This window comes from Myripristis murdjan, chromosome 6 (genome assembly GCF_902150065.1).
Source record: "Myripristis murdjan chromosome 6, fMyrMur1.1, whole genome shotgun sequence".
NCBI classification, from domain to species: Eukaryota; Metazoa; Chordata; class Actinopteri; order Holocentriformes; family Holocentridae; genus Myripristis; species Myripristis murdjan.
This window is the reverse complement of record NC_043985.1, coordinates 28,800,593-28,872,681: the sequence shown is the minus strand read 5'-3', so window position 1 is coordinate 28,872,681 and position 72,089 is coordinate 28,800,593. Positions and strand designations below refer to the sequence as shown.

The 72,089-nt window shown below is 42.9% G+C and overlaps 2 protein-coding genes across 2 annotated transcripts; both read left to right on the top strand.

Moving 5' to 3' along the window:
- Positions 1 to 12,892: 12,892 nt before the first annotated feature.
- Positions 12,893 to 20,062, top strand: LOC115361013 (monocarboxylate transporter 2). Its single transcript, XM_030054249.1, has 6 exons — positions 12,893 to 13,127; positions 14,063 to 14,206; positions 14,610 to 14,939; positions 15,042 to 15,349; positions 16,339 to 16,579; positions 19,860 to 20,062. The coding sequence occupies exons 1-6, from the start codon at positions 12,893 to 12,895 to the stop codon at positions 20,060 to 20,062; spliced, it is 1,461 nt and encodes a 486-aa protein (XP_029910109.1).
- Positions 20,063 to 33,504: 13,442 nt separating this feature from the next.
- Positions 33,505 to 51,904, top strand: wfdc1 (WAP four-disulfide core domain 1). Its single transcript, XM_030053947.1, has 7 exons — positions 33,505 to 34,028; positions 46,401 to 46,596; positions 47,628 to 47,711; positions 48,875 to 49,015; positions 49,631 to 49,681; positions 49,807 to 49,866; positions 50,340 to 51,904. Exons 1-6 carry the CDS (start codon positions 33,936 to 33,938, stop codon positions 49,863 to 49,865), a joined length of 624 nt encoding a protein of 207 aa, XP_029909807.1. The 5' UTR covers positions 33,505 to 33,935; the 3' UTR covers position 49,866; positions 50,340 to 51,904.
- Positions 51,905 to 72,089: the final 20,185 nt, after the last annotated feature.

Genomic DNA, 72,089 nt, shown 5'->3' with positions numbered 1-72,089 from the left:
CCGAGGGGAAATTGAATAAGTGGGCTGTAGCGACATAACATACAGTACATATGAGTTCATATTTCATATTTCTGAGTGAACCCCATCCACAGAAACCTCTTGCAGACTCACTCTTATTCTCCCCTCGCCGCGCCCAGACACACATTAAGAGTCTCACAGTGATTTAATGATTTATTTTTCACTTTGCTTTCTCTGCTCTCGCTCCCGCACTCTCTCCATCCTCTTCATGCATCATTCTTCTTTCACCTATTCCTCACCCTTAATCCCCGCACATTCACAAACTTTGAAGTGCCACAAAGTTTAATGCGCTGCAGCCCAAAGCATCTTCTCCACAAAGGCCTAAAAACACACCGTGTAACTTTAAAAAAAAAAAAAAAAAAAGGAGACATTGTGCGTTTTGAAATTGTTCTGTGAAGACTGAGGCGAAACCTGCTGCGTATCACATTCTTCTTAATCTGATTATACATTCAGCTCATACCAGATTGAGGGAAATAAAATCACTTTCTTCATTTTGCTCTGGACTATAACAGCATAAGCCTTCACGACGAATGCATAAGTTATCTCTTGATAACATTATTTTCCATTTTGATCTATTTTATCCTCTGTTGAACCGTTCAGGAAATGTGGATGCTAATGAAGTGAGAGCATCTATTCCCAGCTGTAACCTCTTTTTCCAGAAACAGCCCTTATAGCAGTTGTGTCTCCCTCATTAAGCCGCTTCCTCTCCCCCGTTCTCCTCCTCCTTCCTACCTGTAAACACCCTGACATCACCTAGGAACCACCTCTGGACTCGACACATCATTTACCTGGAGACCGGGGCTCAGCATCAACAGGTAAGGTGACACACTCACACAGTATCGATTGGCTTTCCGTCTCATGCATACACTTTATTTGGCACTGGTTTTCTCTGTGTGGGAGATGAAAAAGTGCTTTAAAAATCTCTCACATTGTTTGTTATGCTGATGTGGTTCCACTAGTGCTTCTCTAGTTTGCTGTGGTGTTAAAGCGAGTCACGGTGAATGGGGGCAGGTGGACGCAGAAAACGCAGAAAACAACAGGAGGAGGAGCAACTGGGGGAAATAATTATTCATTCCCAGACTCGGGTCAAGCAGGTTAAGGCGAACTGAACGAGCAGGATTTCGTAAACCAGTGCAACACAAACTGGAAAACACACACGTATAAATCCACAGAGGACTAATCACCAGAACGAGACACAGCTGGGGTGAGAAGGTGAGGGGAGATCAGGAGGGAAACACAAGGAGGGGCTAACGAGGAGACTGTGAAGGTGTGGCAGGGAGCGAGACAAGGGCAGCGCTAACAAGGCTAATACAGAACAGGTGCACAGGGGAAAACACAGGACGCCGGCAATACAAAAGGAGATAATCAAGTGAGAAACCAAACGAGAGAGAAGCAGAGTTAAAACACAGGGAACCACGGTACTCGCCATGGTAACCACATTACCTGCTCTGGACCAGGTAATGTTCAGAGATTCCGCTTAAAATGGGCTTTTTTCCTGTTTGCCTCAGGTAATACGCCTATTAACCCTTTACATTTTCCACTGAATATCATCCACAAAACACAAGAATAATAAGCCACAGCAGCTACATCGCACTTTGAATGATATTTTAGTAACACTTTACAATAAGAGTACAACAATTAACGTTAGTTAATGTTAGTTAATGCCATAATGGTTAATTAACTGTTAGTTAATGATTATTATGGCATTTACTAATGTTAATAATATCTACATAACCTTTAAATAACATATAAATTAATACTTTAGCATGAACAGCATTAGTACATGATTCTTAGACACATTAGTAAACGGTTAGTTACCTGTTACTTAATGTTTATCACCTGTTACTTTATTACGGCATTAAGTAACGTTAATTGTTGTAATCTTATTGTAAAGTGTTACCGATATTTTTATGCTTGGTCCTTATTTGCTGCCAAGTTCGTTTGACTCATCTAATAAAACACCAGTTAAAAATCAAAGTTTGTTGCACATACACCTAACATCATTGCAACTAAATTTATTTCACTTGATACTGACAAAAACTACAGTGATTTACATGTGTCCTTCATTGTAGGGTAGCGTGAGTCCTAAATTAAATTCTTGAGTTTAGTGTTTAATAGAAATAAACTGGAAGATAATTTACGAATTTACGCAATCCGCAATTTTCTGCCAATATTATTCTCTGGCCTCATTTGCAGCCACAGTAATAATATTTTTGTCCTCCTCATAGCTCTACGTAATGACAGTTTGTTCCTCCTGTGTGCAATCGGTCCATTTTGTGCACAAGAGTCACGTGAAAACACCGAACGTGCACAGTGCTCAGAGAGGAAAGCCGCGCCTCACGAAGCCGGTTGTTATTCACCGTCGTGATACCGGCCTCCTCGACTTCAGGTTTTGTCGAGCCAGCTCACACAAAGAAAACCTGGCTCTGTTGAACAGGAAACACAGCGAGAGTCCACAAGATTGAACAAGTCCGTAAATGCAGAATCATGACACAGTGACTGAAAGGCCGGACGAGAATATCTCTCACTTTGGCAACCTTGGCTCTGGAAAGTGCACCAGCATAGTCCTTGTCGGTGTGTGAAAGAAGGACACTAGAGAGCTAATATTATCCCCGTGTGAAACGTCGGTGTAGCTGATGGAGCGAAATCGAAGTCTAGCAGATAGTTACTCTGGCAGACACACTGAACACACTTATGCAGCACATACAAAAGGAGTTATATATCTATTTCGGACATAATTATCGTCTCTCAAATCTTTACATTTTGGAAACTCGGGATTATTATCCTGACCTGGGGACTCGGCTCCGTGCACAGCTAACGTGTTCCTCGCAGCGTTAAGAACGCAAGCTCTTGTTTTAGTCGGTGCTATAGAAAAGGTTTGCATGGCTGGTGGCTGACCTGTGTGTCATCAGTTAGCTGGCTGCCTCCGCTCAGCAGCAACAACACCGCCATCTGGGCAAGCCCACACACACCTGTGCTTTCTGGGAGTGTGCCACCGAAAAGGCAACCAAAGAAAGAAGCAGCGAGGCAGAGGTGGCAGAGGGCAGGACACGGGATGCAAAGGGTGGGAAATAAAGGAAGAGCAAGGAAATGGTTCTGTCCTGAGGTCCAAAATAGAAAAAAGATGCTTAAATCAGCAGTTTCAAATCGCTAAGCAGAGGAAAGAACTATTCAAAGGGGGATGAGTGGCTAAAATAGGGATTTACGATGGAGATAAACACGCAGAGGTGAAACATCAAGGGAAAAGGGGATAGATGTGAGTGAAAGATTGATGAAAAACCCTTTTCGACTGTGAAGAAGAATAATAAAACAGCAGAAGCAATGAAAATAACCACAAAAACAAGTAAACATAACTTCTTTATTTCCACTACAGTGATGACCAAAAACATCCAAACCTCTAACAAGATGTTTGGTTTGACCTCAGAGTGATGTATTAGATGCTGAGGCAACAACAAAACATTTTCAACCAATATTTTTTCATGTTCTTGGAAACTAATGTAAATACACATTTTTAAAAAATTGCATTTAATCTCGTATTCAGTCTTAAAAATCTGTTTTTCCTGAAACAAGTGAAATAATCTGCCCGTGGGATGAGATAATCCCACCTGTTTCCAGTGCAAATTAACTTGTTTCCAGAATTTTCTTGAATCAGATGTCATTTTCTTGATCCTAGCGGGCTGATTTGTCTTATTCTGCCTTCAATTCATGAAACTAGTGAAACTGCACTGGAAACAAGTGGGATTATCTCATCCCATGGGCAAACTTCAGCTGTTTTGAGAAGATTTAAGTCTGAATATGAGGCAAAATGACTTGTTAAGATGTAGATTTTTTGCAGTGGAGTAAAACATTTCCAGCGATCACATTTTGAAGCTCTTGGTTGAGCTCAGTGATGCTTCATCACGGTAGTATGAACGCATCAGCCATATCCATAGTCCATCCATAGTTTGCAGATATCCTTATTGAGTTATTGCTATCGATATGAATAGACCTTGTTAGCATTTTGGGTTGGAGTTTACCATCAAATATCAATACATAAGCACATCAAGTCAAAATATAAACAATAAATAAGAAAAATGAGAGCATACCTTGACAATAAAATGAATGCGCTCATGTTACACTTATGACACAGCAGAAACAGACAAGGAAACAAACAGACAAATAAATACGTAAATAAACAAAGTAATTAATGAATTAATTAGAGTAATTAATTAATTCTTCATCAATTATTTGAATAAAAAAGGTACAAATTCCTTCCCTTCTGAAAAAGAGACACAAAATAACCACAACAGACATGACAATTCTCCATGACTTAAAATCTCTAACATCATTTCATTTCATAAATTACAAACTAGTGGTTAGTCCTAATCATCGGTAAAAACAGTTTGTCTTTACAGTAGTCTTTGCAGTAATTATTGTCTCTATATTTCCCCTGCGTGAGCCGCCATTTCAGACGCTGATTCATTTTCCATATTCCACATTTACAATAGCAGCTCGGGGAAGGAGTGAGGAGGGGTTAGTGCATCAGTGCCCTGCGTCTGCTCCTGCACCCGTGCGCGGCACCATACGGCCTGATCCATGGATTAATGGTTATCCACGTCAAAAAAGGTCAAACCCATTTCCCCCAGGCTTGCTCCAAGTGTTGGCTGAGTCTGCGTGTATCTGCAGAATTTCTGACAGGGCTGTCAGCACAGCAGCCCTCTGGAGGAGCCCAGCCCACCGCGCTGCCCTCCGCTCCACTCTGTTCTCCATTCACCGGAATAATTCACACTCAGCTAAAAACAAAATTGATCACTGAACGCTTCTCTGGGGCCAAGACAAGTGAGGACATGGATGAAAAGATATTTGCAAGCTATTGGGGCATGCAGATGTTGCCTGTGGGCAGCGACTGGGGGGGGTGTGTGTGTATATGTGTGTGGGTGCGGTTGTGTGCGTACACAGTACATGATCTGATTTTTAAGCAGGCATGCGGCAGGGCTGAAACCTAAATGATCATTTGACTGGAGCAGGAAGAGTGGAGTCGGTGCCGAGGGACAGTTTTTAGCTGCAGCAGACCTGACTGGCCTGAAAATTTGTTCTCAGAAACAGCTAAAAACTTTCCCATCTGGCAGAAATGGTTTTGCCTTCGACCAGGAACCAGCTGTTCAAAGTTTACAACATCACAGTTATTCTAATTAAATCAGCAGAGGGCAATCAAGCTCAGTCCCGCTGCATGTATGAATATATATTACGGCTTCAGAAACACATTTCACTGTGGTGCCGAGCAACACAAGGACAAGTCATTGTAAACAGAGCAGCCACCACTAAACCTGGTGAGAAAAACAGAGGCGCCATACTGCCCTGAACCACGAGCACGGTGAGGCGTGAGCATGTGTGTTGCGACCGTCCGGCAGAAATGAAGGAATTTTCAAACAAAGACGACGAAGACAATTCTGCTGAGATAAGACTTGTCTTTTATCACAGGTAAATGCACAGAGATGGGTGATGACAAACAGTGTGTCTGCCAGAAATTTGGCCGTAATCAGAGAGCAGGGACGAGGTCCAGACTGAGCCGGCCAATCGATGCCAGCAGAACCCCCCCCACCGCACACACACACAAACACACACACACACACACACACACACACACACACATCCTTTAATGATTACAAACTCATTGTTCTTCTGCAATGACCTTGGCTCATCACACAATCAGGGTCTGATTGCATCACACACGCTCCCTGATTGGCCTGTTAGCTTGATGACAATTACATCGGTGTATGTGTGACTGCTGTCTTGATGTTGTTGGACAAGTTTGGGGATGCGTGAGAATCCACAGAGGTTCCCACTGTGCTCTGTGTTAGCTATCGTCAGATATAGTGTGTTTCTTGCAGCAAAGATGAAACCGAGCCTGGTGGCTGGTGTCGGCACAGCTAAAAGCCACTCCAGCCCCAGTTTTATCTAACCCTAACTTTGAAATATAATCACCGCATGAACACCAGAAAAACAACGAAGGCAAAATACCAGTAGGCGTGAAAGACCCGGTCCCTCCATGTAAAAGCAGAGAGAGGAAACTTCTGCGGCTAACAAGCATCCCATAAATAATCCTTCAAAGGGTCTGGAGCACAAATGTGTTTCACACTTATTGCATCACTGAATTCTTGGAGTGAACTGTAAGTTTTGGGGGGTTTTTTATTAAAAAATATGTTAAAGTAACAAGGATCTCTTGGAGTAAACAGCAAACAGTTTAGTTGTCACATTTTTCTCCAACATCAGTATTCTGGCATCATTTTCCAGGTTAAACTGAGTGCACATTTGAAAAATACTCATTGGAAAACGTAGCCCATTATGCTGTGTAGTTAGCCATGATGAAACCAGTGTGTTTATATTTTCCACATTCAGCAAAAGAATGCATATATGGAAATTTCTGTGCATGATCTGTTCAAAATGTGTATGAAATGGAGAATAACAGGTGAAATATAACTTGTTTAGGGTGTGCTTGGTGATGAAAGTGACCACGCAGCACAAGAAAACCCTACTGTTGCAGCGATTAGATGAAAAGGTGGATATTTGTGCCTGCTTCATCTGCTCTGTGAGACTTTGAGACACAAAATGAGACAGGAGGCCAGACTGAAACCTGAAAGCCTCTAGCCTCCAGCTCCTCCACTGGAAACACACCTCATAACCTTCCCCTCTCCACCCACCATATCATGCTTCACCAGCAACATATTCATTATTCACAAGTTGGTCCTCTCTGTCTATACCGATGCTCTCTTCTGCCTAGGGATCCCCGCCATGGATATATAATTCAACACACACACACACACACACACACACACACACCTATAAATCTTTAATTGTTTTCAGACCACCCATTGGGGATGTATTATTGAATGTCCGCCGCCAAAAGCTAAAACTACCAAAGATAGCCTACAAAGCCACTTCACACTAAAAGCCTACACTTTGCAGGGAGATTTCTCCACATGATATTATGTAATTGGTGCCGAATCTGGTGCCCTAATACAAACTATGCTGGAGATCTATGGCTTTCTAAATCAGTGTCTGGGTGCTGGCAGCTGCAGAGAGAGAAGATTGATTCTTTTTTTTTTTTTTTCTTTTTTTTCCTCCCCTTCTGTCTATTTGTCTCTTTCTCCCTAAGCTCTAATACCCCAGCAGAGCTCTGGCAAAATGACCTTCACTGCAACACAGTCAGTCTAAAATTTGAAATCCCCCAGTTTAAACGTGCCACTGGTACAACAACACAACATTTAGAAGTAAGAAATACATTTGCAGCAAACAGTGCACAGTGTCTTGATGTTATTGCATATAGAATAGAGTGCAATAAAACAATAGAATAGTTCATGGAAACTATAATTTCACAAGATCTGAAGGGGGAGAGCAACATCGTCTCCATTGCAAAAACAGCCCGGCAGAGGTTGTAAGCCCTGCACCAGCTGTGCTGATCGTGCATACATGATTCATGTTGACTGTGAAAGCACTGTTCAAATGTACCTCATATTTATTCCATATTCATACCTTGGTCTCAGTGAATGGTTTGAGTGAATGGGCTGGTTTCTAACAGGCTGGAGAGTGTGTGTTAAAAACCCTGCAATACACACACAGTGGCTCAAACTGAATCACTGTGCTAAATTCACCCACTGGCCATTAATTTGCATAGCAACAAACTGAGAGAGTGTTCAGCCAGCCATGTTAGCCAATATTAGCCGTTAGCTGCAACACTCTGCCTCGTCGTTGAAATGCTGATTGTTTCAAAACTATTGTGATTATTTTCCAGCAGTTAACGTTGGTGCAACCTGAACATCAGCATGGAGCTAGCCAAGCCATTTTTTTTGTAGATATGCACTGTATTTAATCCACTTTGGTAAATCCACAGTGTCTACAATGCCATGGCTCAAGTCGAACATTATGGTGGGTCAATTTATAACCAAATCAGCTGTTTGTGTCTCTGTTGCTAGGCTGCCCGACAAGGCATGTTGCTCTCTAAATTAACAATATCTCCCTGGTACAAGCATGATAATCCACTCTGAGGTGAGTGTTAATGGGTTTCTAATGTACTCTGCAGATGCAAACACTTTTTTCCCCTTTATATCATGCATTAAAATGCTTTAATGCACACCATCACTGTGGATTATCCCTGAGTTATTTCATGTATGTGTGCAGCACTACAGTTGTTTGTCACTTTGGTTGCTGTAAGTACAGTGAGAGTCATTCAAAACTAGAGCAAAATTTGTATGTGTAGACGCATGCATGGCCAATAAATCCTAATTCAGACTGTGAATAGACCATATATTAATAGAACGAAGTAGAATGGCACGGCACAGAAAATAACATAACATAACATTACGTAACATAACAACTGAACTCTGTGGCCTGTAAAACTCATTGGATATTAAGGAAGACAACAACATGTGCATCTCCATGCAACAAAGCCATAAATGCAGAAGCAAGGGGGAAAGCCATCACCAACTATAATTAAAGTCCTTTAAGTGATTTTTTTTTGTGGTGCTGACACAACTTGGGAACCTGGCGTTAATCAGTAGACTTAAGAAGTCATTAGTCGCCCTATTACAGCAGAAGTATGATCCTTCCTTGTTGTCCTCTACTTACTCAGGGACTCACAGCAACTCGGCCAAAACAATGCAACCAGAATTGTAAAGATGCGCGTCACCAATAATGACCTGGCACGCTCCAGCCCTTGGTACCGTGCCTCTTTGGCGCACGATGAAGTACCGTTAATTAATAGTTTGCAAATGATTATTGGCAGGCTGCACTATAGAGCTACAGTTAAAGGTCATTTATGAAATCTTTGTCCCAAGTGCCTGTGGGATAATGACACCACTCTCAGACTGTAAAAAAGCCTTGTCACGCTCTGCTGAATGTTCATCCCTCCCTCTTTGTCAGTGTGAAAGTCAAGGTAGCACAGTAACAAAGCAGCTGCACGCAGGCATGCCATCCTGCAATCATTAACCAGTGCTCAAAACTGACTCCCAGACCTTTACCCCCCACCTGTTATAAAAAAAAAAAAAAAATTGCTTATGTCTTTCAGATCTTGTAGAATTATGATTTCATGAGCCATGCGCTTGGAATTAGGAGTTTGTGTCTGTGTGGTCTTAGAGGAAGCACATGCTCGCAGTGTGCAGTTTGTTTTCCTTCGGTTTTTGACCGACTGATCATCAGAGGATTCGTGTTGGCAGTCTCTGGCAGCAGGAGAGACTGGAGGAGGTGGAGAGCTTATCAATTATGAAGAGATGCGGGGACCCCTACCAGGTTGACTCGCTTCATGCCGAGTGTGGTCTTGGCTGTCATGCTGTTGCTTGATCTCTGTGGGTTTTTTATCATCACATCAATCAATATCATATGATTTTATTAAAATTTGTAGCTTTTTATGCAACTATTCCAGCAGCTGTTTCACACTTTTGTCATTTTTTGAAATGTATTCCTTAATTTATTTAGGAACAGTGCACATAGATCAATATTTAAAATTTAAATGTGCCAGAGTTGCCAAGTTTGACTAATTTTCATCTGGAGTCATGGGGTATGACGTTCCAAAGTCATCGCATTCAAATTATTCGTGGCATTTCCAAAAGTATGAGTATGTTAAGATGCAATCATGAGTCAGCCGTGTTACAAAAGGCAAGATCCTCTGTTCTTCTTTCAACACCCACCACATAAAGCACATAGCATAAATTAAAATAATAAATCAGCAGAGAGCTTTTCATAGTACTCTTCTCGGCGCAGAACAAATGTTTCCCTTCTTAGCCACCATGTCAAACCAGGACATTTTGCCTTTATATCATTTCGGTGTCTTTCCCACTCTTAGGACAGTGGAGGACCAAGAACTTGCACCTAAGTGATGCACCTTACTGTGTATATTTGGTGTATTTCATTTATGTTCTGTTTTGATATCAGCATTTATGGTATGGCCTTGACGATTCCTCACTTTCTTCCATATCTTTTCCTCTCCAAGATATTGCGGGAAGCCCTTTTGAAAGAGAAGTTACAGTCATTAAGGGCCATGTAAACTATACTGACATAACCTCTAGTTTATGGAGGAAGCGAGCTGTAATAGAGACATAAGAGTAGATGTAAAGATAAGATTACATGTTTTGTCCTGACGTGCGGTCAACCTTGCTCGTCACTTGCTGCTGAGATTCACACAAAGTTAATGAGATTGTCCTTCAACTAGTGGAAACTAAGTGAATCTGCATGATTTTCCATGTTGGGTAGTTATTCATTAGAGGCCTTTGTCAGGTTTAAAAAACACGAGTACACACGTGTTAAAAAATAAAGGAGCGTGAAGTTGGTGTGTTGAAATATTAACACCTCACTGTCTGTTAACTAGTCATAGGTCCACAGAGGAAACGGGTTACAAAGGTCTCTGCAGCCTCAGGCCTCACATGTGTGAATGTAATACTCACACGCAGAAGATAACCTGGACATGGCTGGGATTTGACCATGTGTGCTTATGAAAGAAGTCATGCGACAAGGCACATGGAGCCGTCAGGCATGTGCACAAGCTCCTCTCCTGGACCTCTTTTTCACTCGCCTCATTCATGCTCTCTTACTTCCACTTACTGAGTTTGACCCTTGTCCCGTGTCTCCCAATTTGACCCATGCTTTCTCTAAACAGGGGCCCCTCTGACATGTTGCAGCCCTCACTTTGTCAGTGCCACCATCACCGCCGCTCCTAGAGCACATGTGAGAAAAGAAGAGGCCGAGCCGACCAGACAGCGCTGCCAGGGGGAAGAAGCCACACACACGGAGAGATGGGACGCAGCGCGGCTCTAATGTGACCACAGCAGGTAGCGTGTGTTTAGTGTGGATTATGGACATTGTAAGTCATTTAGCTTGTTCGGTCAGATTGTGGGGTCAGACAGCAAATTTGGGGTCTTTAAATTCAATCAGACAGGAGGTGGATACTCTTTACATTTCAGATGCTTGAGATCCTTTGTAAATTGGCTCTCGTTACAGCAAATTATATGTGAATTTCACATGTTAGTCAAGTGAACTGAAATTTAATTGAGCTCATTTCGGTCATACGCTTTAAATCTGATCTGCTTGCAATCCCTGCTGTTCAAAAAGACGACAAATAGCTCATGAAAGAACACATTTTTATTTAAAAAAATTTCACCAGACTACATTTGGCCCTAATGGCACAACACGCAAATTAAAGTTCACTGAACCTGATTGAAGCAAGACAGTTGTTTTGTACGAATTTCTGACTGAATAATGGAGCTCTGCCGTATGAATGAGCTCGTTCCATTGAAAGAGAGCAAAAGCCTCCGGAGAAGTTCATTGTTGAATCTAATACCTGAATATTAAACAAGCTTATAGTGGCCATACGCTTGATGCTCTGTAGCGCAGTGCGCCTTACTGTCAGCTCATATCAGCATCATACATATTGTATTCATGAAAAATACTGCCGCTGCTATGGCTGATCCTATTTCTGAGATAAACTGGCATGTGCAGAAAGTGCATTTGTTTTGTATCATACATGAGCTGACCTGAATCATGAAAGAGTGAGATTTTCATGTGTGATGCTTAACAAAGTTTATGTGTCAGGTACTTTATGTTTCTTTGTTGACGACCTAAATAGCCCTTTAAATAATACATAACACCCCCACCCCCACCCCTACTTATACATCCAGTATTCCTATTACGCGGCTATGGAAAAATCACCATAAAATCTCACTGATTGACCTAAAATTGGAAAGAAATATAAATTTTTGGTGTTTTAATGGCTTTATATTATTTCTAAGTACAGATTTTTGTTATTTATAACCGATGCATTACAAAGAGTGTACAGGACATTGTAAATATATCATCATATGAATTTCATGTTTACCCGGTGGAACCCATTACATTAGGAAAACTCATTAAATATGAAGCAAAAAAAAAAAAAAAGATGTTAATCATTTATTTAGAGACGTTAAACACTGGCTGGGGTCAAATTGACCCCAAACATAATAGGAGGGTTAAATTATATTCACGGTGTTGCCACGTCATAAATGTGCACCATGTAAATGAGGTTACATCAACGGGGGCACTTTATTGCGCATGTAACACTGTCTCATATCACAGAGGCAGTGACACTCCCATCAACAGAGATTACGTAATCTGATGTGCAACTGCTCTACAACTCATATAATAATTTGCAGAGTTTGTGTCATCAGTGGATTGTGAGCCAGGATATCCAAGCAATTTTAGGACTGAAAGTTTAAGCTTTCGTCATGTGAGGGGATACAATGAGATGACAAACATAACAGGATGGGCTTTTACAGAGGCTTACAAACGCAGGCCCTGAAGAGATTTATTTTTGTCCACATACTGGATCTTCTATTATGATTTCATTATACTGTAGATTTAAAATGCATACCCCGGGGATTTCCAAACAGTGTAAATCAAATCTAAGCATTGTGATTGCTTGCAGTTTGTTGTTATCAGTGAGAGCAACTTGAACAGAGCTCACCGGAGAGAGCTTAAAATGTCCCTCCATTTCTCATCACGGTTATGCACATACACAACCCCTCAGAGGAGACTACAGCGATGAGCAATGCATGTCTCTGTTTGCATTATCTGGTGATTGTACAGTACCTAGAATAGGCTCTACAGCTCAGACACACACATGCAAACCCTGAGTTACTTCTATTTTTCTGCTGATATTTCAATCATAGATCATAGAGCCGAAATGTTGGCAAAATAAAAGCTGACATTTGCAAGCGATGGTGTAACCTAGTGATCTTCACATTGATTTTTTTCCTAATTTGCAATTTCAGAATATTTGTTGTTTCATTGTTGTGAAAATGCAAACCCCCCCCCAAAATAACGTTGTCCCTCCTCAGACATCTGAGTCAAGCAGAAACCACCGCAGATCACCATGGACCCTCCAGCGAAGGCGCAGAAGGTTCGGACGGCCGTGCCGCCGGCCGCAGCCCCTGATGGTGGCTACGCCTGGTTCATCCTGCTCTCCTGCTTCCTGGTGTTTGGCCTGACCTTCGGGGTCATCAAGGCCTTCGGGGTGTTTTACGTCGAGATACAGCGCTACTTTGCCACCACAGCGACAGGCACCTCCTGGATCACCTCTATCGCTGTGGCCACCATTCATGTTGGCGGTGATTATCATGGTTTTTTAAGAATAAATATTACATAACTCTGTCTTTAACACCATTCTGCATATAAAACAAAGCAACAGTGGACACTGAGACACGGCTACTTTTTCATCAAGCCTCTATTCTTAGAGTGCTTCTTCAAACTCTTAGTCATATCTGAGAAAATATCCCCGCTCTTTTCCACTGTGATGCCTCATCCCTCAGATGACTAAGCGAATATAACAGACTTCGTGGGGTTTCAGCCACCAGGTGGCTCTCCCCTACATCTTAAAAGTCTGCCAAAGGTCCCTGTGGTGTTGCATGAATCACACCACCTTAATCATCTGCAGAACTTACTGCTATTAATAAAACAACAAATGGCATTTAGCAGAAAGAATATTATCTTATATAATGAGACAGCAGTTGTATATCAGCTTAATATCAATTGTGTAACATACTGGCCGGTCAGAAAATAAAACAATATGTAAAGTATGTAAAGATGTATATACAACAGGAAGCAGTGTAAAAATCTTGTAACTTGTTGATACCATGCAATTGTAAGAATATTTTTTATTTTTCATCTCATGTAAATTTTATGACTGGTGAGTCAACTGACCTATTCGATCTGATTCAAATGTAGAAGTAACAAGGCAGTAGGTGGCAGTGGGATTCATTAAAAACTATTTTAATATTTTATGTCTTCAGTGGGATCTATTCCACCTGCCAGCTGAATAAAATCGATACTATATTCATTGCAAAAGAATGTCTTCATTTAGACACTGGGACAGGATAATTCCTGTAGCTGTAGGACTCAGAGGGAAGCACATCCATGCATACTGATTTATTTTTATTTTTTATTATTATTGTTATTTTTTGGCCTTTAATTTTTTGCAGGTTGTTAAGATGCCTTAGTTAAATATATAGGATTATATATGCATGCCCTGTGTGTCCCTCTGCAGCCCCTGTAGCGTCTGCTCTGAGCGCCCGCTACAGCCATCGCTCAGTGGTGTTCATGGGAGGACTTCTGTGCAGCTTTGGAGTGATCACTGGGGCTTTTGCAAGAAACCTGATAGAGCTCTACATAACAGTGGGCTTCCTCAATGGTGGGTTGTTCTATGCACACACACACACACACACACACACATACACAAACCAGTGCATTGATATTGGATGGTATTGATGCATCTGATACTGATACTGATACTGACACTGGGCTAGAAAGAGGTATCCATATCATAGATTTTACCCAAGACTAATATCCGATACCAAGAAACATCTCAGCAATGAAAGTACATTGATTTTTGTGCATTTTAAGCCTGTAAATTATTATAAATCATTTTTTGACCCCAGTGATCAATCAGATCAATGCATTTTGCAATGCAAGTTTCATCCCATGTATTGGCATCTGTATTTACAAAGTTCATCTCTACTTGAAACGCATCCATGAAATCAATTCACATGCCACGTCCGTGCCTCATTTTGTGTCACCGCTGTCCTTCACCGTAGGTTTCGGCTATGCTCTTACCTGGACGCCCACTGTGACCATGCTGGGCTTGTACTTTGAGAAGAGGCGTCCGGTGGCCAACGCCTTGGCCAGTGCCGGAGAGTGCATCCTCACCTTTATCTTCACGCCCTTCTTCCAGCTGCTGATTGACAGCTACTCCTGGAGGGGGGCCATGCTGGTGCTGGGGGGCCTGCAGTTCAACCTGTGCGTGTGTGGGATGCTGCTGAGGCCCCTGAACGCCACCAGGGAGGTGACTCATCTCAGCGAGGTCCAAGAGGAAGAGGGGACTTTGAGCCCGGAGTCCCTGCCCTTAACGGAGAAGGACTCAGAGGGTCAGAGCAAACCAAACTGTCTCGGAGATGAGGAGCTGAAAATGTCTCAGGGAGCTTCAACGATCAGTAGAGGTCTTGTAGACAGCACTAAGACCTGTGAAGAAACACCTGATCTGACCACAAAGGCGCAGCATCCTGACAGCAGGGCTACATGGGCTGAGCTACGGACCAAAATCCTTCGATACGTAGATTACACCCTCATCACCAACTCTCGCTTCATGGTCTACTCCATGTTTGGGGTGTTTGCCGCGCTGGGTTTCTTTGCCCCGGCCCTGTTCCTGGTGCCATACGCTCGCAGCCAGGGGATTGAGGAGTACCAGGCAGCTGCTCTCATGTCCATCTCGGCAGTGCTGGACCTCATCGGCAGGGTGTCCTTCGGCTGGTTTGCCAACCTGAGACTGGTGGAGACGGTACGTTTAGAGGTGGTTTCTGGGACAGGGTTTAAATCCTAGCATATAAAGTGTCTTTCTCAAACACACCAGAACTTTAGATCACTTGCTTCTGGACTATGGAGTCTTTAACAACATTTAGTGTGATAATCTTCCCGATCCATGTTTTTCTTAGTTTTGGTGACGCCTTTATTAAAAAGTGATATATGCTTAAGTGTTTTACGCTCACCCTGCACAATAATAAAGGCAAAGTGCAGACTGTGGCTTCTTATATTTCCTCTACCTTCTCACATTTATTGCAAACAACCCATAAACATAAAAAACATCATTTCCAATGCAACACAGGATTTCTCCCAGGAAAGATGCTTCTTTCGTAGAAATTTAGAATAGCAAATATGAAAAGCATGAATTAACTGGCTACAGGTTGAATCGTTATTGTATGGCATCAATTAGACACAGAGAATATCAAAATGGACATTTGTTGATATAAAAGGGTGATGATGATGACTTTCAAAACCTGTGTAAGTCTGCATTAGTGAGGATGATTGCACACAGCTGTGGACTGATCATGCTTGTGAAATGTGGAACGAATCTAAAGAAGACCGTTGTGTGGAAATGCTGTGACAAACTGCGTTAATCTGAAGTTACACCTGCTTCCTTGGAGGCTTAATTTAAACCTTCAATTACAATTATTCCTGTTTAAAAGGCGTTTTAGTCTACAATTAGGCTTAATCCCTGTGCGGGAAACCACCTCCAGTGTTACAGTGGGTTTGAGCAGAGCAGTGAAATCCTGCAAAATGACAATGTTGATTGAGGAGCTGAGGCGCTGCTGCAGTTATGTGCACCGTATGGCTATTTGTATATTTCCAGCGCACTGAAAAGAGGCAAGAAGCATGAAATTGAAGCCAGGCATTGATGTATAACCTGTTTACATTACGAGTGTGCACAAGTGTGGGTGCTACTGTGGGTGCAGCAGCCGATCCTCAGTCTGTGTCTCCTGTTCCCACCAGGTACAACAGCTGACAGCCACGGTGATCCTGCTCGGCACCGTGTTGCTCCTGTGCCCGCTGGCCTCCTCTTTCTTGGAGCTGGCCATCTTCAGCGCAGCCTACGGCCTGGTGTACGGAGCCACCGTCTCCATCCACATCACCGTCCTGGCTGAGGTGGTGGGCGTCCACAGACTTGGCAGCGCGCTGGGATTCTTCATGCTCATACGCAGCAGCGGAGGCCTCCTCGGACCGCCCATTGCAGGTCAGAGAGAAAAGGAGAGGTGTTTTTATCCAGACTTTTTTGATCAAGTCTTTGCCAAAAAATTCCCCACGGTCCATGCTGCCACGCTTGCTCGCTTCCAGGTAGACATAAACAATGTGCAATGAGGTGTGACCTTTTAAAAGAATAGAAAAAAAAAGCGGAGCAGAATGAGAGGAACTTTACAGCACCTACTTTAACATTTACTTTGGCAGAGGTTCAAAGAAAACAGGCCGACAGTGTCATTCATTTACTCAAGGTTACAGTGTCTGTCATTCAGGCTGGTCCTATTCTTCCACAAGACATTAAATCTCACACAATGGATCCGCTTGTACACCGTTCTGCATTGTAAGTGCGGCGTAGCGAGCCTGCTCACCCACAATGAGATTTTTTTTATGTCTTCCTGTCATGGAAGACCACCCTTCAATTAATCATGGATTTTGTTGACAGTGTATCCCACGGGAGTCTAGATTTTTATATTCAGAAAGCGACCGTGCACAAATTCAATATCATAGTGTTTTATGGTTGTGTTAATTTCATGGCTTATCGCTCCTGAAGCTGCATTTTTTTCCCCTTAGCATTGAGTTTCTACCCCACTGACCTCCCATTCTGTTACACTCTTTGTCCACATTCATATGTGGTGTGGTACAACTGTGCTAACACCCCCCACACACACACATACATGGTAAAACAGTGAAACCGAGAAAGAGAAAACATATAGAATCGCTATTCAGACAAAACAAAGACACTAAAATAAACTGAAGACACAATGGGCTGGGCAATATGGACAAAATACGATATTATTCACCTAATACCTTAATATTGATATTGTGATGACATTTAATGATAACTATGGGTCCTTTCATAAGATTTTTGATAATCAGTAATTAATAATGTGGATATGATATGATGACCAATCAGACAGATCAAATCATTGATCTATTTAACCTCTAACACTTCTGGTCCCATCGGTAAGTTCATCATTGCTGTGCAGCCAAGTTTTGTTCAAACTCACAAAACTTTATTTTAAATTCTAGCAGAGATCTCAAGGTTTCTAAAGATGCCAAATACGGTCCTGCTGAATAACAGGGAAATGTATATAAAATGATGCACAAGGCATCTAAATATATCCCATTTGATGTCATGGTGGAGCTATAAAAAAAAATGGCATCTTCAATTTGAATATGTCACTCAGCAACTTCAGTGAAGCATTGCAGCCAGCAGATACAGAATATATATGTGACAATGTCATAAAATCTGGACAAAAATGTTTTTTCTAACTTTGAAGTCACTTACGGGGGATTTTCAAGATGATTTTTGGGGGGCATTTCTGGTTTATTCAATAGTGACAATAGAGAGAAACAGGACAGGCAGGGGAGATGCAACGAAGGGCTCAGTCCAGAATCGACCCTAAGGGGAATTTTAAAGGAGAATCAGAGTTTAAGGGGCTAATAAGTTCAGAAAATTGCGTTCCTTCACTATAGCCAGCATCTGTGTCATGCCAAGATACCACAGTATCTGAAATCCCAGGGATTATCTAGTTTCATATCACAATATTGGTGTAATAAAGATATATTGCCCAGCCCTAATCTGCAGTAAAGGATAGTAACTTTACCTGGATTCACCTCATCAGTTTACTGTATAACCAGCGTCCCTTATACTTTGTACACTTAGTATAATGCATACAAACTCTCTGTCCATCCACAGTACACTAAAGGCATGAAGACAATTTCAGTATTTAACAGCAGCCACTTGTTACTGTAAACGTTGGCAGTGGCTGGTAAGTGCATCAAATCAATCAGCTAATTCAGGGGGAAAAGATCCTGTGTTCAATTATTCTGCTGTTTTCTAAAAGAAAAAAAAATTACATTGACAGCTATGCAATTCAAGTGGCAGATGAATTCAGAATCTACTGGCAAGCTCAGCTCAGCTCAGTGGACAAAAGCATTATTTTCCTGTCATTTCCTGCACAAATGACAGCGGACAGATAGCCCCACCACCCAGAGTGCTGTCCTAATAGCCAGTGAGCATTTGAACTTGATTACCGAGGTGATAACCCCCTTTTTTTTCTACTCTCAACTCCAAACAATAGCAGTAAATATAGCCTGAAAAATACCCGGCTTGCCTTGGCACCCAGGCACTGCAGCCGCTGCCAGAAAGTGTCCTGCCTCCGAGCACATCCAGCACCAAATCAGCTGGGGAAACCTCTCATGTGAAACACTGGCCGCTTCAACATAGAAAAAAAAAAAAACTCATTTAATTGTAGCTCAGATTGTTCTGCCAGACATTTGATAGTATTTATGGTTTTCCGAGAAGGCTGTTAGTAAAGCGAAAAGGAGAGAGAGGAGCGATTTGAATTGCCTCACTGTGAGAGATTGCTGTTTTTTTTTTTTTTGTTTTTTTACTCTCCTCAATGTGTGTGTCAAAATGAATTGGTCTTTTTGTTTTGGCATAGTAAACATATTTCACTGTAAATTAAGTGGAGTCGATTGATGCTCCGCTGATGTCGTTTCTGGGAAGAAAACGGCCACTACATCTCACGCAACACACACACACACACACCCACATACACATTAGTTGGCTCTTACATCTTGCTCTTTCAGGCCTTTATTTCTATCTCTGTTTCCCTTTAGCGCTGGTATCTCCATCAGTCTCTCTCTAACACGTTCCTCAAAACAGTAAAACGTCCTAATCTGGAGTAAAATGATATCATCAGAGCTAATTGTTAAAATCAAGCTGGATTTGAAATTGAATAAAGTTACATGCTAATTATACTGAAGCAGATATATAAATATAATCTGTGGTGTCCTATTAATAGCTGAACAGTTTCCCCTTAGGGACCGAGGCTATTACAAAATCATTTCTGCTTTACCATTCGAGACTTCAGATACTTAGAAGACCAGAGAGATGATTTGATGTTAAGGATGCATCAAAGCGTTCTAATTATGTTTTCTTCACTGGTGGAAAGCTCTGGTGTTACCGCCTCAGGAAAAAAATATCATCTTCGTGCAGTCCTTTCTTGCTTGTCTCCACTCTATTTCGCCTCATTTCTCGCTGCCTGTCTGTCGCAGTTTAGACAAAATGTTGACATAATTGTGATGTTGTATTTTGGGAAGCGCAGTTGCATTCCAGGCCAGCTCGCTAATTCAGGGAGGAGACAGTGTAAATATGATCTCTGGATGTTTTGACTAGTCTGGCAGGCTGAAATTTGGACTGTCAGGAGGCAGCAGAAGGCCCTCACATCACGCTCTGACAACACTTAACTGTGTTTCTCTCCCCGAAGGCTTTTTCATTGACAAGATGAGCAACTACGGGACGGGCTTCCTCATGGCGGGAGTGGCTCTCATCGTCTCTGCCCTCTTCCTGCTCCTGCTGCACCAGATGAACCGCAGGAGTCAGGGGTCAAACACCAAGGGCCACGACTTGCCCACAGACGGCAAAAAGGACAATAAGGCGCCGGCATCAAAGCTGAAGGACTGGACATGAAGCAAAGGAGGGTGGAAGAGCTGTTGTGGCTACGGTGGGACGAGATGGATGAAGGTCTGGGTTTGTGGTACGTGATGAAAAAAAGTGGAAATTATACTAAAAGCTAAGGCTGTGGACTGGAAGGATGGAGTTAAATGATATGGATAATCCTCCTCTGCAGGATCAACTTTGCCTTACAGACACGACTGGTGCCTCCTAAAATGCAGGTGACGCCTTTGATGGTTTCTAGTCGGCACGTGTTCGCCATATTGAACAGAGGAGGCCTCAGCTGCTGAGAAACAAGCGTGTGCACACTTTGCCTCGTTCTCTGAAGCCAAGCCAATCTGTCCTGCAGTATCAAAGGATGAACACTGACAAAAGACACAAATGTCAGCAAAGGGATGCAGTGAACAAGTGAACAGTTGTTTTCAAATGTTCTCTGGCAAGAAGCGAGCATGTTATGCGTTTTCTTCACTCGTCACGATGCACTGAACCGGTATTATCATTTACATGTCTTGAAATGTCACTCAGATGCAAAATGTGTCAGGAAATTGACAATCATTCGGATTGCACTTATGACTTTTTATGAATCTCTGTTGAAATCACAAATTGATTGAGGAGGCCCTAATAAAATTATGAATTATCTTACTGAATGTTGTGCATCAGGGTACAGAATCATGCATTGAGAGCCAGGCGGCATGGTGTAAATACAGCTGTAACTCCCTCTAGTGTCATCCTAACGATATTGCACCCTGAGCGAAACACAGCCCTGCACAACCGAGCTCACGAGAGGCAATACAACTGCTGTCCCACAGGGGAGCCGGGACCCGTTTTCCGACTGAAATCAGACACATGACGTTGAGTTGTAGCGCTCAAAGTGGTGATGCAGTGACCTTTCGCTGCTGCCAGTTTGAAAAACTATAACAAAAGTAATTATGTGGAGTAAGCTTCCCACTAATTCACCAGTGGATTTCAAGCAGCGACACAAACAGTGCAATTTGCAAGCGCAATTACATTATGTGCAGGCCTGCAAGAAAAAAAAATTACTCAAGCAAGAAAAAAAAGGTCCAAATTGTTCAAATTAAATTCTTTCCAAGTTTTTTTTCACCCCCTAGTTTAGCCTAAATCCCAGGAACAGAAGGGATTTTTATTTGCTTTCCCTACGGTGGAATGTTTGGTATACACAGCCACCCACGAAAACTGTATCCCCAAATCCTGAAATAACAAGAGGCACCAGATAAAAATCTCCATTCTGAAATAATGCATGTAAACATAAATAAACAGGTCACCATGCATAAATGTACAATAACAAACTCCAAACCAGTAGAAGCTGCTTTATAAACAGCGTCCTTCAGTGGAATCCCTCCCATGGTACATAAACATTTATACATATGATGCACACACACATACACATACACACACTCACACACACCAAAAGGAAGGGACTGTAGAAAGGAAAACTTGCCGCAACAAGAGAGCTGGTGACAAAATACCACCAGTCTTTGATCTGCCAGACAGGAACAAAGGCATAATCCATGTTTCATAGAAAACACTACATGAAAGCCCCACACTCATACACACACAGTCACACCCACACACACACACAAGCAGAGTATGGTTGACTGCCAAGAGAAGAGGCCACCTATTATCAGGGAAAGGAAGACTGCCAGATCAAACGGCCAAATTACCACAGCATTTCCGTTCCAGCGAACCAAAGTCGACTGTCATTTGATGCATGTGGAAGTCTCGTCGTTTGATGGCACAGCGGCCCCTGTGAACTCTCGCCACCTCTATTTACACACCGCATTCCTACTGTGCATTAACAAGTCAGTGTTTAACGCCTTTAGATGCATGATTAACAATGTTTTTTTGTTGTTGTTTTTTTTTTCTGCTTCATATTCAATCACTTCCCCTAAATTAACCGGGACAAGTGGGGAAACATGAAATGAACATGATGATATGTTTAAATGCCCTGTGCACATTTAGTACCCATCAGTGTTTCTTTGGGGGTACCTATAACATGCCATTTATGAAAAATTTCCCCTAATCAAACATAACCACACCTGTATTGCAAGAACCACTGATAGTTACTGTGACATTTGGGAGGGAAAAACATGATTCCCACAAGAACTTTGATGCATAATGGAGGGTGAGTGGTGGAGGTTATGTTTCATTTAAAGAGCTATTTACGTAGTTAACAAGAAACTTGAAGTATCTGACACCTAAACATGGGTAACAATTTTTTTTATAATCATCTTCTAAAGGTTTAAATTACTAAAATTTGAATTTAACACTCGGGTCAACCCCAAGTGACCTCAATTGTTTGTTCATGTCAGGCAGGGCTCTAGACTAGCCTTTTTTTTTTTTTTTTTTTTTTTTTTTTTTTTTTTTTGTGATACAGATCAGATCGGACGCACAGCGGCACGGAGCTCCACGGACTCATGATCTGAAGCACCGGTCTCAGCGCCTTGTCCATTTTCTCTAAGCGCTGCAAGCGAATTTCACAAGGAAACACACTGAAAATACATTGTAGATGGTCAAATATTCATCCCATGCTCACTAACTTCCTCTGATTTCCCCGCCCATTCTGCCGCTGTTCTCCTGGAGTTTCGTTTACCCTGATTTTCTGCCTCATTTTGATGAAAATTCAGAATCTGCTCATCCGCCATATCTGATGAAAACAGTAGCGCTGCTGTTTCTGAACGGCCAACAGAATACGCTAGAAAGGAAAGTCTGCATGGTTTCAATTGCTAACTCCACAATCTCCACTGAAAACACACTGTGGTCTATCACAGGCAAAACAGCTTCATTTTTAGAGCTACAAAAACTGAAATTTGGCTTTTAACTCTGTCCAACAATGAGAGCCATACTGAAAATCATCACTAGCCTTGACATGGAGGAATTTGGTGCGATTTGTCTGAGCCAGCCTAATCGTGGAGCACAAAGGGCTAGGCCTATGTGTTTCATGAAAATAGTCTATCAACAGGACTAAAGCTTTTAAAACAACAAATTTTAGAAGCTGTTGGGACATTTTATGAGTCCAGATCTGTCCTTATATCTCATATCGAGGATCGATTCTGCTTTTGAATCGGAGCCGGTCTCCAGTTATGACAGGCCATGTCCGAAGTCTTGCATATTTCTCTTATCTACTCTGCAGGCCCCTCGACAATCTTGTGAAGCTTATACACTTTTTTGCACATCAACAGGCAGGCGTGAGAGTACATTTGCTGTTAGCCTGTAAATCTGTGACGCTGTTTGCTGTGACTGTTCAAATGAACACGGGAACACTCTCAAGACCTCAAGACAAGGCAGAGGGACTGCCAATCTCTCCGATTTGGCGTCATGCACAGGAGCAGTGCAAAATAACCTAACAAGCTGACAGCTACTGCTCCTTTCATGTGTTGAGCCACGGGGAGAGTAACAGGTGCAGGTGAAGAGTCAAAGAGGGGCGGGAGAAATTAAAAAAAAAAAAAAAAAAACTGAGGTGATGCTCTGATTGGATCACTCCACTCTTGTGAGAGTTGTCGGTCCTATTAGCACAGGAGAAATCATCTGATAGGCCTTTCTCTGCATAGAAAAGACAGTTTTGTGATGGTTTTTGCACTCAGCAATGGCAATAATAATAATTTTAATGTAATGCTCACAACTAGAACCACTAGAGAGGCTTTGTGGACTATACTGCACTTGAGAGAAGAGCCCATGTGTTTCAACTAGTCCAGCAACTAAGTGCAACAGATGCAGTACTGACCTGGCTCACAACCCACTATGTGAGCGAGTCCATGTGTCCGTGTGTGTGTGTGTGTGTGTGTGTGTGTGTGTGTGTGTGTAAAAGCGAGAGAGACAGAGAGACGGGCTGTCCACATTAGCCCTTTCAACATCAACTCCAATAAACCAGGAAACACAGGAAGAGCTTTGAAGTCTGTCAGGACTCACTGCAGCCCCTCCCACTCCGTTTGACCCCTCAGCCGGACCCCTGGGCCGAGGGTCGCTATAGAAACAGTGAGCTGAAATGTGTGTGTGTGTGTGTGTGTGTGTGTGTGTGTGTTTTAACTTTCTTTTCTGACCTTGCTCCCGAGGGTCAAGTCGTGGAATGCTGCACAGCTACCTGAGTTCAAAAACCTCGAGTGGGATGAGGGAGAGAGGAGGGAGAGGCGAGAAGAAAAAAGGAGGAGAGCAGGAGGGGAGAGAAGGCAAACAGAAAGCAGGGAAAGGGAAAAGAGACAGGGGCTGAGAGAGGGGAAGATAGGAGGAAAACAGATGAGAGGCTGTAGGTGAAAGACGAGAAAGCGGCTCGGGAAATGTGAGAGGAAGAACGTGAGGAGGGAAGCTAAGAGCTGAGGAGGAGCAGAAAAGGGGAGAGGAATAACAAACCAGCTGTATCGAGGGGAGAGAAAAGAGGCAAAGGGCAAAGCAAGGGGCTGAGGAATGCGGGGGGAAAGTATGAACCAGGCGCCGCAGAGAGGAGAAAGAAAAGTGTCAGTTGTGCTGGAGGGACCTGCACAACTCCGACTCAGACTTTTGGTCGGGTCGGGGTCAGAGCAAGTGGGCGATGAAAAGATAGAAGACGTGAAATGAGACCGAAATGGACATGGAGAGGATGGAGGGGGCGGTCGTTTGGGCACAGCTCTCACCACCTCGGGCTGTCGGGGTGGCACGGATTAGAGGAGAGGAGCAAGAGACGGTGGTAATGAGACATGATTGGTCCACCTGCGGGGGGTTGAGCTTAATGAGGAGAACTAGCAACTACAAGAGCCACGCACCACCTTCCCCACAAGCAGAAACACACCCTGCAACAGGTTATTCCCCGGGACAGAGACAGTTTTGAGTGTGCAAGCCGCATTTTTTAATCCAAGGCATCATCAAGTGACTCATTATGAATAAAAAAAAAAAAAAAATGGATTACTGCCTTTAAGGATCCTGATTTTACTCCTGGTGGTTTTCCAGGATGCGTGTGTGTAGAGAGGGCCAAAGAAATATTGTTAGGGTTGAGAGTAGCCTCCAAAATACTGTCAGTTCATATGTGGAGCTGCAGCTTTTTTTTTTTTTTTTTGCAGAGATTCCCCGTCCAAGTTGCACAAATCAATTCTGCCTGCAAGATTTTGGGGAATTAATCCTCAGTCATGCTGCATGTAAACACATTGATTTTAAGGCTAAGAGAGAGAGAGAGAGAGAGAGAGAGAGAGAGACATGGTACAGAAGCCAAGCAGATGTTTGGTCTATGTGAACCACACCTTGTCTGTTGTCTGTGATTGCCCACAGCTCTCTCTCTCTCTCTCTCTCTCTCTCTCCCTCTCTCTCTCTCTTTCTTTCTCTCAGCTCATCATCCACTTTTCTTCTGTCCTCCAGCCTCTTGTTTTCCCCCCTTCTTTCCTTTAATCTCCCACATCTTCTACTGCTTTTCCATCAGCCATCGCCTGCCAGCATCTTTCTTTAAACAGCTGCCCCACTTTAGCTCATCATGTCCTTTGTTGTTATACCTTACTCACATGCACACACACACACACACACACACAAAGGGCACACAAAAGCAACCCATGCACATTCATGTAGAAAATTCCAGCATCAAAACTGTAAAATGTTTTGTGTGCTACATGTCAAACAGTAGAGGGTAAGAGATATAAAAAGCGAGCGAGCTGTGATCAGTTTCCATTACCAGTGCAGCGACTTTTCCATTCCCACACAGATTTATCTGATCGTCTTGTAAACTGGATCGAGTGGCGCCAGTGCTAGTCTGTCTTAGTGCCATTACGGTCAAATAAATCATAAAAGCCACAACAACACAACTCTTGCGTGCGTGCGTGCGTGTGTGTTTGTGCACGCGGCCCTGTGTGTGTGCATCACAGCTCCTCTCGCTGTTCCTTTCTTTCATCGCACACGGCGCAAACTGTGCAAACAAGATAAATGTGTGGTCTGTCGCTGATTTAAACAGCCATTATGTTGGAGATTTGTCTCAGTTGTTTGGGGTTTTCGCATTCTATCAGACACACATTAAAACCAAGTGCAGGGATGCACGTCTCGAATGCGAGCAGCTACAGCAGACCAAAAGTAGATGCTTAGTATTGTTTTTTTTGTTTGTTTGTTTGTTTTTGCAGCACATTAAAATCATGTGTTACTGTAAAATGAACTGTGTGAGTTTAAGTTTTATTGTGGTTTATTGTTTACTCAGTTCAGCACACTTGCAGCAGGAGACTGGATCAGGTTACCTACAACACAGGAAAATGTATCAGGTTAAAAAGGTTCAATGAATGTACAACGATTAAGATTATTTTACTATAAGTGTTGTTAAAATATTATTTGATTGCAATTTAAATATTTTTAACCTTAAACTCAGCCGAGGACACTGGCCTCCACAGCCAACATGCTGTCTTTCAGAGGCTGTTCGTCGATAACAAGCATTTTATTCTAGGTTGTCAGCAAGGGGGCTAAATATCTCTCCAATGTTAGGCTAACTTTTAATGAGAGAAAAACCGGCATGGCCATTCTCAAAGGAGTCCCTTGACCTCTGACCTCCAAATGTCTGAATGAAAATGGGTTCTATGGGCACCCAGGGGTCTCCCCTTTGCAGACATGCCCGCTTTAGGCTAATCCAATGCAGTTTGGGGCAAAAAATGTTTAGTTTTATTTTGCATGCAGTACAAATGTGCTATTTCCGCCTCTTCTAAGATGGCGTGTTTGCGCAGACTGGAGCCTCAACATTTTGGAGTTGGATAAACTGGGTATGACCGGAAAGCTGAGACTCTTGTGGATTCAATGAACCACGTTTGATTCATGTGTGATGATGTTAGCCCCCCCATAGTAGCCATTTCATTGTAGAGAGATAATTTCTTGACACTCGATGTCACTGTGTAAAAGGATAATCACAGCTTCTTTACAGCCACTAACTGGACACTTAGGGCATTCAGAGGATGTGTGGTTTTGTAGCTATATTGTCAATAAGTGAGATTAAGATTTTAAGATTTTCTGAGCAATTTCCAGACAGAAGTGATCGCCATCCAGTCAACAAAAAAAAATGCATTTCCTACAGAAATCTCCGAATGTCAAAAGTTTTTCATACCAAATCACAGAATTACCTTTTTATGTTCTTCAGGGTCTTAGCATTCTAACATCGTGTTTTGTAGGGATTTCTGATTAGGATTATCAGTTTTTGAGTGGCGAAAAATGGTCGTACCAAAGTTAGAGCCCAGAGTTACAGCCCATACATGCAGTTTTCACCCTTTAACAAATCCAACAGCCTAGTTCATGGCAGTAGTGGATGGAGGTGAAAGCTGATTGGTTTACCAGACAATCACTCATGACCCCTGACCCCTCCGGCTGACCTGTGACCCTGCATGACAGCCCTGATTTGGAAGGAATGGCTGATAGAGGCTCCTGCTCTCCACCAGCAAACAGGAGGCCAGAATAGCACACACACACACACACATACGAGAGACAGAAATGTCTGCAGATAAACATTAAAGTCACAGTGAAACGAAAAAGGATATTTTGACCCTGTAAAGTAACTGTCAGGGTTACATATAATGTAGCAAGATCAACAAATCTCTTACTTACACTAATATTGTTCAAGTTGATCATGTCTTAGCTGCAGTGTACCATTTAATTTTGAAGTAGCAAAGGTCAGCGTGAGAAGTCTAATACTAAGCCAACTAATCAGTCAGTCAGTCAGTCAGTCAGTGACAGGGCCTCAGGTTTGCAGGGCTGGCCCAACTGTCATGGTCCAGCCAAAAAACAAACAAACAAAAGAAAACAAAAAAATAACTTAATTTAAGCTTAGACTGTCAAATTAAAATACAGAGTTAGGGTTAGGCTGTTTGCGTACACCACATGTGTCATTTCCTCTTCTAGTCCTGCTTGCTGCACATAAGCCTTTCAAGTTGGAAAAACATACTTCTCTCACTTTTTGTGTGCAGTATTTGCATTTTAAAATACAATATGAAAACACTTTACTAACCCCCCAGCAGGGAAACTAAGTGCCACCATTCATATTGGACAGACAAGCAGGCAGGACACCAGGAAACATGCATGCACATCTCAAGGCAGGACAAAGTAAGAGGAAGAGCACCACTATAAATAGTATAAAAGTCAATGTGAGTGTACTAGAACAGGTTAGTAGTTATATATGACAGCAACATCAACATATTTCATGGACACACACATCACCACAATCCTCAGTACAGCCAATAACAAGTCAATAACATCAGATCAGCATCATCATCATCAGCAGCAGCAGCAGCAGTGGCAGTCAACAATAATGTAAAAAACTGTTAAAAAAGAAAAAAAAAAAAAACCTGATGATCCAGAGAATTAGGGTATAGTAAGTTGTGTGATGAGATCTTATGCTCACCTCACAACATTTAAAGAGACCAGGCTGCTCCTGGTGATGGAGGAGTTTGGCTGTGCTGTCTTTGTGAAATTAATTATGTCTGGTGTTTATCTGTCATAAGACACCATCGTTGCACCTCGGTGGGTTGAATTTGTTCATTCTGAAGAATCAGGAATTTGTGACAGCCCCAGATTATGCACAAAATATTTCTGAACTTTTACACACTTTACACGTGATGTGGCGCTTCCCTCGCCACATCACGTCCTGCGCAAAGATCCTGTTTCAACTGGAAAAACGTCAGATTACAGAAGCAAAACATGATCATCAAACACAGATGCCCACTTGCAAAGTTCCACAAACACACATACTGTATACACACATACACACATATATTGTGCACATACTGTAGATAATACATTTTACACACATTTTATTAATGTATCATGTCCACCTGAAATGCAGGCACGCTTACACACCATCACACTAACACAAACAAATAGCTTAGAGTTGACCTCTGCATGCCTGCAAACATCACATAATTCTCTCCAGATGCAGTTTTGATTTTATTATTGAACGCATACTGAATCCTCATTTCCCCATATGGCTTGTATAAAATCTGATGAGAGCCGTTTCTTAATGTTACTGAGATTGATTGCATGCATACCTGGCGCTAGCTGCAGGGCCGAAGTCACTCACTCCAAACTCTGGCTAACGGGATGAAAAAAAAAAATGCAACCACAAAATATGCATTATAATATGTTGATGTTAACTGTTTTGATTAACAGCGAGTCGTTAATAGGATTAATAATCCCTCTGGTTGTCTAAAAGCCTGCTCATATTTATCATGTGGACATGGCAAGCTGCCACGACTGTTGACCCAGATCCATCCTCAGACAGTTAACAATTATTTTCACCATGAATCAGGCTGGAATTAATCTTGAGCATCATAGACATAAAGCATGTGATATGAATATATGCACACATACACACACACACACTCCCCACCCTGTAATAACATCTTCAGTGCATCTTAGCCTCAGGAGAATCCCGTCTAAGATGAATAGACTTTATTTTTGTGGCGATCCTTTTTGTTTCTGAACAGTCAGCCTCCATCATATTGGATCTCTTAGAAGTCACTGTCTCTGTCTTCAGTTTCTTATATAACTTGGGATTCAAACTCTGAACACACTGGTGCCCACATAGATGTTAAAGAAAAAAAAAAAAGAAAACTCCATTTCACCAAGTAATCTGTAGAGTTGTAATAAGTCTGAAAACTCTTGTTTTGCTTTTAACGAGTGAAAAACATCTGCTAGTGGAATGGGACTATCCCACTGGCATTATCTCATTCCAATGCACTTACCCTTGTTTTGGGAATTTTTACAAGTACAAATGTGCATGAATGTATTTTATGAGTATGAAACAAGGAAAACAAGGCAGGCGAGCACCGCTCAGCCCACTAGTATCAAGAACATGCCACTTGTTTTAATAAAATTCTGGAAACAAGTTGGAGAATAAATTTTATCTTCCTGCTGGCAGTTTCTCCCCCCTCTTGTAAGTGAAACAAGAGTTTTAGCTTTTAATATGAGACTAAAGAGTGTGTAGTGGCAGACATAGTGCAGTGGTGTGTGTCCTTGTGTGTGTGTGTTTGTCTGTGTGCACTGCTGCAACTTTAACACCACCCCACCTCCCATTCCCTTTCACCCCATATCCTGCATGAGTTCAGTTTATTTAATATTCATGTATACATTCCTGATTTTATACAGGGGCAGGCGAGGCATGATTTATGTGGGAGCATGTTGGGAAGTATTAGTGCAGCGCATGCCTGAGTGTGTTGTGTTCGTAAGTGCTGGGAACTTGGCAGCTTCAGTTTTTTTCCCCCCAGTAGTGGAGGAAGTGTGTGGCTCATGGTGGAGGTCAGTGATTGGGATGATCCCTGCTACCTACTGGCATGAACAAAACCAAACAATACAGGACAGAGCTCATAATGCAAAAAAAAAAAAAAAAAAAAAAAAAGTCTCATTTGGTTTTGTTTTGTTTTGTTGTTTTTTTGCTTTGGTTTTTCATTAAACAGCTGATAAATCTGCCAGTGGGAGGTATGAGATAATCTGACTTGTTTCCAATCAACTAATCAGCTTCAGATGTTAGTGCCCTGATCATATTTATACTGCTTATGTAAGAAAATTCCTGAAGCAAGTGAAACTGCACTGGAAACAAGTGCTATTTTGTCATCCCATTGGCAGAGTTTTTCAAGTGTTTGAAAAAAAAAAAAAACAACGAGATTTTGTGACACTGAATATGAGAATAAATGACTCATTAAGATGCGGTGATCAAAAAACTCTGAATTTCACATGCTGTCTTCAGTGATGTCAGTCATTTTCTACAACATCAGATAAGTCTGTGCTTTTTGCAGTCTCATGTTTTCATCAAGGTGACTTGTTTGATTGACTGATGGATTGATTTACACTTTATTGTCAGCCACAGCTTAAATTTCCCGTGCAGCAACAGCAGCTCCGATTTAACGGCACGTAAAAAAGATATTAGGACAGGAAACAAAGTGGCATACATTAATATAACATTACAATCACTAGATATTGAGGCGCTTCACTGTACATTTGATGTGTGATTGCGCTCCTCATTTAACTTTAGGGTTGACTGATACACAAAGGAGAGTTTCAGCCATGGTTCAGATATGGTTATTGATTGGTTACTGATTCATATAGTTGAGATACTCATTAATTGCACCTCAAAAGTCTGTCTAAAGGTATTTTTGAACCTGCTTTTTTGAAGGAAATCCAGACTTTGATACTTAGACTCCTTTCTTAAGTGATATTAATTGGCAACAGTAGAGAGGGACAGGAAAGGCAGGGATGTTGGAGAGGGGATGACAGATGGCTGCAGGAAGGACTTGGCCTTGATGCGCTCCGCCAGGTGAGCCGCATGAGCCCCAGATACTTCCACTCTTACATCCATTTGTCACCTTCAGTGCATTTTGTCATGATGCATTTCCTAGAATGACTTGGACCTGGAATGGGTTTTACATATAAATATTTCAGAGAGGACTTTTCTGTTTTCCATTTCTGCCTTTAGACCTCAGCGCCCAAATGTTTTCAATGCTCCCCTGCACCACAATATTGACTCCACCTGTAACATCCAGCAACAATATCCAGGCACGTCTCTCTTTTTCTTTCTCATTCACTCTCTTCCGCTACCCTCCCTCACTATCTGTCTATCTCCCCTTCCTGCTCTCTCTCTCTCTTTCTCTCTCTCTCTCTCTTTACTCTGTCTTTTGTGTAACTGAAGCCGGGGCCTCCCAGTGACATGAGCTCTGCTCCTGTAAAACTAATAATGACGGAGATTTGTGCGGGCTTAGCATTCTTTCTCCCTTTCAGTGCAGGACACTGAGAATGGGAGGGAGCGGAGGGGAGGCGAGGGGGGTGGGGGTGAAGGTCTCGTGGTAAAGGAGGCGGAGGGGGGACTGGGGGGGTGGAGGGTCGGAGGGACGTCCTAGTTTGAGAGGGAGCGAGCTGTGAGATACATGGAAGAGAGCAAAGTAAGTGAGACCAGCAAAGCACGTAAGATGAAGAGAGAGAGAGAGAGAGACAGAGAGAGAGAGACAGAGAGGCCCCCTTTCCCCGAAACACGCCACATGCTTTCATTCTTTATGGGTCAGTGCTGTTGAAATCACACAGCATCCTCTGCAAACACATTATACACACACACACACACACAAACTCATCCACATTCACACAGACCCACACAGGCATGACATGTTCAACAAGTAGCCCCGGCCACTGCTAAGAAATCTCCATCTTTTCAGTCATTAAGTCTCATCTTCACACTTCAAAATTTGAACAAGTTAAAAGAAGAACTGCCAGTGGGATTAGATAATCCCACTTGTTTCCATAACTGGCCTGAAACAACTGGGATTGTGTTTTAACATATTTTTTGAGGAAAGAAATCCTGAAAAATTGAAACTGCATTGGAAACAGTTTGGATTATTTCATCCCACTTTTTTCACTTGTTTGAAGAAAAACAAGGTTTTAAGTTTGAATATTTGACCAATTAACTTGTTAAGTTAGAGTTTTTTGCAGTGTATGTTAAAACAAGGCAGGGTGAGGCACATCAGCCTGCTAGGCATGGGACAATACGAAAATTTCATGTCACGATTGTCCTAATAATCATCAAAATATGCTCCAAACGTATGATATGGCTCTAAAACATACTGGAATCACTTTGCCTTACATTTTGTTAGGAAACAAATAATTGTATCCCCAGTATTTCCACTTTCCACACCCACTTTCCACGATGGCAGGCTTTTTGGAACGACTGGAATGATGCGAGCAATTCCAAATAAATACCAAAAAATCAACATAGGATTGTATGTGTGTCAGCTAGACGGCCTGTTCAAGTCACTCGTGAGGATATTCACAATCATAGCAATTTATGATAATCTCGACAGTGGAAATTCACCAAATCAAATATTTGTCAGTGTTTTTTACTGCAATCTGTGATAAAATCCTATATCGTCCCGTCCCTCGAGCCCAATAGTATCAAGAAAATGTTCATTGATTCAAGACAGCTATGAAAACACAGTGATTAGGATTGGAAAGAAGTGGGATTATCTCACACCAGTGGCAGATTTTTTTCACTTGTTCTAAGAAAAGCAACAAATTTGAGACTACAAGTTTCATTTACAGTGCACCCTCTCATATAGCTCATGCTGTGCCTGCAAAGCAATCAGGAATGTAAACACTGATATCAGTTACACTTAATAATCCCATACATTCGTGCTTGAGCCCGGGGCTCGCAGATCAACAGGAATTTAGTGCCTCGTATTTGACAGAGACTTTTTTTTTCCTCTTCCCCTTCCCACGACCAAAACATTTGAAGCAAATCCACAGCGTGTACTGGATGTCCCAACCGCACACGGCTCTGTCAGATTCACATAAAGATCACCAGATGTGCTGAGCGATGCAACAGGGGGCAAAGGGGAGGTCTTAAACACACTGGCCCTCTCTTGCCTCTGCACTCTCTCCCCTCCCTCCTCTCAGCGTCCTCCTCCCCCTGCCCTCCCCTCTCCCTCCCAGAGACATGTGCGCGCGGTGCCAGCAGACAGTTTCAACTCTCCCCGCTCAACAACTGATGCATGGACAGCTGCTGTTTCTTCCTTCCCCTCCTTTGCTCCCCTAGCTCTTTTTCTTCCTCTCTTTCCCTCTCCACACTGACTCCATTCATTTCCTTCTCCCCTTCTCCTCTCCTTTTTTCCTCCACTGTGTCATTCTGCCCTGCACTTTCCCCCGAGGCGGTTATAAAGGCAGGTCCTGTTGGAGGGAGAGGGCTTGTGTAATCTCAGGGCTGCACAGGCTGCACATGAGCACCCGAGCGGCTTGCTTTCAGCTGCGAAGGCGCCGCCGTAGCCTCGACAGAGGGCGTGAAAACATCCCACCGGGGCAAACTTTGGAAGAAGGGTGAGAAGAAGGAGTAATACTTCTGCGACAAGACGGGGAGGACAAGGAGAAGGAGGCGAGACGCGGAAAGAGATTGGAGCTGGGGTGCGGGAGGACAACAGAGACCATGCCGGGCTCGCTGGTGCTGCTGCTGTCCCTGCTGGTCCTGTCCACAGGAAGTGATGCCAGGCGGATCAGGAAGAGGGGACTCAACCAGAAGGTGGGGCTGCCGACCTCACCTTTGACTTTTCATGTGTGCATGTGCGTAGGGCTGGACGATATATATCGATATAATACCAATATCATGATATGAAAACAGGAAAAAAAGATATCATCTGGGATTTTGGTCGGTGCAATATCATGATATGGAGTAAGTGTCTTTTCCTGGTTTTAAGTCTGCATTACAGTAAATGGATGCAAATTTCTGACCTTATTAGACTGTAAAACTGGGAATACCTCATCACACTGCAAGCTATCAGTGTGATGAGGTATTCCCACTTGTGGGATTATCTCATAGTGGACTACTGGGCTGATCTGCCTTATTTTGCCTTGTTTCAACATATTTGTACTTGTTCCCACAAAAAATCCTGAAACAAGTGAAGTTGCATTGGAAACAAATGGGATTATCTTATCCTTCTTGCATTTTTTTCCATTTGCTTTAAGCATTTTATCGGAAAAGCAGGATTTTAACAGGAAAAACAGGATTTTAATAGCATAAGAGTAAATGGCTTGTTAAGATGGCAATTGTTGAAGTACATTCTGTTATTTGCCTCTACCTGCTTGAGCACAACATCAACATCAGTGGTTAATTTTGCTCATATCACCCAGCCCTACATGTGTGTGTATGTGTGTGTTTGTATATGTTTATGTGATTTCCTTCCCCCTCTGTTTTCCCTGGTGGCTGTGTTCAGGGCATCTAGCAAAGTAGGAGGCAAGGAGAAAGCTGCAGCACAATACTCGCTCTGTTAAAGGCTGAGGTTTCACACACTGTGAGCAGTTTTGTGGCTGAGGTGAGAAAGCGCTCATGCTAAGCCTCAAGTCTTTTTTTTTTTTTTTAATGCTTTTGCACAACTCTGACACACATTCTAGTGGTTTATATGCAAAAAAAAAAAAAAAATCAGGTTGAAAGTCGGATAGAAGTTGTGCTGTTTGTGTTGAGTAACAAAAATAAGAGTTACTGATTGAAGTTGGTGGGGTGGCACTTTATCCCTGAGGCCTTCACGCTCCACAAGGACAGGGGGGTCACTTTGCTGTTTTTCATGTTTCCATATGAGTAAGTGAAGGGCACACTGCATGCACAACCTTTGATTTGTGTGTGTGTGTATGTGTGTGTGTGTGTTTGTGTGTGTGTCAGATTATTAGGGCAGGAACTGAACTAGCAGCCTGGGCCCCCGCTTGTTAACTCAGCTCACTTCAGCTCTGATTGATCAGCGCTAACGAGGGCTCGCTGTTGTGTGCTGCCCTCTCTCTCTCTCTCTCTCTCTCTCCCTCTCTCTCTGCCTCACATGCTTTAGTTTCCTCACTTTCTGACTCTTTCCTGCCCTCACTGGCCCCTCTTTCTCCCTTTCTTTCTGTGCCTCTTTCTCTCTTCCTCTCCCTCGGTCACCCTTTTCCGCTTGTTCCTCTCCTGCTTTCCTTTTCCCAACACCCCCCCGCCCTTCCACCCCCCTTTCCCCAAAAATCCATTTTCCCTCTCTCTCTCTGCTTCCCTCCTGCTCCCTCGATGGGCCAACAGGACCGTCTTTCTGGACTCTGCTTCAAAGCCGCTGTAATTGGAACATGCTGAGACGACTGCGCAGATGGAGTTTGTCTCTTTGCCTCTCAACCTTTTCATCACTGCATCTTAACATCTTTCATTTTTTATCCACACCCTCCATTCCCCCCACCTCGTCCACACACACACACACACACACTCACATGCACACGCGGACACACTTTAAACCTCATTCATAACACCGGGGCCTTGAAGAAAGACAAATTATAGTCACTTAGTGCTTCAAGTAGGCGCCACACTGGGGAATAGTGTGTCTTTAGGGCAGGACGGGTAAAAGTTTCTATCTGAGTGCCTTAAGCATGCCTAAGTATCTGTCTTCCACCCCTTTTCCCTCAGTGCCAATGTACCAGAAAATTAGATTTCGACAAATTCACCTATTTAAATAAAACGCTGCATTGAAATAGTGCAGGACAGGCTATTTATACGCATGCTTAGTCTCGCTAAGATATAATAAAGAAAATGATGACTGCCACAAACCTTATGAAAACAAAAACTTCACGGTTTTCATCTCCGTGCTCAGAAGATACGGGACCTTTCATAACTTTTTGATATCTAAACCGCCTCAAAAGTTAAACATGATTACAGGGAACAATATACACGAAAACGGCCATTCACTGTTTTCGTTTCATGTGCTCTCTCTTGATGTCACTGCTTGCCATCCTCTTTTGTGTCTTGAAGCAAAAAATGTAAAATGCTATGCGTGCGCCCCTGGTTTAAAGAGGTAGTTCACACAAAAGGCAAAACATTTACGTATTGTACTTTGCCACTTACCCCTCTAGTGTAATCTATACAGCCAAAGAGTTTCTGTGATTTGTTGAGGTTTCTGTTCTGCTTCTCTTCTTCCGACACAATGAGACTGGATTGGCATTCATTTGTGGAGCACAAACCATAATAAATGTACATGTGAAACACTCAACTACAGCAGATCTTTTCAAAAATGATGACACCTTACGTAATCCACAGCCCTCTAGATTAAGAGTTTCACTGAGGAACTATTTCCTGCTGAAACACACTGACAAACTGTATCTCTAATTCATACTCATTGGAAGTGGACTGAAACAGACATGACAGACTGGACACCAAATCACACAGAGACTATCTAGATGGACAGATCTTCCTCTTTCTTGGGTTAACTTTTTTCCAAATCCCAAAGTGAGCATGGTCCAAGTTAGGAATGATTTTCTGCTCTCCTTTTCTGAGTGTGCTTTACTCCTAAATGCAACTGTTGCTGCAGACTTGGCCTTAACTTCCTCCTCGTAAAGCTCTTAGCCGCCAGAGAGGTGTCTGTTTGACCTCAGGGTCAGTCGGCCTCACCGGCTGCCACGGCCAGGCTCCCTCCTCCAGTCCGCCCGCTGCCATGGGGGTCAAAGGTCACCACCGGCACTCTCTAAATTCCCTCTGTGTGCTTGACAGGGAAAGTGCAGTAGAAAGAATGCAGAGAGAGGCTGCAGGGCGGCGGAGAGGGCGATGCAGCAGGTGAAGAGGAGCATGGGTCAAGCTTTTGGGTGGGTAGTCTGGCTGGAGGAAGGACAGGGGAGGGAAGAGGCTTGGTGTGTGGAGGTGGGGATGGAAATAATAACAGAACTTTATTTTGCATTCATCCATTATGTCCACAAGCAGTGTTATAAAAATCAGCATACGTACATGATACAAAAATCACATAACAAATGGAGGCACTTTCTTAATCGTGCTCTGTATTCAGAGACATTACAGATGGAGCCACCTGATTAACCTCATTTTGATGCTGAGTTTAGTTTTTGTGGCAGTTTTTGACCTTTAGAGACAATTTTGTGTTTCCTGACCCAACAATATGACCACTGTTTGCCTGTCTGTGTGTCAGGATTTGGCAAAACCTACAATTCAACTTTGTCATGGCAACAAACAAACAAGCAGCCTTGTTTTCAGCTTGACCGAGATGCATACTTGAGGTTTTTTGAGAGGGTTTCAAGAACAACATGGGTGGCTGCGTTTTCCCCAGCTCGCACAGGAGCATGTGATCTTTGAAATGAAGTTAAAGCATGAAAATTAACCAGATTAGAGTTTACAGCGTGTTTCACATGACAGCAGCGATACACACACACAGCTGGTTATTGAGTCTCGGAGCCCCAGTCGCGTTCAGACATATGTCCGGGCATGCCTGTGTGTGTGAGCAGCGTCCGGGGGCTGCTGCTCACACACATCCTCACAGCTCCATTTATTTGGCGTGATGCACACGGCGCTCTGACACAACCTGGAATTAGGGAGGGGGCCTGCAGATGCTCAGCAGCACCAGGACTTCCTGCTCCTGGCCTGGCCGGCTGTTTGCCTTTGCCTGGGGCCGTTTCTGCCGCTGCCCAGGTAAAACAAAACAGATCCATTCTCTGATCACAGGAAAACTTGAAGCTTTAGGATATAATACTTACTAAGGATAACAATCAGTATGTAGTTATTTTTGTTCATTCTTAATAGCCCTGAGCAACCAGATCCCACACACTAATTAAACATTAGGAACATTTCTTTAAATATAAGGCTTTACTCAATAGAATAGAATAGAATATAGTTCCTATCGTCCACCTGTGGATACTTACCTTTTGCCTCACTGGTGTAGACGTTTATAACAGAGCTCATTATCTGGTGCATATTGACAGAGAAGATATGCACAAAGTTCACTTAACTTTTTTTTTTTTTTAAACTAAATAAATACCTAAATAAATAAGAAAGGTCCTTGGAAGTGCTGTAGGTATACAAAAATTATGTGAAAAATATTTTTTTCTGCAGCACGTAAGAACACTTCCAACATAAATTTCAAATTATTGAGTAAATTCATTCCTACTTTTCTGCCACCAGTTAGTCAGTGTCAGGGATGGAAAGAATACAAACACATCCTGGTCAAGTAGAAGTATTGTTACCTTGCTTAGATTTTACTAAAGTAGCCTAGAAGTAAAATTACCAGGGTGAAGATCCACTAAAGTAACAGTGAAGAAGTGGCTTGTTTAAATGTACTCAGAGTAAATGGTGCTGAGTTACTTTTCAGAAAAGATAAAAGTGTTAGATGGGATCTTTGCTGTGCAAGTGTCAAAGGTCAAGGTCACAACTGGAAGTTAAAAGGTGTACTTTGTAAAACTACAGTAAAGTGAGGGCCTTTAGTCTCAGCTGACAACAAGATGTGAAATAGCCACAACATTTAACGACTGAGACTACATGGTTTTCATAATCATATCAAGAGTTGACAAAAGGTGATGGATGTGATTTCAAACATAATGAAGTGCAACACTTCATCAAAAGCATGACTAAAGTAAAAGTACTGACTTAAAAAAAAAATACTCAGAAAGTACAAAAACCCCAAAAAGCTACTTAGCTGAGCAGCAGTGTGTTGAGGTGAGGCGGTGAAAGCAGGACTAATCCCAGTCAGATGATGGGAGCCTGCTGCTCAGCAGGAAATTACTGGACTTACACTGGATCAGATAGCCACTGTGTCTAGTCTACACATACTGTACATGGAGACACACACACACACACACACACACACACACACTATAACGGAAAACTCCCAAGATACATGCATACCCGAACACATACACAAAGTTTCTGTCTCTGTCTCTGTCTCTCTCTCTCTCACACACACACACGTATATGCACACACACACACACACACACACACACACGCTCACACACACACAAATATTTCCACACATACAACATCTTTATCTGTGATCCTCTGATGTTCCAGACATTCCCCGTGTTTTGGCAGAGGAAAGACTTTCCATGTTGTATCATCTCTAACAGCACAAAGGAATTTAATAGCAAATCCAGCGAGGCCGTGTGAAGCCAGAGATGTGTATCCTCAGCTCTCGGTATCAAAGTACAGCCAACAGATAAAGCCGTCACGAAAGGCCAACTACTAACCCCGGCTTTGGACAAAGAAAATGTTTGGAATTCAACTTCGGTCTTCAGGCAGAATTTTGAGTTTCGCCGTTTTCATCGGGTCCTGCCGAGCAACGTTTAACCCCCTGAAATGAAACCTAAATGAAAATAAAAATCAATGAAAACCCCATTTTATCGTGAAAAATAAATTAACAAATAAATAATGTAAAATGCTACTTTATCTTTTTTATTATTATTTATTTATTTTATTTCATTTACTTATTTATTTTGGACAAGAGTGTGTGATTTCCAAAAAAAAAAACAATGCAAGAAGGAATTTTTCAATATTCAGTATTTTTTTTTTTTTTTTTTTTTTTTTTTTTTTTAAGAATTAAAGGGAATTTGTGTGCCAGTGGCTCAGATTGCTGTACTGCTAACAGAGGACTGAGGTGCAGATGTGTGTTTAGGTCAGTCCAGTACAGTCCAGTTCAGTCCAGTTCAGTCCAGTTCAGTACTTTACAGTCCCACTAGGGGAAACTGGGATGGCAGGAGAGCTCAGACAAACAGATAAACAACAACAGTACACACATAACAGCACACAATAAAATGTCGATGCAACATTTTTCTACAAAACATATAACCAAGGACACCATGCAACGCTCTGCTACTGGTCGCTAGTGTGTGTGTGTGTGTGTGTTTGTGTGTGTGCACGCCATGTGAGTGCGGAAGTCTACTGTGACAAACATTGCTACCTCAGGCTATGAGTGACAGGCAGCAGATGCTGTTTGCCCAACACTAATTAGCTGTGTTCGCACTCTGTCCTGCTGTGAGAAACAGACCTCGTGTGTAACGCCGTCTGCTTCTCTGCACCTCAAGGTTAGGCATCATCGATCCTCCTCCCTGAGCACCAGTGTGTGTGTGTGTGTGTGTGTATGTGTGTACGTCTGCATCTCCCAGCTGTGTTTCTACCCATTCCTCTGTCAGTATGTCAGCGTCTCTCTGTCTGTCTTTCTGTCTTTCTCAGCACATCTCACGGTGTGCTGTGCCTCTGTCTATCTGTCAGCCTGTCTATCTTCATGTCAGTCTGACTGCTTGTGTGGAGACGGGAAGTGAACCCAGACTACCCACAAGCCAAACAGATGTGTGCTGTTGGCTGTTGTTATTTAGTTGGCACAGAGGGATCTGGCTGGGGTTTCAACTCTCATGAAAAAGAGGCGCAAAGCGGCGTTTTTCATATCACGGCTCAAACTTTAATTGAAAGATTGTAGATGTGATGTAGATCGAGTTGCAATCTCAAGTCGAGGTCAAATTCCTTTGTCAAATGTTGCAATAAAGGTAAAATATGTGACAACATTATTATAGTTGGAGAAACGTGGTGTTACAGAGATGCAATGGCCTGCAAATCTTATTATCCAGACGTAAGAAAACATTTTGTTTGGTACAGACTTGAGCAGAAATCGTATATAATCAACACTTTAATAGTTTCTTTTTTCAGTGAAAATGAAAATTATGGTGCAAAAAATGGTACATCAGGCTAAAATCATGAATCATATTGCAACTGCACTATCCTGTTCTTTTTTTTTTTTTTTTTTTTTTTTTTTTACCATGTGGTGGAATCCTAGTGTGAACGACCTTGGACCAGATTCCCTCTGCCTGTGCACATCTGTTTAAACATATGTGTGCTCGCCCACCGTTGTGTATGTTTCCGCGTATGTACAGTATGGAAGTCTGGGTGTGTGTGTTTGTGTGTGTGTGTGTGTGTGTGTGTGTGTGTGTGTGTGCACGCGCCCTTGCACACAGGAAGCGCAAAGTCTCAGTATCTGTCTGAGATCTCTGTGCAGAACCATGAACGGCCCCAACCTCAGTTTAGTCAAGGAGCCAGACGGGGTCTCCAGTGGCGTCTATCCACAAAGTCTCCATGAAACCACTTGGAAAGAGAGGGAGAGAGAGAGAGAGAGAGAGAGAGAGAGAGAGAGAGAGAGAGATTCATGAAGATCTACACTGCAAAAAAAATTTCCATCTTAACAAGTCATTCAGTCTTGATGATGATTTTTTTTTCCAGTGAATCTGTATAGTAGATAAGGGTTCAGGTGAATCATCACGTCCCTCCATCATGTGCCACTGCTTTTTACCCCCGCAGAGAAAAAAAAATCCAGGGAGAGTGGAAAAAAAAAAACACCGAGATAGTGTCTCTGACAGATATGAGGAGATGGAGACAGGTGGAGCAGCGAGACAACATTCCCACAGATAGACACCAACATCACACACACACACAGGCCCGCTGGCAGCATGTCTACAGCGAGGCGGGGGGGCGAGGCAGACAGGAGTGTAAATAAACAATGTGGGACATCACAGAGACGTGAGGAGCTCCGGGTCTGCAGCATGGCAGCGCCTCTGGCACTCAAAGACACAAAGGCAGAGAGAAGCAGACATGAGAAGAAGCCTGACAGGTGGGCAGGTAGGAAACTGGAAGAACTGACTTGCTGACAGAAAGATAGACACTCAGACATGTGCAATACACAAACCTGTAACATGACTGAAAAGTGTGAATGAGCTGAATCTATGCACGGCACAAGAAAAAAGTCATTTATCCCCATATCAGGTCTTAAGATCTTGTTTTTTCTTAAAACAAATGAAAAAATCTGTCAATGGGACGAGATGACGCCACTTGTTTTGAGTGCAGTTTTATTTGTTTCAGGGTTTTTCTTTTAGATTTTTTAGTTTAGATTTGGATAGAAATGGTAGAATAGGCAGAAATGTAATCCTCGGTTTAATCCAGCATCACAAGGTTCAACAAACTCACTGTGAATGGAAGTATGAATGACTTGTGTAATGTGCAGCGCTCACACACGTACTGTACAAGCACACACACTCTCTCTCTCTCACACACACACACACACAGACACCCATAACCGGAAGGGCACGTTTGACCCACTTGAACACAAAGTGGGTTTTGTAGGAAGCTGGGAGCTGATCGGATATGAGACAAGGGGACAGACAGCTGTCATTATGTTATTATCCCCAGTCACAGGAGACTTTGTGGTCCTCATTCATAGATCTGACTGTGATAGAGTAGAAAAGTCACACCGGTTTCAGCAGTGAATATCCCTGATTACGTTGCAATTTACATGTTTTGAAATGCACTTTTTAATTTTTTCTAGCGATGTGTGGCTTACCATCAACCCCTGGAGTATATATTGTTAAGGGATCTTAAATCTTAATAATAATAATGGCAACAATGAAAAGATATTTTCCCTCTTACCCCTTGTGAAATATCTGCCCGGGTAGTTTCTGTTTGATTTGGTGAGGTTTCCTCTCTGCTGCGGTCTCCCCATGTCTCCCAGCACCTCAGCACAGTGTGGTGGGATTGGGATTTGTTTGAGGAGCTCAAACCATTTTAATTTAAATGTGAAATCTAAAACGCAACAGTGAAATGGGGAGGGGGAGCATTATGAACTCCTCCGTGGTGTGCTGCAAACCAACAGAGTGTGGCGATGAATTCAACCACAGAAATGCTGAGGTCAATGGCCGGCGACCACAATTCAATTGTTAGCACCCTGGTTCCCAGAATCCCAGACGGAACTGGTTCAAGAACCAAAACTATTGTGGTCAGAATGAGGTATATCTAAGTCTATATGTCTAAGTGGGTTCCTTTTTGCAGCAAACCGCAAACCTTTGAGAGATGCTCGTGTACTCTATGTCCCAGTGCTCTTATATTTTGGATTATGTTGGGGTAAAAGTTGTTGTGAGCTCTTGAGGCATTCCTAAGTTATATTTGTTTGAGAATAGAGTGGCAGTCATCATTCTTTACCACATCAAAACAAGTTTTGGTAACCTCCCATTTGAAACGGCACAGTCTGCCTTCAACCAGGTTCAGAAGTTTATTTGTACATGGAGATGCAGCGTGAGCCGGCACAGTGAAAGCAGACAAGTGAGGGAATCTGAGTATGTTTGATGTGGTAAAATCTGATGGAGTTTTTCCTCATATTTCAAGTTCCAGTTTATTTAGAGCCCATTCTCAAAAGGGCTTTACAGGCTCACAGTTTATAGAGAATGAAAGATCATCCTCTGACCTAAACCATCATAGCAGACAAGAAAAAAGCTCCCACAATACCTTTCTAGCCATGTTGGGAGTATTGTGTATGGAGCAGCACCGGACCCTTTGGTAGACCCAACCACTGCGACCAAAGCTTACCAAGGCCCTAAAGTGCAGCAGGTACCGTTGCTAAAACGGCTTCGACGTTGCTTTATTCTAAAGTAAAGACACGCTGACAATAATTATCTCCGTTAATAAAACTCCTAACCCCAGTCTCATCTGGAAACGGTGTTTAACTGCATCGTCTGCTAACTTTTACGACCTCCAGCTATAAGAAACACGCATTGTTCCCCACACGGTGTGAATCCACCCTCCAACCCCAAAAAGCCCACCTACCCCACCCATGCACCCGCTAAGCTGCCAGCTGCCAGAGCGAATTATTGTGTGTTTACAACAAACACACACATACAGTGTGTGTCACACTGCCATCAGCGCCAAACATTTGCTTTCGTTTTTCCGGTTGGTTTGTGAGAGCACGCACTCCGCCTGCCAAATAAACAGCACCGCTTTTAACGATCGCGTGCAGCCCACAAGCCTATTATCTAATTAGTAATGTAGAGTAGGGAAAAAACACCCATCTCGCTCTCTCTCCCTCTCTCTCTCTCTCTCTCGCTCTCTCTCTCTCATATTCACACACACTGAGAGCTCCTGATATCCAAAATCATTGGCTCGGTCCAAAGAGTCTTAGCAATTCATCCAAACTGCTGAGATATTTAATAGCAGCAGTTTCAGAACAACTCAAACTCTCTGTCTATGGCTGTTTGTCATCGACATGTCGTGCGTGCCGGAGAATAAACCAACGCCATCCAAATTAGTGACTGCATAAACACACACCAGGCCCTGTGATCGTGCACGGAGGCCCGAAACCAAAATGGCAAGCGGGATTTGTCTCACGTCGCAGTGACGCGGTGGGGAAGGTGAATCACAAATTGAAACGGATTGAAGTAAACTGTTTAATCACTTAACTGGAGTACACCTGAGATAAATGGCAAACCAGAAAGTCTCATCCCACCACCTGACAGCCACGACGCTGCTCATCCACTGTGCCGCAAGTCAATAAAATAACCCACTTCACACACCAGTAAATGCCTGTATAATTACAGTATCATTAAATTGTTCCTTTGGCTATGTGTTTCTGCAGCTGTAGTTAAAGTCCCATCAGAGCAGCCACCATGCTTCTCATTTGCACCAGCAAAAAAAAAAAAGGAGATGGAGTGAACTCTTTAGCTCTACTGTAAATTTGATCCTGTTGTAGCTGAGTTATACAAAAGCAAATATGTGGTAGCATAAATGTGGGAAAATATAAGAATTAATATTTAGTTGAGTGCAGCTGTGTTTGCTGGGGTTTGTAAATTCCCATGTCTGCATAATCCCCATAATAAATGGCTGTCGACTTACTGTAGCACCAGCACTGTGATATTTAATACTAGCACTATAAAACTGTAAACTACTCCCCCACAACCTCTGGCCTAAGCTTTCCAGCTACACAATGACTTTTTTTGTTTTGTTTTGTTTTATTTTATTGGGAATGGTTCAGAGATGAGAGCATGAAACCCTCCAAACCGCTGAGCTGGTATGAATCAAGAGCTGTAGCTTGTTGAAAACTATAAAATCACAGAGGCCGTGGCTGTGATACAAAACTCATTATGTAAACCTCTGCTAAGTAAACAAGAGCAGATTTTCTCAGCAGCAGTGGAAAAGTGAGTGCATGCATGGATGTGTGTGTGTGTGTGTGTGTGTGTGTGTGTGTGTGTGTGTGTATGTGCATGTGTGGATATACATTTGTGTTTTTGTGGCTAACACCCCACCCTCCACTCCACCCCCTCCTCATCCACCAGTTGTGTAGTTTGGCCTACTTTCCCCTCGCTCTCAGACTCACCAGAGAAGTGTTTGAGTCACCTTCCCAACCCAGGTCAAGACGTTTGCAGGCAGGCAGGCACTCACACTACCTCACTACCATGGTGGAGAACTGAAGTCAACTGCTGCCCTCTGCTGGAGAAAAATAGACAATTCAGAATAGAGATTGTAAATCCATCCACTGAGCATCTGGAAAGGTGTAGAAAGTGAGAGATGCAGGAATGACCCTCTATAATATGTCATTATGCCCTCTCTCTTTGTGCCACAATGTCCTGTGGGGCTTTTTGGGACTTACTCATTATGATTAATTGTTATGAATCCCACAAGAGTTCTGGGCAACATACGCCCATATCATTAAGGTTAGGGTTATGGCTGGGTGAGGGATTCCCTTGCTGTCATAGAAAAGCTGTTGTACGCTTCTGAGCAATCATAGCACTTTTCACACATCGTATCCCAGCATGCATCAGGCGCAAAGCAGGGAAACTGTGCTCTGTGCAGATCACTAAGACGGGCAATCAAAGTCACTGTTATGGGTGATTTGGAGGCCATAGCCATAGCATAGCTAACCAGTATCAATACAGATGCCTTTAATAATTAAAAGCGAAGATTGGAAAGGGGACATTTTGTTTGAATTATGAGTTAATAAGATGACTACTCCTATTCTTAAACTAAATCTGGAAAAGTCTGCTATACAACCTGATGATTTACTAAATAGTAATATATTAGTCAGACTACATTTTACACAGAGGGCAGTTTTTAACAGTCTTTTTAAGGTTTTACATTGTGGGAGAAATTTTATGAGCTGTTGAAGTCAAGAATGAGCTACATTTAGATTAAGTCATTTCAGCTATATAGCAAATGATGAAATTAAAAAAAAAGTTTCAGAAGGAGTAAAAGCTTTTATGGTATGGATACTTTTGAGTCTTGGCATATTAATCTTCTACGGCCAAATGCATTTCATATCAGCCTCAGTTTTCATGATGTGCTCTCTCTCTCTCTCTCCCTCTCTCCCTCTCTCTCAGGACTATGAGTACCCCAACCAGTCTCAGTCCACGCAGCACCAGAAGAATGACCGGTGTCCGCCGCCGCCCCAGATGCTGCCAGAGCGGGCCTGTGAGGTTCCCGGCTGCCGCTCAGACTCAGAGTGTGAGCGCCACAAGCGCTGCTGCTATAACGGCTGCATCTACGCCTGCCTGGAGTCCGTGCAGCCCCCACCAGGTCAGCACTCCTCACAGAGGTTTCTACACCAAAACTCCACCCAGAGTTCACTTCATCAGGCATATCTCATCAAAAAAAAAGAAAAAACAAATCACCAGAAACTACTACAAGATACATGAACTCTCCCAAAGTCTATTTTTATAGATTACTGAGCAAAGTGGTGCAATATCCCCTACACCCTTTTTATAGTATTTTGGATCACCTATTGAATAACCTAATTGTGATGTGTTTGATTATTTATTAGTAAATTTTGAGACTCTTTTACCCATCGATGTAATGCTCATGTAGTTCAGCTGTCTTGTGTAAGCTGCCATGTGAGTTTTAAATAAATTAATAAATTAAACTTAGGTTCACTAATTAGTCAGGAAAATCAGGGAAATATGTTTTTGTCAGGAATATTCAAGTCTTTGATGAAGCTTTTGGATATGCCATACGGCCATATAGCTTTCTCAAGACCCTAGCACAGAATAGGAAAAACTATCAAGAATCAACACTATCCACAAATACTATTTTTTATTTGTTTATTTATTTATTTTTATCATATAAAAACTGGCATTGTTTGCATTATGTTTCATCCGGTTGTTTTTTGTAATAAGATTGACTGATTTTCCTGCAAAATCGCCCATAAAAATGTATTTTAGAAATGTGCAGACGTGTCTCAGAAAGACCTGTATGCAGTGTGCAGACAGACAGGAGTTTTACTTGTTGAAACATCCTCTCAGACTGTTTTGACCAGTTACCTAATAGAGCCAATCATGACAGATTCTGCCCTGAGAAGATGTTTCAATAAGAAAAATTATCTGCATCCTATTTCTACGAGCATAGAGGCCATAACATCTGCACAAAACCTGAAAACAGGGCAAAACAAACTCTTAAAGAACAAAACTGGAAAAAGAGTTTTATTCAGTAACATTGAAATGATTGTTTGTTATTGGTTTTATTGGTTATTGTTTGGTGTGTGTGTGTGTGTGTGTGTGTGTGTGTGTGTGTGTGTGTGTGTGTGTGTGTGTGTGTGTGTGTGTGCTGAGCAGTGCTGGACTGGCTGGTGCAGCCGAAGCCTCGGTGGTTGGGGGGGAACGGCTGGCTGCTAGACGGCCCTGAGGAGGTTCTGCAGGGTGAGTAAAGATCATCAGAGGGAATTAATAATAATAAAATACATCAGAAACATCCAGCATGAGGGAAATTCTTAAAGGCAGAAATATCATCCGCCTGATGGATATTTTTTTTCCACTTGCCTACAGGGCATGCTGCTAATTTGTGAATCCATTTCTGCCTCCTTACTTTAAATTAGCCCTCAAAAATACTCTGAATGTTCCCATTCAAGTTGCACCCTATTAAATATTAAATATGTCTGGTAAATATGGGTGAAACAGAGTTCACTCAGCTCATCACCAGGTGGCGGAGATTACATAATTGCAGTCTGTCTCTTTCTGTCTGTCTGTCCGTCTGTGAGTAAGATATCTCAAAAAGTTCTGAAAGGATTCATCTGAAACTTTGTAGAAAGGTTGGTCCTGAGCCAAACAGGGGTTGATTAAAGTTTCATGCCAGTCGCCCAAAAGATGAAACGCACCTCGCACTTTTAAAGAGAGACACAAGAGAGTTTCCTTTTCATTGGTGTGGGTTTGCTCCATCTCCTGTACCTTAGCCACCACCCGTTCATCGGTCCAGTCAGTCTGTTCCACAAAGCTCTACTCGCCTTTTAGCAGCCTCCACTGTCTTTGCCTATGAGGCTGAAATTTTCCATGAAGTGTGAGTTTGTGTGTGAATGCATACAGGCGTGGATGCATGCGTGTGTGTGGTTGCAGCTGTTGCGGGTTTTCCACTTGTTTCCACTTCTTTTGTCTACTTCCACCTTTAAACACTTAAAAAAAAAACAACTATTGGTGATGCACTTTGTGTTTCTGTGTCCACTGGCCAACCATGAAAAAATGAAATAATATGGTAAAAAAAAAAAAAAAAAAAAAGAACACAACAGGGGAAAGAAACCCAAATCAAATGCAGAAAATGGACATGGACTGGCCACACAATTTGAAAGCAAATTGCTAATGAGACCAAGGTAATGCCTCACATGGGACGCACAAAGCCAAAGAACAGCTGGAGGAGGCAGAAGCCAAGGAAGCAGGACGGTTAGTCATGGGTGTGTAAGGCACTAGAGAAACCCAAAACAGACTGTTCTTCTGTGAACTTCTCTCCATCATCACTGAATGTGTCCACAGATTTGCTTGTGTGTGTTTCATTTGTGATTGCTCTGACGTGTAGTGTGTACTCTGCCCACTAGCCGAGGCCTGCAGCACGACCGAGGACGGTGACGAGCCGCTCCACTGTCCCACAGGCTACGAGTGCCACATCATCAACCCAGGAAATCCTGCCGCTGGCATCCCTAACCGGGGACAATGCATCAAACAGCGTGGCAACTCTGGTAAGGCGCGAGGAATTCTGGCTTGAAACCTTTACCCACCCTTCCCCTCTTTCATTTTCCCTGCTGATCCATCAATCTAATAAGACTTCTCTGCAAAGCATGTGCTCTAATAAAACAGCAGAGTCAAACTCTGGTCACTCTGGCACCGGTCAGATCTTTTTTTTTTTTTTTTTTTTAATTGACGTAAGCTCTCGATATTTTTTTATTATTTATCATTATTTACCTAGAGAGTAGCCGATGATACAGAGACACAGGACACCGTGTTGTGACAGCAGCTGTCGTGAGTCTGACCTGGTATCTCTTGGCGCATGGCGCGCTGTCAAGTGCCAAGTTCCTCACATTAAAAAGTAATTGAAATACACAAGTTGGAATGACCCTGGCACTCTCTGGGGTGTCACGCCATGTGCTAAAGTAATTCACAACCTTTTTCACACCATTTCTGTGCATTTTCATCGTAAACTACGTGCAGAAATATCAAGGAATGATCGTAAGAGGAAAAACGTTTAAGTTTTTAGTTTCATTGCTTCAGGTGATTCCTGTTTGAAGCAGCTGCTTGAGTTCAGTGTGACTGCAGTTCAATGTCACTTCTTCCTTTTTTGTTTGTGTGTTTTTTAGATGGACGCAGCCTGAGGCACAAATACTTCAAGGACTACAAGGATTATTTGGGTATGTGAGATAGTATATAGCATCATTTTCAAAAGCACAGCAATAATTATTTTTGAATCACCTGCAAAATTTCCTACTTGAGATCACTGATGATGATGATGATGATGATGTCTCCTCTCTCACAGGAACCAATTCTAACAATGCAGTAGCCTACGAAAAACATCACCACAAGCACCTGGGATGAAGTATGTTTCAGCCACTTTTATCCACTTTCATACTTTGTTAAAGGAATATTTCACCCAAAAACCTTATATTTTGTATCACTTACTCACCGTGAGCTGTCTTGAATGTCTCACAAGAAACACGGTGACATGTAGTATAACAGTGCATAACGTTTACCTTTTTTCTTTTTCCAAGGATGGCAAAGTCATATTTTGAGCCGGCCTATTGGTTAAGGCTAGGGTTAGGTTAAGGTTACAGTTAGGCATCAGCTGGTAATGGCTAACATTAGGGAAAGTCAATTAGTTCATACCTTTGCCATCCTAGGAAAAATATATAGGCTATAATATTGTGTTTGTAGATTGCACATGCCACATACTCAGTCTAACCAAGTTTAGTGTGTGTAGTGTGTTCACGTTATAAAAGTATGAAAATGCAGTCAACACACACCTCAACTTTTTTCTTTTTTTAAAATTATTATTCTAATTTGTCCTCCCAGATCGAGCAGACCTCAGCCTCAGTTACGACCATAACACAACCTCAAACGACCAACTGTCCACAAAGCGGCCCCGCCCTCTTCAGTCTGCTCTCATCGCATCTGAAACAGGATCAGATGTGACCCGGTTACCCAGCCCACAGCTCCTACCTCCCCTCTGCAGCGCCTCGTGTCGCGGCCCCTTTCCTCAGTCATGAATTCCTTTGGGACACACTGACAGACACACTGACAGACACACAGCAGACGAGTGTGGCGCACATCCACAGCCAAAGACAAATCTCTCCGTCTAGAGTCGATGGAGGACCAGAGAACGTCAGAGCAGGGCGACGCACCAAAGCTCTTTGATCAAAAAACCGTCTCAAAAGGAAATAAGGAACCTGTGCCATGTTTCCATTTTTTTTTTACAACTCTCTCTCTCTATTTTCCTTTCCCTCTCTGTTTTCCTCTCTCTCTCTCTCTCTCTCTCTATAAATGATAACTGGTCAAAGGAGCAAATCAAGACCATGTGGTCCTGTTATAATACTTCTCTCTCTCCCTCTGTTTGTCATGCACTGATTACGGCTACGAAATCCAAATTTGCAACATTATTGATGGTATGCTATTCAAAACTTTTTGCAGAAGGATGCTGCTCGTATTCCCTGCTCTCAAATCTGGACTGGACTTTTAAAGATGAAAAGGTCCAGCTGCAGAGGCTGAAACTTTTAATCAAATCTAACTGTGATCTAACAGTGCGATTAATAATTGTAATTATAAGAATATGATCACTATAAAAGACTGTTGTAAATGGGGTTTTGACTCCTTCAGGGCTGAAGTCACAGGAATATGTATCCTTTACATTAAAAGTAAAAACAAAAACTTCCTTCCCTGCACAAAAAAGAAACAAGAAATTTTGTCTTGCATTCAGCTGCATCGAGCTAATTTCAGAATGATTTAGGCAAAATTATCTTCCGTACCAACACATAATTTCTAGCTCTACGTGCTTCATTATGATTTATCTCACAGAAACAAACAAAATCCTTGTCTTATGAAGTAAAGACAAAATGATTTACCAGTGCAGTGATACAATCTGACTGAAAAAACCTTGAAATTAAGGTGAAATCACTAAATAACCAAGACTAAAGACTAAGTTTTATTTTTGGGTATTTGTTTTTTTTCCATGTTTAAGTCTGATGACAAATCTGTCTTATCCATGAAATAAACTAAACCAGTCTGTGCATTAAACTATCACAACCCGATCCCAGTATACACATGGTAAAGGGCTTTTGAGTGACAGTGATGTTTAAAGCTGCCTAATAACAATGATAATAATATTAAATAAAACAAAATACATTGTTCTCAAACTGATAAAGGTCTAACTGTCCAAAGTCAGTCTTATATATCATATATCTGTGTTATCAAAACCAAATGGTGCTCCGTTTCAATGCTGCCTCTCATAACAGGAGAATAAGCTGGTCTGTAATACAAAGACATCGAATAAGCTGGAGGTGTGAAGCAAAAGGTGTGACCATTCTCTGTGTGCGCGACGAGAGTGATATCTGAGAGTTGCTATATCTGACTGGTGCTATAACGCTGCCTTGTTTATTCCAAATAAACCATTTCATTGAGATATGTCGGTGTTTTGTGTTGTTTTCCTGCTGTGTGTAATCTCAGGATTAAAACGTTAATGCAGTGCAAGTGATGGACAATATTCAAAGTCACACAATGCGACAGCAAAGGATTTATGATGTGCATGTACTAAGAGTTGTGGACAGACTTATGGAGCGTGCAGGAATGGCCTCAAGGAATAGTCACTAGAAACCATTAAGACACAAATGCATCAGTGATTACAGTTTTTTTCAATCGCTTTTTCCAGTATAATGAAACTGGGATCCACTTTGTCGTCATCTTCACCTCCAAACCACAGCAGAAGATTTCTTTTGCAAATGTGTTCATACCTTTTCATTGGATTCACACATTTTTCAGGCTCTTTTGCACAACACTTCTCACATGTGTCATTTACATCATGGCCCTGACTCCATTGACTTCACTATGGTAGTCAAAAGCAAAACATCTGCTCACAGCTGATAGAAATGACCTGCATCACTGTGAAGTCACTAGTGCACCTGCTTCACTACCCTTTCCACAAATCACCATTCACCAATCAATCAGGATGCACCTACAAAAAAGGGGCCTATAAATTGTATTCTGTATTTTTTTCCCCAACTCCTTTGAGTTTTTCTGTGCAATACTGTATGTGAATTACAGTATTTCAGTTTTTGCAATCAATGCAGTAAAATTTCATTTCAAAGTCTTTCTGAGTTTGGATGCAGTCCTTTACTGTAAGTTCACATTTGAATGTGTAACACACAGGAGAATCTTGTTCAAACTGATAGCTATATTTTGTATTTTGTTGTCAGCTGTGTTACAGTACAGTAAAGCTGATTGAAGGAATCTACTCATTTGAGCATAAGTTGAGTTGTTTGAGGGAAATACTGGCTTTTGCTGCTTGTTTTGAATATGTAACTATGTAAATTGTCTAAAAAAAAAAAATATGACTGCAATACACACAGGAAAAAGTAAGGTTGAACCTGCTCAGACTGAAACGGGTGTGTTGCATTTTGGTGTTGAGTATGAAGTGAGTGAGTGGCTGGATTAACTCGCTTGACTGCAAGTTGTATTGGGCGCTGACAAAATGTGCTTTTGCTGCATGTTTGAAATGTTTTGTCATGGTAAGAGCCTTTTGCAAATAAAATGTCTTATTTTGGGCAGAGTGCCTCTCATTAGGCCTACGTATTAACTGTTTTGATACCATGGTTTCTGAGTTGACAGAGGAGGTAAAGCGACTGGAAAAAAAAACTGTAATACATGTAGAGAAACACTTGTACAAGGTGTGTTTTGGTGAAAAACGTTTGTGCGAACAGGTGGAACCACGTATCAACATTAATGCAAGAGGCATTTTTTTACTGAAATAAGCATTGGAATTAATTGAGAATTAATTGGTAATTTATTTCACAAACAGGCTGTCCTGAGAGCTTGAGTCTGAAACTTTGTTCTGTTGTTGCCCATATATTTAAATCCATGACAAACAAAATATAGTGAATATTGGATGAGTGAATGAGGATGCCATTTGCAAAGACAGAACCAAACATGCACAGTGACAGGTTTCACAGAATTGTCACAGCAGAATGTGTTTGTGTTGTCAGAAAGACTCTCTGTTAATGCAAAACTCTGCAGTTCTGCAGTGGTCTCATTTCGTCTGAGCATTTGAGCAGTGAACAACAGCTTTCAGCTTTCTGCAAGAATTGCACACGACTTTACAAAACTACTTGATACAACTTGCACTTTATACAACTCACACAGAGTCATAGAATATAATCTCCTCAGCCAGGATGCAGGCTCTGCTCCAGGCCAAAGAACAGGAGATTTACTCCCTGAGATACAGACTCAGAGATGCGGAGGAGAGGAGGAGGAAAGATGCGGCCTGGTGGTCCTCGCAGCTCAAGGAAAAGGTCAAGAAGCTGCAGGTCCTCCGCAAAGCTCTGAGTGAGACAGACAGCAGAGAAAAGGCCTCCAGAAAGGACGAGGAGAGATGGGGGAGAGAGCGGGCAGACCTGGAGGAGAAGATGAAGATGGCGATGGACTGGGGATCCACCATCCTCAACAAGAAGACTACCGAGATCAACCTGCTTCGCCAGAGCATTGAGGAGGAGAAACAGCATGTTAAAGAGGCCCTGAAGGAAAAGGAGGAGCTTGACAAACAAGTCAAAGAGCAGAACAGCACTATTGACTCTCTGACCAAGGAGATTGAGAAACTGTCATCCACCATCATGGCTCTGCAGGCCCAATCTGCCTCTAAGCAGGAGGAGTTCGAGAAGACTCTGAGGCAGGCAGAGGACCGGGCAATAGACACCTGCCAGGAAAACAGCAAGGTCCTCAACCGCCTCACTGAGTCAATTGAACATCTCAGAGAGCAACAGAAGCACTGGGCCGAGCAGGAGCTGCAGCTGGAGGCCCAGATGTCCGAGGAGCATGAGTCCTGGAGGGAAGAGAGAGAGAAACTGCAGGTCAAACTCAAGCAGGCAGAAGAAACCTGTGCAGCCAGACTCGCAGAGAAGGAGGCAGAAATCTGCTCCCTCTGTCAGAACACAGAGTCTGCTGCAAAAGAGAGGGCAGAGATGGCCGCCACCATTGCCAATCTGTCCACTCAGACCCTCAGAGCAGCTACCGGCATGGCAGAGGCAGAGCAGCACCAGACAGAAGCTGAGAGCCCAGAGAAAAGCAGCCAGATTGAAGACCACACTGCAGCCAGCAAGGTACCAAATGTAGATTTATTTCTACTGTATTTATTTTTCTAGCCAGCAAAACAAATTGCAGCAGAGTTTCTCACTAAATGAATTCTTCTTTTTCTTTTTCAGAGGCGCAAAGGATGGAAAGGATGGTTCAGACTCAACATATTCAGGAAGAAGAAGAAGAACACTGGAAAGGAGCTGAGCAAGGATAATTAAGTGTGCAGGGCCCGGGCTGCTTTGTATGGAGAGACATCACTGCCAGCAGCAAAAAATCTGCTGGCACTGATGTCTCTCCATACATCTGAAAACAAACGAATGAGCCAGCAGCCAGCAAACCTCCTCCGTTCGACAAACCTCCTGCAGCCAGTGAAAATTCTCCAACTGGCACACCTCCTCCAGCCGGCAAGCTTCCTTCAACCAGCACACCTCCTCCAGCCAGCAAGCCTCCTTCAACCGGCACACCTCCTCCAGCCAGCAAACCTCTTCCTTTCGACAAACCTCCTGCAGCCAGTAAAAATTCTCCAACCAGCAAACCTCCTCCAACCAGCAAGCCTCCTTAGACCGGCAAACCTCCTCCAGCCAGCAAGCTTCCCTCAACCGGCAAACCTCCTCCAGCAAGCAAACCTCCTCCAACCGGCAAACCTCCACAAGCCAGCAAACCTCCTCCAGCCTGCACATGTCCTCCAAACAGCAAACTTCCTCCAGCTGGCAAATCTCTTCCAATCGGCAAACCTTCACCAGCCGGCAAACCTCCTCCAGCCGGCAAACCTTCACCAGCCGGCAAACATCCTTCAACCAGCAAACCTCCTCCAGGCAGCAAACTTACTCCAACCGGCAAACCTTTGCCGGCAAACCTCCTCCAGCCGGCAAGTGTCCTCCAGCCAGCAAACATCTTTCAACCAGCAAACCTCCTCCAGCCGGCAAATCTCCTCCAACCGGTAAACCCTCTCCAGCCAGCAAACCTCTGTCAACCGGCAAACCTCCATCCAACTGGCAAACCTCTGTCAACCGGCAAACCTCCATCCAACTGGCAAACCTCCATCCAACTGGCAAACCTCCTCCAACCGGCAAACCTTCACCAGCTTGCAAACCTCCTTCAACCAGCAAACCTCCTTCAGCCGGCAAACCACCTCCAACCGGCAAATCTCCTCCAACCGGCAAATCTCCTCCAACCGGCAAACCTCCTTCAACTTGCAAACCTCCTCCAGCCGGCAAACCTCCCTCAACCGGTAAACCTCCTCCAACCGGTAAACCCTCTCCAACTGGCAAACCTCCAGCTGGCAAATCTTATCCAGCCAGCAAACCTCTGTCAACCGGAAAACTGTAACACATAGCAGGCACACTGACTGCACATGCTCCACCACCAAGAAACTGCAGTGTGTTAATGTGTCTTGTTTCTTGCTTCATTATTTTTTTCTTGTGATGTATTTAATGTCAAATAAATGATAACTGAAATAATTCCACTGGGGTTTTTTTTTTTACTGCAGATGAAAAGGATTAAACTGCTCAGACTGCAGCAGCCAGTAAACAGCCACTAGCATTGACATTTATATATTTGTTACATGAATGTAAAGTAATGAAATGGACAGTTTCGCTCTTTACTGAATTGTATTGACTTTCAAAAAACAGTACAGACGTTTCAACTGGTTTTCAAATGATAAAATTTGCTTTATTAGATTTCTGTAGAGTTCACATATAATATAGTACAGTATATAAAATATTCTGTAAAACTCCCAAAGCCTCTTGAGGTCAGCTTTTTCTTGTTTTCCTCCTTATCTCTGTCACTTTATTACATATCATACACACACTCTGAAGGTGTGTTACCATGGTGTCGCATGTCCTGCCTGCTGTCTGCCGCTCAGAACTTGACCCTTCACACAAGTTGGAATATTTTGACATTATGTTTTTATCTCATCACTCTCAATCGGTTTGCCGGCGTTAAACATCTCAGCAATTTCAGATGACACTTCATTTTAGTGAGCTGCTAATTTCATGGCATGTAGGTGATAATTCAGTAATGTATTTGAGATTGTCCTCAAATTACATCAACGTTTACCTCAAAATTTCTTGAAAATTTCTTGATTTTTATTCGATTGTTTTCCTGTAGAATATCATGACAAGTAGCAACCCTTGTTTCATTTTTATGATCTAGGAGATTTAAAATATTTATCTCAAATGAATTTGATGAAGCAGTAAAAGTGATTTTTTTTTTTTTTTATTTTGAATAACTTTTGATGTGAATTTTGATATTTTGGGGTAATTTCAAAGAAATTTCAAACACATTACTTACTAATTTTCACCGACTTAGAGCCATGAAATTCACAGCCCATGAAAAATGAAATTTAATACTTAACACAAACCAAAATATATTTTATTATAAGGGTCACTGCATCAAAATCACCTCAAAAAGAGGCCTTCGACTCATTAAAGGTAAAAGTTAGGGACCCAGAGCATGAAAACATTTGCACCAGAGGAGGAAATCTAAATATATGGCTAATGAAAACTAGTTACTTCATCTCAGATTATTTATTTTTATCCTCTTGGGAGCATCATATAATTTGAAGGTGTGACTGCCTGATGCTGTCCTGCTCTGAGAGAGATCTTACTTCAAAAATGAAACAAACAAAGAATTACCTCACTGCTAAGAAATTAGTTAGAAAGTGTTTTTATCCATGTCATAACTGTCTTCTCACTGACAGTATAATTTGGTACCAAGCCAAGACAAAATCTGCCTTAAATTATGTGTGTGCGGTCTTGAGTGTGTGTATTTCAAAGGTTCCCACAAAGCTGAGGATCCCTGTCTGAGGCACCGACTCCCTCTGCTGGACAGGCACAGACAATTATGTTTGTTTATACACAAACGATGCAAAACGGGGGGCCACAACAAATAAATGTAAAAAATGTTAGACAATGAGCTGAGGAATGTCATTTTCTACCTGGATCCTGTTCCTCCTCTTCCTACTGGCTTCATCTCAAGTACAACAACAACAAAAAGCCACTGTGAACAGTCAGTCTGATATGAATCTTCAGTACGGCCTGTATTGTATTTGCTGGGTGCTGCTTATCTATATAATATTCTTGGCTGCTGAATTTCCTCTTGAGTCTTATTGCAATTTCATTTTATCTTGTCTTTTTATCTATTAAAGACACAGTGTGCATGATGTTGTCTGTGTTTTCTAAGATGAGAGCTTAAGTTCTACGGAAGAAACATCCTGGTCAGTCTCTGTGTGTGTGTGTGTGTGTGTGTGTGTGTGTGTGTGTGTGTGTGTGCGCCTGTGCTGTGAGCCAGGTATTTGCTTTCAGTACAGTAGTGCCCTTTTGGGTCATTAGAGGACCTCTGTTTGGACTTTAGGGGGCTAAAGCAGGGTTTTATTTCACAATCCACAGACAAGACCCCCATTAATAATTCACGCTGTATCCATTTCAGGGATTTAACTTACAGCTTTCCCATCTCACCTTCCTGTTTGACAGCTTTTTCGCCACAAATCACTGGCACACTGAAAAAAGACACGCATTTTCCTTGCTACAGGGATGTATAGATGTATAGATATTTAGGTTGTAATTTGAAATGTGTGTTTTGGTGACTCAGTTGTAGGAAAAATAATCTGAAACTTTGAATAGGCTGTTAACTAATACTCATGCCTGCTGCGTGGCCAATAGTGAAATCAATTTGCATCACTTTATGTGGAAACTGTATAGCCTGGTGGGTGCCTCCCTTTGTCTCTCTCTCTCTCTCTCTCTCTCTCTCTCTCTCTCTCTCTCTCTCTCTCTCTTTCTCTCTCCTGTCTCACATTTAACTGCGTCAGAAAAAAAATGGATAAACAAATTGCCATTGATCACTGACTGCATGGGCAGTTCTCTTGTGTGTTTTGGGGAAACTGGAACTCGTGCGAGCGCAGCGTCTTTTTCTTTTCTTTTTGCCAATTATGCGCGCGCCGCTCGTGCCCGCGTCATCACTTCACCGTCACCTTAATTCATCATGAGCGCGCCGAAGAAATCAACGGGGCGGAGGTAAGGCGGATATCCACTCATAACTTTATATTTGATCTTTTGCGGAGTTTATAAACGCGCACAGTATTTTCCTCTATCTCTCCTTGATGGGAAATCTCAATAATATTCTAATGGTAGCCTGTTCATAATTTGGATTTACAGTGAATGCAACTCAGTAGTGTGAGCCTATAATGACCCTAAATTATTTTTAACTTCAGTGTTTGCAGATGGCCTATAAAAATCCTGTCGCATTCTTATTGGATATTGAACATATTTCATTGATTTTATTCTATTACTGTGGTTAAAATAGGCTATATAGCTCTTTATCCAATGGGTGAATGGAGAGTGAGCCTAATGAGCACCTCAGCAGAGGACAGCAGCAGAGCCACTCCGGCTGTGAAACCTTGACATCCCTTCATAAAATGGGAATAAGTGTGTTTGATATAAAAATAAACACAGAGATAAAGTTGTGCCCAGAAGGTGTCAGTGTGGTTTATCTTAACGTTGATCTGAGAAGGCTCCTCTGGGCAGCAAGGCGGTAAGAAGGCGCTGCAGCTCTGGGTGAAATCCACAGGACCAATTTCCCCACAGGGATAAAACTTATATTGTTTATTTGTTTATGTGCCCCTAGCAGGTTCAAGTTTAATGGAAAGGAACATGGCCATAGCTTACAGCCAAACAAACATTAAATATGTAAATAAATATCACCCCTATCATACTTATAGTTTGATGTTCTCTATGCACATGTGCTACGCCTTTCTATGTGCAGTTATCTTGAGTTAAACTCTGACTTGGCCTACTCCTTTGAACAGAAATGCATCCCAGAATAAGAGGGATCTGCAAGTAAAGGAGAAGAGGGGCTTCTTTCCGTTGCTGATCAAGGTAAGACGACAAAATCATTCCCTCAGTTGTTTTCTTCATCAAGGATCATGTTTACTCACCCTTGCAAGGGCTTACATTACTATTATTATCATTACATCAATATATTATTTTAAGTTATGGTCTTGACCGAGTTTTGAGAGGTTAAGCAACCCTACACCCTGTTGATCAGATGTTACTTGAGTGATTGTGTGCGTTCTGCAGAACTGATTTATAGGGGCCACATTCTGCCCGGTGATGTTCTTGGCTCTTGTGCCGAACTGGAACTTTTACAACTTCACTGTGTAGCCACTGAATCTGTGCCGTCTGACACAGATGCCCTTTTCCCGTTTGCCAATGTAAAAGACTAGAACCGAGCAACGCTGAGACACTGTAAACCTATATATCTGAGGCGTGCTGCCCAGACACCTCAGCTATGTTCCATGTTAGCTTAGCATAAAGACTTGAAGTCTATGGGAGCCATTAGCTTAGCTCCGTCAAAGTGAAAAAATAAAAATTACAGCAACTCCGAAGCTGTATTTTTTACACAATATATCATGTGTATTTGAAACAGACATCTTAAGACAGCTTCAGAGTTGCTGTAAGGTTTATTTTTTCACTTTAACAGAGCTAGGTTAATGACTCCTATAGACTTCAAGTCTTTATGCTAAGCTAACATGGAATGCTACCCATAGGAGCCAAACCATTGGACGTACAGAGGTGAAAATGATATCAAACATCTTGTCTCAGTCTGGGTAAGTTGACAAAAAGGTATTTTGCACAAAATGTTGGAGTATTCCTTTAACCCTGTTCTGGTGTTGTTGTTGTTGTTGCTGTTGTCGTTGTTGTTGTTCTGGAAATGTCACAGACATTTCAGGTCAAGTTCATTCAGCAGTGCACCGACCAGCCTCCCCCCTTCCTGTGTGTGGGGATTAGAGTGTCCCAAAGCCCCTCTGCAGCTTCCTCGCTGCGCTCCTGTAGGACACTTTTCCACTCTCTGCTGATTAAACTTTTAATTCAGTGTGGACCTTGTTGCCACCAGGGCTGACAGGACCAGTGGAGCAGGAATGGCTAAATCCCTTTGAAGTGAAACAGTGGACAGGAAACTGCTGGCCCTCCCGCTCTCGAGCAACCTGGGCTGTCCATTTCCAGTCTATTAATAACCACGCTGTGGGGTGGACCAGGAGCATAGATAAACAGGATAGGAAAGCATTGTAGAAATACAGGGAGAAAGGAGCATTTGATTTAAATAATGCAAATGAAACATGCCTTGGCTTAAAATAAGATTGCACTTTATTGCTTGCCAAAAGGAAACTCAGGGAAATAAGATTACATTAGAGTAGACTGCCTTTATTGCCATTGTATAGTCAAACAACAGAATTAAAATCACCAAACTAGAGAGTGTGCAGTGGCTGCGCTCATGAGCACTGCCATCTTTTCTCACAGAGGAAAAAGATCTGGCCCTGATATCACTGGGCCAATTGTAATCACTGACAGGAGAGGATAAGTCATAGTAATACTGCCGCTTATGGATCATGCTCGTTGTCACTGAAAACAGAGAGAGCAAGCTAAATCCAGGCTTGTTTTAGTCTGAATCCTTATAAATAATTCTGTGTCTTAGATGTGCTGTACACCTCAGCGCACACAGGCCAAACTCTCTCGGTTTTGGTGAATCCAATCATGACCATTTTCCTGCGGTCTCAGCGTCTGAATAGCAGCCCCTTTGGCAGAGATATTTTCATTAACTGGCATCAGCAGTGCCGCTGTTTCTTTGTGCTGGAAGAAACTTAAAAACCTCAAGTTGAGAAAGGTTAAAAAAACATCTCCGAACATCCTGAACATAGGAGAGATTATTTGACGAGAGCGGTTGCCAAGGACACATTTGGACGTGTTATGGGCTGTGCTGTATGTAAGCTCCACTGTCAGGCTTTGGTCTAGAAGGTTTTCTCCTTTTTTGTTATCCAGGATTGCATTTGCGTCATCAGAACAAAAAAAAATATAGACCTAAGCAGCTGCTTTGAGCAGATTCATTCCTGCAAGATGTAAAGTCCACAGAGACTGCAGTCAGTGTGGATTTATAGGTGGGTGATTCAATGTGTGTTTGACCTTCAAACTCACTCACAGTTGTAACACACTTTGAATTATAGCAGCTAAGCTCTACTTTTTATTCTAAAAAGCGCTGCAGTCTGCATGCTGTTGGTTCATGGCAATGGCCGGAATTGTTACGTAATTCTGTATGCACACCGTCTGTTTTTATCACTGTCCTCTCTTAAACAACTAGCTACCCTTGAAGTCTTGCCCCACAAAATGAAAGACTTCATCTGTGTCAGGGTCCATCGCACATACAGTAGTAGTTCAGCAGTTCATTGGAGCAAATATGCAGGTGTATATCCCGTGTAATTACCCAAACTGAGTGTATGTGATCACTGTGGGATGTTTTTGTCCGGTCACAGCCGACAGACAACAGCCTTATCAGGAACAATGTCATTACACGCTCTAAGATCATGACCTGGATCTTTTTTTTGAACCTCACCGGCGTGTTGTTCATTATCAGGGTAACCCCGTAGGCTTCGGCCCAGCCCGTGCCTCCCATGACCGCGGTGTGGTGAGTGCGCCACCTCATTATTCTGATGAACCCTGCCCCTGATAGGGTTTCTCATCGCAGCTTTGTCCGTCATTGAAACCGGACCCCCTGAATTAAAGCCGGCCATTTAGAGAGAGAAAGAGAGAGCTCACCTCCGCAGCATTAACAGGCTGATATCAGTGTCATGGAGCACACTGTTCGAGTTCACACTGCTGGTTTAACTTTGTGTGGCTGACCATACAAGTGATGCACGTGTGTGTGTGTGTGTGTGTGTATGTGTGTGTACTTAGGCTACATAGTGAGGACCAGGATGCATTTGTAACAGAGTGAGGACATTTTGGCCAGTCAAAGGAGAAAAAAATTCTGGTTGATTGGTTGAGGTTAGAGGAAGAGAGGCTGTAAAAAATGAATGGAAGTTAATATATTATCTGCACAAACACACAAGTATGTGTGTGTGTGTGTGTGTGTGTGTGTGTGTGTGTGTGTGTGAATACCACTCTACCCACTCATTACTCATCCAAGTCTGACTTACCCATTATAGTACTTCCTGCGCAGATTATAATATAACCATATCCCTCATCACTACTCACCAGCTGCTTCTTTCAATCATTTCCTAACCACCTTTTTCTCCTTGTTTGTGTGTGTGTGTGTGTGTGTGCATGAGATTGCGCGCTCATGTGCAGCTGGGGGTCTGCGTGCTTGTGTGTGTGTGCTTACAAGCATTCATGTGTGTCTTTATGTGTGTGTGTTTGCCAAAGCAGCGGGCAGCGGCCTGGGTCAAAGCACCGAGCCAAAACAAAGGCCCGTGGCTTATCGTCAGGGCTGTCACATGGCCTCTCAGCGGCCTCTCAACATGTGGACTCGTTATGCCGCGACACTGAAGCCGCGCATAGCATCGCCCCCCGCCAGAGATGACCGCCCCGTCGCCCCGCGGTCGCCTGTGATTGGCTTCATTGCTCAGGCTGAGTCCACTTGTGGCCCACTTGTTGCTGTGCAGCAGCTGCGGGTCTCCACAGAGAGACGACGTCGCGCTGCTGCTCCAGAGGAGACAGCTGGACCGAGACGCTCCCCAAATATGACAAACATTAATTGGATTTACATTGAATGCTGGGTAAACAGCCTCCCAGGGAGTTTTGTTAATGAGCGACTGGCTCTGTTGACGAAGCCTCTGTTTTCCTTTAACAGTGAGTCATGCAACGCAGAGCCGCTAAACGTGGTATGCCAAAGTCCTCGCCCACTGCACCCCCTAACTCCTTCTCCATGGGCTCAGGAGTATTGTTGTGTAATCATGCGTGAAGTCTTGCCTATCCAGAAAAATATTGTTGCATAAGTGGATTTGGTTGTTCTTACCTTATGTGGCTCCCCGATTCCTTCATACTTGATGTTTCAGCATAAAACAAGATATGTCATGCTGGAAAGAGCCCAAAGTATGAATGCTTCACCGTAGCTCAGGGTCAGTTTGTAAATCCTAAAACTAGTATTATTCCTGCTACTGCTACTAGTAAACATGGCTGCAACTGATGATTACTTTAATTGTCAGTTAAACTATTGATTTTTTCATTTAGCCTGTGAAATGCCAATAGTAATGACAAATGCTCATCAGAAGTCAGCAGGGGCTAAAGTGATGGGTTCAGATTGATTACATATTTTGATCAGCCAAATCAGCCAAATAAAATAAATTAAAAATTAAAATGTGTTCATTTTTATTGTGATGTGAAAGGATAAAAGCACAGAAAATCTAAGCATTGTAGTGATCTTAGTGCCAGCAAATGTTTGGGATTTTTACTTGATGAACAATAATCATAACAACAGCAGCATTAATAATGTTTTGAAAATCAGCAATGTGGGAACTGACAAAGCTGAGAATGATCTGACGCTTATCTTTAATATTTAAGAGTAGTTTGACTCAACATTGATGTATGGCTGTGTAATTATTCTTGTTTAATCATTCTTTGAGGCTGTGGATACTGGCAGTAATGCTGAAATATATTAGGTATAAATCTTTACTGGCATCTTTGTAGGTGAAAATAGATGTTGGTATAAGACGCATTAAGTGCACTTAAATTTTATTAATGACTGTGGTCTGGCAGAGTAATTGGGATTATTTACCTGTAATCCTGCGGCCATATGTTGGTCTGACAGGCCAGAATGTGTCCGTATCTGCCTGTGGTACTTTGCCCTTTTGAGTGCCACCTTACTAGATTACACCTGAGCCTCATTTGATAAAGCTGCTCGTGGTGAATCTGAGACAGGCTCTCCTTTACAGACTCCATCTATCTGTCCATTATGCTTTCATTACACACTGTGTGGAAAAGTATAGCCTCTTGTATTTGGCACCCAAAAACAACGAGCGTTTCAAACCCCTTTGTCCACAATCTGCCACACATGTCATCAGATTTAATCCCGCAATTTGCACTAATTGTGCGCTGTTTGAAGGCAGCTTATTGTCCACATCAATCTGCCGTGGACACGAGGCCCTTTGTGTCCAGCCGATGACAAAAGGGGATCACCTTGCGGGGCCCCGTTGTGCGAGGTGACAGAGGAGTTGGTCCTTATAGGGTCAGAGGAAGGCCTCGAGGTGACACCGCCGCGGTCATCTTCCCTGGGTGACATTGCCTGTCGTCCCCTCAAAACCATAGAGCGGGGCGACAGGTTTCAGAGGGCAGTGCCCAGAGGCCTCGGGGGGTGTGGAGGGGTGGTCGTGACAGCGGTGAAATGATTCTCCATCAACACTCAACTGGTCTTTGGAAGCGAGGGCGGCTAAAAGAAGGGTCGAAGGGAGAAGGAAGGGTAGAATTATAAGAAAGATAAAAATAGGGCGGGAAATTTTGAAACTTGTCATGAGTCACCCAGAAGGTTTTTTGTTCATCGACAGCAAGGTCAGAACCATCTTAGGAAAACGTGTATCACCTCGGGGTTGCCAGAAATGCCGGGCCATCATCACTCACACTGGCCTGGCCGCTGGGCCGGGCCGCCTCCGTCCTCAGGTTCTCAGAGCTGGCAGGGCACCGTCTGGGGCATCGAGGTCAACACCCGGCCTGCACATGATAGGGGCTAAGCCTGGCGTTGTTGTAGGCATATTTATCATCGAAGCGTCTCTCTCCACACACACACACACACACACGCACAGATTTGGATCACAGATACAAATTCACAGACATGTGCACACACACAAATTTAAACGCACACATATATCCACAGGGGCGTGCCTTTCCCAAGCCAGCCTTGCAGTAATAGACCTACTGCTTAGCATCGGGGTGCTAGTCAGCCTGAGGGTTTCATTCGATCAGCTTCGTCTAAATAACGGTGAGCTTGTCAGGGGCGAGCGGAGGCAGACATGGGGCCATGGGTCAGGTCACACGACCAGGAGGGGAAGCAGCAAATCCTAAGTGAAGGGATGATTGATGAGGTAAGATTGCCGAGATTATGGCATGTCAGGCGGATATATATCTGATTTTGTTGTCCTTGAAAGTTTGCGCGTATCCATTAAGGTCTGAATCTGAAATAGGGCTTGGACAGGGGTAGAAGAACGTCCCGACTTGTTGTATGCTCAGTACAAAAAATGTCATATTCAGTCTTAAAACCTTGTTTTTCTTAAAACAAGTGAAAACAAATGAGATAATTCCACATTTCCAATGGACTTTTCTTGTATCCATTCTCATGTTCTTGATACTAGTGGATTGACCTGCCCTATTCTGCCTTGATTCAACATGTTTATGCTTAAGCCTAGAAAAAAGATAAGCCCTGAAACAAGTGTAATTGCACTGGAAACAGTATGTTGGATTATTTCATCCCACTGATTTTTTTTTACCTTGTTTGAAAAAGCAAAAAATAGCACTGAAGCACCACAATGAATGACTTGTCAACATTTTTTCGGTGTACCTTGTGTAAGCCCTGCAGTATTTTCCAAACATTTAGACTTAGACTTAGACTTTCTTTATTGTCATAGCACAAAAAAACACAGCAGTGAGATTTTGGCAATGAAATGTCGTTGCTTGGCTTCCGGATTACAACAGAGATGGAATTGTGGGGCAGTTTAAATAATTAAAATATAGTCTATATAACTAGTGCAATATAATCTATATAACTAGTGCTAAAAAACAAGAGCTAAACAATAATGAGTGCAATAGAGAATAAATAGATAAAACAGAATGTGAGGTTGTGAGGTTTCAGTGCAGCGGAAAGGACTAAATGAAAACAGACGAATAGGTATTCTCGTTTTTTTTACCACACCAACACGGTTTGGCATAGATTCACGTGTGTCCCTCAGTAATCCCAATACAACGGAGTGTTTAGCACGAGGGCCTCGTCTCGTGAAAACAGCCGCCCTACCTGACTGCACCATAATCCCATCATTTTCCCTGCATTTTTCTAATTGCTTTCAAGCGGAGGTCACACTCCCTGCATGGAAAACACCTCCGTTTGCTTTGAGAGCGACGGAGCATTTTTAACCAGCAGCTTTTGCAGAGGCACTGTAGTGATTTTTTTTTTTTTTTTTTTTTGCTGTATCATTCACATTTTTGCCTACTCTTGATCCCTCGTTTGGTGGTTGTGTCTCTGTATTGTTGTGCTGACAGATTGACTGATGGTGGGATTGAGGAATGGAAGGATCGAGTTTTCTCTGGCTGTGTTCAATCTGATATACTGTATTATGGGAGTACTGATTGGATTGGATAATAGTTATGAATTATAGCTGCGTGAAGGTTCATTTTTGATGCTGCTGCACCGAATGGTCAGGAAAAAGTGACAACCCAGTCCACAAGTCTCACACCGAGCTTGTAATCGCCGGCTGGTCAGGCACCGGGACACGGGATTAATTCAAAGGAGGGGAGCATGTTCTGTCTGTGTTTGAGGTTAGCCTCAAAAACGTGGGGGGATTTAGTTCACAGATTTAGGGTTGAGGAAATGGCTATTGTTTATTAAAAAATAAATAAATAAATAAATAAATAAAAAACACAGTATTCTAATCATCTCCTAAACAAGGCCAGGGAAGGTGACCTGTGCTCCAAATCTGCTAATTTTCATGGCAGTCTGGGTCTCTGTCTGAACAAACAAGACACAGACAGACTGATGGGACACTCTTGTATGTGTGTGTGTGTGTGTGTGTGTGTGTATAGTTGCTACAGTACATGAAACAATGTGCCGTGTATTAGAGCATGGGAGGATTACGTGTAGTCTGTGTGTATTGCCCGGACACTCAATCAGCCAGAGTTAACACAGCGACCACCCAGAACATACACACACAAGTGGTAATAAATTAAAATATGGCTGGCAGTGTAATTGTATGGGGGCAGAAAATAGGACAGATTTTTTTTTTTTTTTTTTTTTTTGACATGAGTCCTCAATGAAAGCACGCCATTAGTTGCTTGCCTCAAATGGACTGCTTTTAATTATATAGCAGCTGTGGATTTTCAAGGCATTACACTGTAGTTGAGATGCAAATGTCCTATGATTTATGTTATTTCCTTCATCAGACTGATTTATGGAGTCCGTTTATGTTGACGTGACAGTATATTACATCTTTACGAGCCTACATACCCGCCATTCAATTGCAACGCACGGCGAAGAAAAAGCCGGTGTGTATGACATAGCACATGTAGACCTTTAGACTGCTTCGCTGCAATCTGTCCAGGATGATATATTGGCTTGTGTGGCCGCTGTTGAACACAAGATTTAGAGAGGATTTTGGTTATTTATCTCGCCCTGTGTGGAGAGAGAGAGAGAGAGAGAGAGAGAGGGAGGGAGAGGGAGGGAGAGGGAGAGGCTCTCCAAATGGATAATGGGATTTGGCTTGTCCAGAGCTCTGCTTAGTTTTCAGCTGCGTCCACATGTACAATCACACACACAGAGGCACACACACACACAAATACACACAAATACACACATATACAGTATACGCACACACTCATACAAACTATTGAAAATTGCTCAATCCTTGTAGGAGGAGGCTAATCAGGTTAACATTCAGAATTGGTCTTGATTGCACTGACATTACAGTAATGACAGCTTACTGGATGTACTTCTAATATATTGACTTTCTGTTGATTGTTCATCGACCGTTCAACTGCAATATCTGAAGTAGTTCCACATGAGCTGGTTGATATTCAGCTGCCCTTGTGCCAGAGGATTAAAAATGCAATTCACATAAAAGTGATACAGTTTTAAACGGATTTTCCCCATATTTTCTTCAAAGTGTTCATCTGGGAGCCTATTTATGGCAACAGATTTCCAGTTTGGGAGTTTCTGGAACGTACACTTACAGAATTGGTCGAGTGCAAAGAGAATTGACTGCAATCCTTGTTCGTAGGGGAATTTCGTTTTTCAGGATAAAAGATTTCCCTTTAAAACTTTGTCCTGTAAAATTTACAATCAACGACAGCGAAGGCCGAGGAGGCGGCGCCGTTCATTTTTACAGCGAGCCGTCATCACTGTGTTTTCTGTATATTTAATGCTGTTTCTGTTGCCAGGCGCCATCAATGTGTCATGTACGTCGGAAAGAAACAGCTTGCGTATTATCACCTGCGTGTGTGTGTAAGTGTGTGCGCTTGTGTCAACTTGTGAACTTGACCCATATCTCACATGGTGGCATGCTGTCACTGAGAAGCCTGCTGTTTGCCTTAAACTGCAGATGCTGCAGTCCACCTGCCAGCCAGGTCAAACTACCCACAGTCCTCCCTGCCAAATGTCAGGAGACACCGATACTGTCTGTTTTGGCTGGCAGTTCCCCTCGCCTCACTTTGCCTCGTCTGGCACCAGGCATCGATTAAAGGAGCCAGGGCTCAACAGAACATAAAGAACCAGGTTATGGTCCGCTAAAAGGAGGTAATTTGGCCTCGGTTTGACCCTGATCTCGTTTAAATGACTCCAAGAAGAGATGGGAGAAAAAAGAAAAAAAAAAACCTGGGAACCGCACAGTCTGTTCAAATCCTGCTGGAGCTCCAAGCCAGAAATTAAACATTGCAAACTGAAAACCCAACAGTTGTTTATAGGAAACAGGAATATGCCCGCACACTGCCTCATACCAAGCATCGAGACTGGCTGACAGAGCAGTAATTAAATACAGTAGCCCGGAGCTTCATACTACAGAAATAGCAACATTTTTCCCTGTCACCAAAACAAGGTGATTTACGGGTTTTATTTTGGGTACGGGGCAGATCTCTGTCAGTTAAGATGCATGTATTTTCTTGGAAGATGTATCCCTTGGTAACAAGACATTTGAGATCAACATTAGAAGTGCATGCTGTCTTACTGTTAGACTAGGCTGGGGAAGTGAATTAGTAATACCCTGGCTTCTCCACTGTTTCTTCAACAACCGTAGTCAAAGTGTCCTTGAGCAAGGCACTTGAATGCCCACCTGCTCCAGCAGTGCAGCATGAGCGCAAGGTGAGATGTCACTGAAAGCGACCAAAAGCGCTCAGTCAGTTTTCCCAGGACAAATAAAAGTTGATAAATATTCAAAGTCCGGCCTGTCTTAAATGATGTCAGATGAGAACTCCTTTACTGTATCAAGTGTACAGTGTCCTGCTCTGTTCTGTGTGTAACTACGTCCTAATGAGGACTAATTTAAAGGGGCATACCAACATTTTTTTCCTGTCACCAAGACAAAGTGACCTTGAATGCTTTGGTTCCAAGACATTTCAGATCAACATTTGAAATGCAAGGCTGTCACACTGTTAGACTAATCCACTGTTTGGATAATAAAACAAAAATACAGAGTTTGCATCATTGTTAGCTCACTGCCGGTGAGTCACCAGTAAATTGTCTCATCCTCGACAGTACAGAAAGACACACTCATAGCTGATGGGACCTCGCTCCCCCGATGACTACCTGTAAACACCCATTTCAGCCTTTGTGCCCCGTCCCGCTGCGGAATCAGCATTTTCCTGCTGCAGCGTGGAGCAGGTGGCAGGCAGGCAGGCCAGGGGCAGCCAGAGTGCGGTGGGATAAGATTTCACCAACACACTCTTTGTCAGCGAGGCTGTAGCATCCTGCAGGGGTTTGTGGCAGCGGCGAAGCAGGTGGAGGAGGAGGTAAGCAGGAATGAGGGGGGGGAGAGTGTGACAGCTCCTCGGGCTCTGTCTCCAGGATACAGTGGCGAGTGAGGAGAGGAGAGAGGGGGAGTTGCAGGCATCAGTTGCGCCACTTGGGAGCCCCATTAGAGCTGTGCCTCCTCCCTGTCTGACTTCCTCAGCCCCATGAAGAGCCCACCTGGGAGGAAGATGGGATCTGTATCCTCAGTATCTCTCCAGCCCAACACCCCCTCCTCCCCCACCCAGCAGCCCCAGAGGCCTCTTCACCAGGAAGCCAAGTGCCAGGCCCCTGCTGCTGTGTCTCCGGCTAAGGATGGGTCCCTTGTTGAGTCCTATCCATACGTCAGCGGCAGCAAAGGCAGCGCACTCCCTCACCGAATGCAGCGGCAGCACAAAGCAGCAACAACTTCTCACTGTCTGCAGGGAGCGTGCCTCTCCTCCGTCTCTATCCTGGAGCAGAGAAAAGTACTTTGGAGAGACCTGATGAGAACCCCGAGGCTTTGAGGTCTCAGACAGCCGGGATGTAACCTTATATGAATAAATGATGCAAGGAGCCTCCCTTCTAAAAGTCCAGCACTGAGCCTTTGGAGAGACGTGAGGCACCACAGGAAGTTCTGCACTGAGAAGAAGTAGCGAAGCAACTCTTCAGGATTTGTACACAAGACCGCAGAAAGCGAAACTTCGAGCCCTGTGAAGTAGAAGGAGGATTTTATTTAGAAAGTAAGGGGTCAGGGAGCAACTGCATGATGCAATTTCTACAATAAGAAGAGCAGGGATTCTTCCATCTTCAGGACTAGCAACAACATCCTCGTTTTTGCTGCCAGAGGAGGAAGACATCTCTCTCTCTCTCTCGTCTGACCACTGAGAAACTTCCCTCTGGCTGGAAGTGGTGTCCAGAGGCTGAGAGGTGTGGCTGTGGCAGCATGGGGGAGATGTGCTATGGGGGGAGACGGGACCTCACCTGCCTACTGTGGGTTTAGCCTCCTCCAGAGCTGCTGCTGCTGCTGGGGCAGGAACAGGAGGGTCCAACCTGAGGTACGTTTAAATGCAAATTTGCTCCTGTCATCCCATCTGCCTACACCCCAGTCCCCCTCTCTCTTTTGTCTGTTATGTGCTGTTCTTAGCACTCTGGTTTCTATTTTTAGAAATGCCTCGTGGTAGCGGTATAGCACATTCTTTCCTTCGTCTAATGGCTGGTGTAAACTATGACCGTTTGCTTCATTCTTGCTCTTCCAGCTTAATTTTTTTTTTTTTTTTTTTTTTTTTTTTTTGGTTGTCATGGCAAGACATACTGTATCTGCATTGTTTTGCTCCAGCTACTTTTGTTTCTCATCACTAAAGCCTTGTCACCTGGGTGACAGAAACCACAAAGCGTAATGTTTCTCCCAAGTAGACGGTGGCAAAGGATACAGTGTCCCTTTTGCTTGTGGTTTGATTGCTTATCATTCTGCCTATGCAACAAACTCAACACACAATAGTTGAGAGCTCCGCTAAAATGATAATAGCTTTGTTGTGTGCTTCCTTATTAAAACAAATGACTCCAAACTACTGCTGCCAACTGTTTGTATTTTAACCAATTTATTCAACCACGCTGAAATATAGGTTAAAAGAGGATAAAGGTTACCATATCTACTTGTTCTGTTCTTTCATTTTGGTTTGTTTTATGTTTTTTAAAGACTTTGTAACTTTATTGACATGAATGCTATAAAGTACAAATAAAGGGTATTATTATTAGTTGTAGTAGTAGTAGAAGATATGGTAGTGGTAGTAGTAGTGGTGGAAGTAAATCATCTAGGACAGGGAATATCTAGGTTAGGGGAATGAATGACTAATTCCTTTCCTGTTTCTTAAGCAGCCACCGTCACAGTGCCCCTGAGCAAGGCACTTAATACCCAGATGCCCTGGTGAAAGTGCTTGTTGTCTGTGAATGTCAAGCATATAACTACGACAGTGTAAAGTTGGGCATTGCTGACATTTAGGAAAAGTGCCCAGTCAGCTTCATATGGCTGAATAAAAGCTGAGC

Coding starts and splice junctions, on each gene's coding strand:
- LOC115361013 (XM_030054249.1), top strand. CDS start 12,893: ATGGACCCTCCAGCGAAGGCGCAGAAGGTTCGGACGGCCGTGCCGCCG. Junction 13,128..14,062: donor GGCCACCATTCATGTTGGCG/GTGATTATCATG, acceptor GTCCCTCTGCAG/CCCCTGTAGCGTCTGCTCTG. Junction 15,350..16,338: donor ACCTGAGACTGGTGGAGACG/GTACGTTTAGAG, acceptor TGTTCCCACCAG/GTACAACAGCTGACAGCCAC.
- wfdc1 (XM_030053947.1), top strand. CDS start 33,936: ATGCCGGGCTCGCTGGTGCTGCTGCTGTCCCTGCTGGTCCTGTCCACA. Junction 46,597..47,627: donor GTCCGTGCAGCCCCCACCAG/GTCAGCACTCCT, acceptor TGTGCTGAGCAG/TGCTGGACTGGCTGGTGCAG. Junction 49,682..49,806: donor GGACTACAAGGATTATTTGG/GTATGTGAGATA, acceptor CCTCTCTCACAG/GAACCAATTCTAACAATGCA.